The sequence below is a fragment of the Bidens hawaiensis genome, unplaced genomic scaffold (assembly GCF_021521415.1).
Source record: "Bidens hawaiensis isolate Kalapana, Puna unplaced genomic scaffold, B.hawaiensis_p1.1 tig00045930_1, whole genome shotgun sequence".
Classification (NCBI taxonomy): Eukaryota; Viridiplantae; Streptophyta; class Magnoliopsida; order Asterales; family Asteraceae; genus Bidens; species Bidens hawaiensis.
The window spans coordinates 1-72089 of NW_027498166.1; the positions used below are offsets into that span (position 1 = coordinate 1).

At 37.7% G+C, this 72089-nt stretch overlaps 2 protein-coding genes across 2 annotated transcripts; both read left to right on the top strand.

Annotated features, from left to right (window-relative positions):
* The first annotated feature begins 6191 nt into the window (after window positions 1-6191).
* LOC143595988 (uncharacterized) lies at window positions 6192-7059 on the top strand. The gene is made up of 2 exons (XM_077074870.1): window positions 6192-6475; window positions 6539-7059. The coding sequence occupies exons 1-2, from the start codon at window positions 6358-6360 to the stop codon at window positions 7057-7059; spliced, it is 639 nt and encodes a 212-aa protein (XP_076930985.1). The 5' UTR covers window positions 6192-6357.
* Window positions 7060-7191: 132 nt separating this feature from the next.
* On the top strand, window positions 7192-8244 carry LOC143595986 (uncharacterized). Its single transcript, XM_077074868.1, has 2 exons — window positions 7192-7752; window positions 7825-8244. The coding sequence occupies exons 1-2, from the start codon at window positions 7192-7194 to the stop codon at window positions 8242-8244; spliced, it is 981 nt and encodes a 326-aa protein (XP_076930983.1).
* Window positions 8245-72089: the final 63845 nt, after the last annotated feature.

The following is a 72089-nucleotide window of genomic DNA, read 5'->3' on the forward strand; positions in this document are numbered from 1 at the left end:
GTAAACACTGTTAGGGGTTTTGTTATTCGGCTAGAAACTATAACAATTGATATAACAACTACCTTGTATTGTAACGAATTGACGGAGAACCATGGTTGGCCGGAGTCGGAATAAAACGAACCACTTATAGGTTACAGAGAGTATATTAGATGGAGATGAAGGTGCGAGCGAGTATAGATGAACGAGTTGGTTCTATTTATAGTGTTAATTGGGTCGTTTAAGGTTAAATGATCGTTAATGATTTCTTGGTTATTTTTCGGCCGTTAATGACTTTTATTCGAGTGTAATTACATGCTATTACGAGTTATTATTGTTTTTCGTTATAGTCTAACGAATTTACAAGCATTCAATTGTGTTTTAAAATGAGTTTGAATGCGTTTTGGGTGTTGCCGGAGCCGGTTCGGTCACCGGAGAACTGTGGCCGGAAAAACGTGGGGCTAGGTGAGGGCTGGGGTTTATATTATTATTATTATATTTTAAATATATTTTCACATTAAGCCCTTGAAGTTTCAAACAATCTTTAAAACAGGAAATTAAATACATAATTACCATTCGAACCTCGAACTTTTGAATTTTTATATATTTGTGTAAGGCCCCGTTACCGGTACCTCACATTTGGACATTGGATTTACTCATCAACATTGTTCTAATCATCAGAGTTAATAAAAAACATTTGCGGAATATAAAATTTTAATAATACATTTCATAACAATTCAAAGCTTGTCTTAAACAAACAACTTGTCTTTCAAAATAAACAAAATTAAACATAATCTGATAAACGTCTCGAGTCTTCCGATGCCAGTCTCTTATTCGCTTGCCACGTGTACCCCTCAAGCTAGCTGCCTCATTCTACTTACCTGCGTGCATACTAAAAGTCAGCTACGCTGTGTGAGTTATAGTTAATCACATAACATACATTACATACATACTTGCATACTTTCATATTTTAAATTCTAATTTACTTTATTCTATTATGCCTCGGATATTATTAGCATCCAGACACTTTTTCTGCCTCGGATATTATTAGGGTCCGGTCCCATTTCTGCCTTGAGTATTATTAGGGCTCAGTCCCTTTCTGCCTCGAGATTTAGAAGGGCTCGGTCCCTTTTCTACCACGGATATTAGTAGGGTCCGTTCCCTTTCTACCTTGTTATCTCTTACATTCATTCATAACATACATACATATCATTCATATATCATACATAGCATTATACTTGATAGTACGTGCAATATCCGAAGATCATTCACGTACCGACAAGAAATCATTCTTACCTTTCACATAATCACATAAGGCATGCACTTATCACTTAGGATAAATGCATTAACAATCACATCGAGTATCCACACAACCCCAAAAACATAACAAGGAAGCGGGGCTAGAAACTCACTTGGATCCTAAACCTTCCTCCGTTAACAATTCCTCTCTTTTTTGAGCCCGACTAACAGTTAACATATATATGTGTTAATTTTTACTGACTAAGATAGCTAATCACGTTAGTGAATTAAGTTAAATAAGTTAACGAGGTTAACTAAGCTTACTTGATAAACTGGCTCATCACTTAAGTCTCATTGATCTAGTGGGGTCTCCTTATTTAATGAAGATTGTTAAATTAACTTAATCGAGCTAACGGGGTTAGCTAAGTTAAGTAGATAACGAATCTGTTAATTAGATTCATCCAACCTTCTGTCCAAGTTAATCGTAGTTAACTAGATTTAACAAGATGATTATTAAACCCTAATTATTTATTATTTATATTTTGTTTTTATAATTCTAACAGGGTTAACTATCCCTTTTAAATTTACAAAACTATAGCGGGTTTAGTTATGAAACTTAACGAAATTGACAAGGTCGGCTAGTTCGGTTTATTTTGCATTGGATCAACTTAGTTAGAATGGATTAGGCCCACAAGTAATTAGATTATATCAAGTCCAACAATCAGGCCCAATCCTTCTTAACCATTAGTTGGGCTTGTGGTATAGGGCTCATCTGTTTCTGGGTTCGCCATCTGGGTCGCTGTGTTCGGGTCCGGGTTTAGGGATTACACTGTAAGCGAGTTATATTGTAAACGATTCCTATGGTAATCGATTGTCCAAAATGGATCCAAGTATAATGTAACTGATCCCTTGTAAGTGAATCTGTTCAGCAATAAGGTTCGATGTAATCGAGTTTTCAAGGTGCAAGCGATATGTATGGGTAATCGACCATATTGTATGCGAGTGTTCAAAAGCGCTTGAGTGGTTCATGTATGCGACTTATCATTGTAAGCGAATATGGTTATAATCGGCTATAGTGCAATGTAATCAAGTTCTGTGTATGCGAACCAATGTAATCGACTTCCATTTTGAGCGAGTATCATTGTAAGCAGACACGAATGTAATAGAGATTGGGGTGATCGATTCACCGTAAGCGACCCTATATGTTGTAATTAACGGCCAATGCAAGTGATTTGGGACACTTGTAATTGAGCTCTAAAGTAATCGATGTCTATTGTATGCGACCTTAATGCAATTGATTTAGCAGCTGTAGGCAATCCCTTACTGTAACCGAGTCTTCAATGCAATTGATTACAATGTAATCAATCTAGCATTGTAATACTTGTAACTGATTGAGCCTTGTAATCGGCTGTAATGTAAGCGATTGACCAACGTATGCAGACCAGGTACTGTAATCGGCTGCTCATTGTAATCGAACAAGGTGTAATTGAGTTTGTATCTGTAATCGACAATGTCAATGAGCTGAGCGCTGGTCTGCACCAAATGGGTCACAGGTTCCTTGTTGGTACATGCTTTGGGCTGGTAGGTTTTGGACAACCCATGGCTACTGGTTGGGTCACCCACTAAGCATTTATACTACTACTACTACTGCTACTACTACTACTGCTACTACTACTACTGCTACTACTACTACTGCTACTACTACTACTACTGCTACTACTGCTACTACTGCTACTACTACTACTACTATTTAACAAACAAATCTTTAATATACTATTATCCCAATCCCGCAAACGCTCTAATATTTCATTATAGTCCGGTGCTGGGCTGTAACGCTCTCCCCCTCATGCTCGTTCGTATTTGACCCGTGAGAATGTAAAGTTTGAACCTTTAGGGCTAAAAAATGTTTAGGCTAAAGTTAGGGGTTTTCTTAACACAAGCCGCGTGTAGATGTGGGTTTGTTAAGTTCGTTTTGACATCAAGTTTGTAACTTTATGTTTTGTTTATACCCAATCTATTCTCGTTTTAAGTTTCAAGGCAAACGTTTATTAAAAATGTAAACTTTAATATCAAAAACATACCTTTATGAGTTCGTTTGGTCTTGTTTGGCATGGTTATGATCTTTAGATCTTGTATTTATCTTGTGTATTGAAGATCTATTGATGTTCAACTTTCTATTGATCTCGTTCTTTCATTTCCTCTCTCGACGTTTGTATATGGTAATGGAGGTGTGTGTGTGTTCTTGAGTGTGTGTAGAGATTTTTGAAAGATGGAATGAAAGTTAGGGTTTCAGAATGGTTTAAGGGGGTATTTATATCCCTTAAAACCCATAGACCTAAGGCCCATTACCCTTTAATCCATCTTAATTAATCCAAGTCTATGCTCCTTTCTTTTATAAATTATTAACCAAATGTTTAACACACGGCAACTTAACAAAACCTTCTTTATTTAATATTAGAATATTTAGGATGTTACAATTTGTAAATGAGTTAATATGTTTTTGGATTATTTTCACATTATACCCGGCTAGTTTGGAGCTCGATTAAATAAAGACTTTAATAATCGTACAAAATCGATGATAATATATTACTGATAAACAAAAAATAAGAATAAATTGAAACGACAAAATGTGTCGGTTTGACAAATATAAATACCAAAAACTTAACATGCATGGAACAAAAGTCGGGATATACACACACACAAACACACACACGCAATGGAAATATATAAATTTAAATATAACAAAACCGAAATTTTAAAATGGGTCAGATTTTCGGTTTGAAAAGTAATGAATGCTACAAATATAATATGGTTATTTATTTTAGGATATGTCATATCAACGAATTGAGAGGCTGGCCTGATGGCCAACTGATGTTTGTTAAAGCTTTGAATCGGCCTGGGGCGCGGGTTCGAATCCCCCATGCCCGGGTTTGTTATTGTATTTATTTATTTTTGCCTTTAAATACTATAAAAACTATAATTAATAATAACTAGTATTTAGGGCCCGTGCTTCGCAACGGGATTGTTAAACCGGACAATAAAAAATATGTAAAAACATTAAACAATGAATGCACGTGAATTCAGTCGGTGTCGGGTTACAGAATTAGAGCTAAACTTGTCAATGATAAAATACATAAAGTATCATATGTAGAACCAAAAACCCGGCACGCTAAAGCTGCAAGCTGAAGCGATTTCAATTGGTATCAGTGGTACATGCACTAATTCGTAAACATATATTGATAAGCAAAAAAACTATGTTTTAAGTGTGCGGTATCAAACATCGAAACACTGATAAAACCACATGTGACGACGTGATATTAATAATCATAAAAAAGTTTCAGTCATTTAAAGACGAATTATAAAAAATATGAAAGTAAACTCCTAGACAATCATTTAAGCCATAAATAAAATATGTAAAAACGACACTCATCCAAATTGAAAGGTTCAAAAATATAGTTTTAAAATATTATAATTAGTTAAAAAAATAAAGTAAAATAAACGAAACAAAAACCATTTGATAGTGCAAAAGGAATATAAAAATAACAAGAACAAATACTAATAAACTAAATGTTGAGTAATAAAAAAATAAATGACATTAGTGGTTGTGGTTGTGCTCTTGTACAGAAAATTGAATAGGATTGTGAGAACTAAATCTCCCTTTTAATATATATAATAATAATATTAAAATTAATAATCAAGCTAATGATATTTTAATTACATTTTTTTTCTTAAAACCCTAGCGATCCCAAACCCGTTATGTCTTATTTATATACTCGTTAGATTGTATATATGATGTAAGAGAAATCTGCAATTTGCCTCCCTGGTTTATATCGTCGCTGGATGGGTTAACCCCTGAAAAAGATTTTGCGAACTTTGGCCCCTATGTTTCTCCGGCGGGTTCTTCTGACTCCTGCCGTCAGTTGACTGTTAATGTAGAAGGGTAATTTCGTCATTGAACTATTTATCCCCCCTGATTCAATAAAACCACCGATTTAGGGCTATTTTCTCCATAAACCCAAATATCGGCCAACCGTTCGAACATTGAACCCCTACTTTTTCCGATCACCGTTAAAATCGCACTTCACCTGCACACATCGCAATGCCGACCTCGTATTCTAATAGGCCGGACAGTGAGTATTGTGACCCGTACGACTTATATGGTAAGGTGTTACTGTTTGTTCAAACTTTTTGTTTATTTTCTTGTATGTTGTTAACGGGTTGAATGAACGGTTGTTATAGGTGAAAATTATTCACATGCGTTCACCATAAAACTTTTCCATGGAGGGTATTTCGCTACCGAGGGACAGCGAAGATACGAAGGGGGGGGAAGATCACATACGTCTAGGGCTGTTCATGCACCGAACCGAACCGAACGTGGGCATCCTCATACTTGGTTTGGTTTGAAAGCGAGCCTAACCGAGAGGATTGAATTTAAAGAAACGAGCGAAATCTTTATTCTTAAACTTGGTATGGTTTAGAAACCGGGCGGCTTGGTTCGGTTTGGTTATTGCTTGATTTCGTACAAAGTTTCCAATTTTAAATTTCTTAAACTTCAAAATATCATTAATTCAAGACTTTCAACTCTAAATTGTCTATACTTTCACCATTAAAATGTATAAAACTCATAGTTAACAACAAAACATATATAAAACGAGTAGCTATGGTTTAAATTTGAACTTTGAATTTAACACAAACGAGGGAAATTTTAAAAACTTTAAAAAATAGTATACTTTTATACATTTACATAAAGTTTTATATATAAAACTAGTAAATAAAAAATAATTCGAGCAAAACAAACCAAACCAAACCGAGCGAGGCTTTCCTCGTGCTTGGATTGCTTTTAAACCGAACCGAGCTGAACGACTCACTTCCAAACCGAGCCGAAATCAAACGAGCATTTTTTGAGTAAAATTCGAGCGAACGACGAACGAGCGGCGAGCGACGAGCAGTTTGGACAGCCCTACTTACGTCGATGAAGTTCAAGTTTCTGAATTTTGTAAAAGTTTGTTGGTTGGAATACTCTGTAAGTTACAATATGGTTGTGGTACAGCTTGTTGTTTTCATTACAAACATCCGCGTGTCAGTTTGGATTTGGGTTTAAAGCCATTGATTGAAGATTATCATTTTCAAGATGTTTGTGATATGGTTAGAGGTAGTGATGGTATAGGTAGTCACATTGTTGAGATTTTTACAGAACATGGCAGGACTAGTGGTGCTGAAATTGTGGTATATAATTCTGGATTTGTACCTGGTAGTAAAAGTGTCCATGAAGTGTGTGCTGAAAGTGTCCATGAAGTGTGTACTGAAAGTGTCCATGAAGTAGGTGGTGAAAGTGTTGATGAAGAGAGTGCTGAAAATAGTTCTAGGGAGGAAGATGATGACAGTTATGATAGTGATCGATCAGATGAAAGTGATCCTGAGTATACGGCTGCCTTTCAAACACCCTTGGAGGATGTAGAAGTTGACATGAGGTTGTATAAAGCTATTGTGGATTTTTATGTGGTAGAAGCAGTAGGTGATCATATTAGTGATGATGATGGTTTAAATCCTTGCATTGATACCTATGAGAGCTCTGATGATGAGGGCTTGAGTGTTTTGAATAGTCAGCTAAGAAAGTTCAAGGGGAAGGAAAGGAATAATGATGATGAGTGTCCAATTTTTGTTGGTCAGTTAATACCATTAAAGGAAACATTGAATGAGATGGTTAAGAGTTATGCTCTTCATGGCAGAAGAGATTTTTATATCAAGAAGAATGATCCTTTAAGGTTTAGGGTGATTTGTTTGGGGACCAATCCTAATTTGGTTGCTGGTGAGGGGCCAAATGTGTCAAGTCAGGAAAGTTGAAGGTAAGAAAAAGGGATATGAAACCCTTGGACGATGCACATCTCAAGAAAATCTGTTGAGGATAATTGGTGTGTGAAGGCCATTCCTAAAAAATACGAGTGTCTCAGAAGTAGAACAATTGGTCTGCACACAATGTCTACTATTGCCAAAGAGATTGAGGTTGAGCTACAAACCACCCCCAACTTATCTGCCAAGGAATTAAAGGCCAAATACCAGCATATGCATCAAGTACAACTTTATGAATCCAAGATGCGAAGAGCTAAAACAATAGCCTTGCAAAGGAAGGATGGTGACCACACCAAACAATACACCCACCTCAGATCCTATATTGATGAGCTTCTTAAAGCAAACCCAGGTAGTACCATTAAATTAAATGTTGAACCATGTGCTAACCCTAACCTTAAAACATGGAAATTTAGAAGGATATATGTGTGTTATGCTGCTTTGGTTAAAGGATTTAAATTGCTTGGTAGAGAACTTCTTGGGTTGGATGGTTGTTTTATGAAAGGGAAATACCCCGGACAGATTTTGACTGCTGTCGGGACGGATGGTAACAATTGCTTGTATCCTGTTGCCTTTGCAATAGCGGAAGCCGAATGCACAGACTCATGGAAATGGTTCTTAGATCTCCTTGGAGATGATCTTGACTTGCCTCATCATGCCAATTTTACTTTCATAAGTGACCGACAAAAGGTATGTACACTTAGCATATATTTGAAATAGGCTAACTCATGTACACTAATTATGGTGATTTGACTGTTATAGGGACTTATTCAATCAGTTGAGAGTGTTTTCCCTAGGCCTGAGCATCGGTTTTTTTGTAGACACATCCATGAGAACTTGAGGCAAACCTGGATGGGAGATTTGTATAAAGGCTTGTTTTATAGGGCAGCATTAGCCACTTCTGTTCCCTACTTCAACATGGCAATGGAGGAGATTAAGAAAACAAATCTTGATATGTTTCTCTGGCTTAGTGAGATCCCGGCAGCAAGATGGTCAAGATCACATTTTTCAGGAAGGGCAAAAAGTGATATGTTGCTGAACAACCTTTGTGAATCTTTCAACAGGCAACTTGTTGGAGCAAGAGACAAGCCGATCATTACATGCTTGGAGTATATTAGAGAGTATATGACTATGAGGATTGTGAATGTGAAGAAGATGCAAGCCACTGCAAGGGCCCATTAACACCGCAAGCAACATAAGCATAGGATGAAGTCCAAACAGAAGCAAGCAAATTGACGGTTATGATGGTTGATGAAGTGACTTACCAGGTATGAATATTTGCCTGACTATGATATTACAACCAATCTTTTGTTAATATGCAAATATGTTCATAGGTTAAAAGTCTGAGAAGCCAATGTGTGGTGAATGTGGAGGATAGGACTTGCACATGCAGGAGATGAGACTTAACAGGTATGCCATGCAAACATGCTGTGGCAGCCCTATATGACATGATAGAAAACAACATGCCTGTCGGTCCATTGGAGAAGTGGGTTGATGAAGCTTACTGGTTAGACACTTGGAAGAAGGTGTATAATCACCAAATCAGGCCCATACCAGGCCCTGATATGTGGGCACCCTCAAAATACCCAACAATAATAACTCCACCTAAACATCATACTTATATTAGCAGACCGAAGAAGAGCATGAAGAAGGAACTAGGTGAGAAGAAGAAATTGGCAGCTAGCAAGGAGAGGAAGATGAAGATTGAAGAGGTTCAGGAAGTGTTTTCTGCATGAGGAAGACTTACCAGGTTGGGCCATGAAAAAAGTTGTGGAAGATGTAGAGGTTACAGACACAACATCAGAACTTGCAGGGCACCAAGTCAACCATAATGATGTTAACAAGGTGTGTTTGAGTAAGATTGATGGTGTGTGTTTGAGACAATTTAAGAATTTTGTTTGAACTTGTTGGTACCATGTGTGTGTTATCATGGTTTGTGTTTGAAACAATTTAAGACTTGCAGAATGTGTGTTTGATTTGGGATATGATGGTTTGTATGCTATTTTGATAGTTTGTGTTTAAAGCTTTTAAAACTAGTAGCATGTAGGCAAATCATGCAAACATTACAATAGATTTAATCATGTCAAATTAAAGTACAATTCAAATGCAAACAATACTAGAAACCATGTAACATCCCAAAATTTCCAAAATAATATTAATTGTATTACTTAATAATAGAGGGAAAGTTTACTCGGGTTATCGGGAAATAAATAAATAGAGTAGGAGTTGGTATGGGTCGGGCTAGTGTTGGGTAATGGATATGGGTTATGGACTTGGGTTATGAAAGAAGGAAGGAGAGTCCATGGGCTTAAGCCCATGATCCCTAAATATAAATACCATTAATCACCATTTAATCCTCATTCTCACATATTCCATACACCACCAAAACACACACAACACCATCTTATAACCCGAACCAAGATCCGAAGGCGAAAACCCGAGCTTGTTGGTGCTGGAACGTCGTGACGGACCAAAACAACATCAAGGCTTACCGGGTTCGTAGTTCGACTCGTTCAAGGTACGTTTATAGTTAGAAATCGTTCGTATAGGTTCGGTTTGATTTGGGAAATCATAGATCTGTGTTAGTTTGTTATAAACGAACCTAAAACAACAAATATAACTGGAATTGATTAGCATTTGATAGGTTAATTGTTAACCTAAAAGAACCCGTAACCTATATGCCTAAATCTCACCCCTTAAACATCGATGTTAGGCCGATTTGATGGTTGGGGTTTGTAGGCGCTGGTCAGAGGATTACGTGGATACCTAAATCGAGTTATTTGGTTAAGAAACGAAGATGATTAAGGACGAACAGTAGCTGCAGCCGACAACTTCGCCTGCAAGCTAAGTTCGCTTGATGAACTTCGCCTGCAAGCTAAGTTCGCCTGATGACAACTTCGCCTAAAAGCTAAGTTCGCCTGATGACAACTTCGCCTAAAAGCTAAGTTCGCCTAAGGGTTAACTTCGCCTAAAGCTAAGTTCGCCTAAGGTTTAACTTCGCCTAAAGCTAAGTTCGCCTAAGGTTTAACTTCGCCTAAAGCTAAGTTCGCCTAAGGTTTAACTTCGCCTAAAGCTAAGTTCGCCTAAGGTTTAACTTCGCCTAAAGTCGAGTTCGATTAGAAAATAAATTATAAACGATAAGTAAAAGTAAGCTAATACTAGGCCACCAGATTAGATCAGGCGAGTATTGATACGTGTAACTTATACAGTCAGCCGAGCTCAGTTAAAGAAGGGATTTACAACTATCGGAGGAAGAGGCAGAGTTCAGGTGAGTTTCTAGCCCCAATTATGTGTTATGTTTTCGGGGCTGTGTGCATACTCGATATGTTTGTTAATACGCTTATCCTAAGAGATAAGTGTATGCCTTATGTGAATGATGTGATATGTATGAATGATGGCTTGACGGTACGTGAACGATCTTCGGATATTGCACGTACTGTCAGGTTGTAACGCTAAGTATAAGGTAAGTATGATATGTATGCTTATGTGTATGAATGTGATAAAGTTAATAAAAGAATGAAAGGATGGTTGTATGGTTACGAAGAGGGTACCGGGCCCTAATAATACTCGAGGTATGATGTATGGTTGTATGGTAACGAAGAGGGAATCGAACCCTACTAATATTCGAGAACTAGGGAACCGAACCCTACTAATATTCGAGGAAAGAGGGACCAGACCCTTATAATATCTGTGATGTTAGGGACCAGACCCTTATAATATCTGTGATGTTAGGGACCAGACCCTTATAATATCTGTGATGTTAGGGACCAGACTCTTATAATATCTGTGATGTTAGGGACCAGACCCTTATAATATCTGTGATGTTAGGGACTAGACCCTTATAATATCTGTGATGTTAGGGACCAGACCATTATAATATCTGTGAGGTTATAGGGCGAAAGGCTCTTTAAAACGTATGATTATGTACGTAAAGAAAGTATGAAGGTAAGAATGAAAGTGTATGCAATTATGTGTGTATGAAAGAAAGTTAAGAGGTTAAGTATGAAATGTAAGAAGGTATTGTATGATTATGTGATTAACTAGAACTCACTCAGCGTAGCTGACTTTTAGTATGCACGCAGGTGAGTAGGATGAGGCAGCTCGCTTGAGGAGACACGTGGCACCAAATAAGAGGCTGGCATCGGAAGACTCAAGACGTTTAAGTTTAATGTTTCGTTTATTTTGAAAGACAAAATGATGTTTTAAGACAAGACGTGTTTTGTTATGAAATGTTTTATGAAAGCTTTTATATTCCGTGAATGTTTTAATTAACTCTGATATTTAGAAATGCGTTTATGAGTAAATCCAACACGAAAGTAGGGCTACCGGTAACGGGGCCTTACAAGTTGGTATCAGAGCATAAGTTCGAGAGATTTAAGCATCCTACATGCTTAGACTCGAACAGAGAATGAGATTTAAAATGAGAAAGAAAGAAGATGCCAGTTCAAGATAGCCATGTGTCACTCAAGCAAGCTCAGTAAAGGTAAAGTGTATGGTAAATGGTGTATGTTAATGTTGGCTTATTTGCTAAATGAAGAATGAGTGCAGGTTAGGGATAGTATTAATTGATCTTAACTGATTAACTGTTTAAGAGTATAAACAAGCACAAGTGAAATCATGAAGGGAAGTATGTAGAACCTGAGGAGTAACGCAAATAGTTAATTACACTTGATCAACGTCATTAACTACTTACCTTACGAATCACGTGCTAAATAATTCCTAGAGTGATAACATTTGTGTTTCCTTAGAGATAAGATAGATGACTGTTACAAAAGAGGCGGACACGAGAAGAATCTGAGGCAGAGCGATATACGAAAACAACATGACTCCAACTGCAAAAAGTAATTAAGAAGTCACGCTTGGAGCTTGTAGTCAGATATGCTAAGAGAGTTGCCAAATTGTCACAAAAGCATCAAAGGAAGCCCTTGGAAAGACGAGACGAGACTTGAGACATCGAGAGCCTCATGGACAAGCTACCTTAAATAGCTAAAACACATGACCACCATTCGATGGCTGCAAAGTCGGGAGTAAGAAGGATAACTCAGAAAGCAAAGGCGATTCAATAAAGTGTGTAAATATAAGAAGTTTTCCTTTTATAAGGAGTAAGTTAGATTTCGGGGACGAAACCTCTTTAAGGAGGGAAGACTTGTAACATCCCGAAATTTCCAAAATAATATTAATTGTATTACTTAATAATAGAGGGAAAGTTTACTCGGGTTATCGGGAAATAAATAAATAGAGTAGGAGTTGGTATGGGTCGGGCTAGTGTTGGGTAATGGATATGGGTTATGGACTTGGGTTATGAAAGAAGGAAGGAGAGTCCATGGGCTTAACCCCATGATCCCTAAATATAAATACCATTAATCACCATTTAATCCTCATTCTCACATATTCCATACACCACCAAAACACACACAACACCATCTTATAACCCGAACCAAGATCCGAAGGAGAAAACCCGAGCTTGTTGGTGCTGGAACGTCGTGACGGCCAAAACAACATCAAGGCTTAACCGGGTTCATAGTTCGACTCGTTCAAGGTACGTTTATAGTTAGAAATCGTTCGTATAGGTTCGGTTTGATTTGGGAAATCATAGATCTGTGTTAGTTTGTTATAAACGAACCTAAAACAACAAATATTACTGGAATTGATTAGCATTTGATAGGTTAATTGTTAACCTAAAAGAACCCGTAACCTATATGCCTAAATCGCACCCCTTAAACATCGATGTTAGGCCGATTTGATGGTTGGGGTTTGTAGGCGCTGGTCAGAGGATTACGTGGATACCTAAATCGAGTTATTTGGTTAAGAAACGAAGATGATTAAGGACGAACAGTAGCTGCAGCCGACAACTTCGCCTGCAAGCTAAGTTCGCTTGATGAACTTCGCCTGCAAGCTAAGTTCGCCTGATGACAACTTCGCCTAAAAGCTAAGTTCGCCTAAGGGTTAACTTCGCCTAAAGCTAAGTTCGCCTAAGGGTTAACTTCGCCTAAAGCTAAGTTCGCCTAAGGTTTAACTTCGCCTAAAGCTAAGTTCGCCTAAGGTTTAACTTCGCCTGAAGCTAAGTTCGCCTAAGGTTTAACTTCGCCTAAAGTCGAGTTCGATTAGAAAATAAATTATAAACGATAAGTAAAAGTAAGCTAATACTAGGCCACCAGATTAGATCAGGCGAGTATTGATACGTGTAACTTATACAGTCAGCCGAGCTCAGTTAAAGAAGGGATTTACAACTATCGGAGGAAGAGGCAGAGTTCAGGTGAGTTTCTAGCCCCAATTATGTGTTATGTTTTCGGGGCTGTGTGCATACTCGATATGTTTGTTAATACGCTTATCCTAAGAGATAAGTGTATGCCTTATGTGAATGATGTGATATGTATGAATGATGGCTTGACGGTACGTGAACGATCTTCGGATATTGCACGTACTGTCAGGTTGTAACGCTAAGTATAAGGTAAGTATGATATGTATGCTTATGTGTATGAATGTGATAAAGTTAATAAAAGAATGAAAGGATGGTTGTATGGTTACGAAGAGGGTACCGGGCCCTAATAATACTCGAGGTATGATGTATGGTTGTATGGTAACGAAGAGGGAATCGAACCCTACTAATATTCGAGAACTAGGGAACCGAACCCTACTAATATTCGAGGAAAGAGGGACCAGACCCTTATAATATCTGTGATGTTAGGGACCAGACCCTTATAATATCTGTGATGTTAGGGACCAGACCCTTATAATATCTGTGATGTTAGGGACCATACCCTTATAATATCTGTGATGTTAGGGACAAGACCCTTATAATATCTGTGAGGTTATAGGGCGAAAGGCTCTTTAAAACGTATGATTATGTATGTAAAGAAAGTATGAAGGTAAGAATGAAAGTGTATGCAATTATGTGTGTATGAAAGAAAGTTAAGAGGTTAAGTATGAAATGTAAGAAGGTATTGTATGATTATGTGATTAACTAGAACTCACTCAGCGTAGCTGACTTTTAGTATGCACGCAGGTGAGTAGGATGAGGCAGCTCGCTTGAGGAGACACGTGGCACCAAATAAGAGGCTGGCATCGGAAGACTCAAGACGTTTAAGTTTAATGTTTCGTTTATTTTGAAAGACAAAATGATGTTTTAAGACAAGACGTGTTTTGTTATGAAATGTTTTATGAAAGCTTTTATATTCCGCGAATGTTTTAATTAACTCTGATATTTAGAACTGCGTTTATGAGTAAATCCAAGACGAAAGTAGGGCTACCGGTAACGGTGTGACATTCGCGATAAAACGAGGTACACTATATTCATTACGTAACAAGTAAACGATAAATCGGTTAATTCGTAGTGCTTAAACGAGTAACCGACCGATACTAATTATGACCCGTATACATACTGAGGGGTCATATACGAGTTATATATATGTTATAGAGGCTAACATATTGATATTTAGGCCCCAGTACGTTTAAAACTCTTTAAACGAAAAAGGTTTCGTTTATCGATACGCTATAAGCTTAAACGCAATCGTTAATATCAAAACGAGCATTGTAGCATCCGTTAAGCCGAAAAAGATTTATAAAACACTTATATGACATGTTCTAAGCAATCCGTGAAAATATTTTGGAATTTTACAACGAGTCAGTACGTTTTTCTTATTTTACAAAAATAAGCTGAAAAACACTCGTTTTCGCGCTGGTTTTCGCACTCGAACTAGTTTTCTTGCGAAAAACCGAACCCGAACTAAATTTTGGACCGAATTTTACGTGTGGCACGAAAACCGAGGCACCATTGGGCCAAAAAGAGGCCCAATGGGCCCTTACATACTTGCGGTCGCAAAAGGGGACAGCCCACCCCTTCTAGTATCTTATATATATATAAATATTAAGAAGATATTTTTAGAGAAAAATTTCCAGAACTTAGCAGACCTATTCTTCTTCATCAAGTTTCATCAAAAACCTAAGGTAATTAGTGATTTTTCTTTGAGTTTTAACCATGATTAACATAGTTTAACCATGAAAAATTAATCCTTGATTAGTTTTAAACATGTTTAACCATCCAAAAACCCTAAAAATCAAGTAAAACCATGTTTTGATGTTAAACATGTTTACAAACCAGGAACATATACTTTTTTGGTCAAAAACGCGGATTAGAACATGAATACAACGTTTTTACGGTTAGAAAGTTCGGTTTGAACCCAAAACCGAAACCCTAATTAACAAGGCTGTTACATGGATGATTTATGCTTGGTTTGATGTTATATGATATGTAGATATACTGAGTTTGCAACCCGAGACCCGGAGAGTCGTTTAAGCTAGCAAAATTCATCGAAAACCGACAAGGTAAACCTGTAACACTCGTTTAGGGGCTGTTTAGTATTAGGTTGTGACGTGCTTATTTTTAGCTTGTGAAAACTTGCAGGAACATTAGGGATCATATAAATGAGTCCCTGTTCAAATTTGGTAATTTTTCGATAAACGGAGAATATTTGGTGAATTTATTTCCGTTTATGAGCGTTTATTTGGGAAAAATAGCTAAACATAATGAAAAATTATGAAACTTGGTTTTGGAGTTTAATATGTGATGGTAAGATCACTGGTAAAGTTTGGGAATCATTGGAAATGCCTAAGTATGGTTTGTGCAATCATGGTTTAACCGAATTTTAACAGCCGAAAAACGCACAAAAAGGCATTTTGTCAAAAGAGTTAGGTTCTGGAGATTTTGCAGGGGCTATGTAATAACATTGAGGCCATTTCTAAAAATTATCGGATTTTTCGGAGGTCGTTTGATATAAACGGGCCATTTATTACACGATTATAACCTATTAAATGAATTTTTATAAATAAATAATTAATCATAAAATTTCTGAAAATATTTTTATAAAATTCTCCATGTCTTAATGTATTTTTACAAAAATTTACATAATTTATATATAAGTACATATTTAGTTATGATTAATCAAAGATTTAAATTATAATTGTTTTAACGAAACCGGCAGCTTGGTGTTTAACGGACTGACTGGTATGTCATGTCAAAAGTGGTCAAATATCATATTTTTGAATGATATTGATAAAAACGAACTTTTTACGAAAATTCCGGACAATTCGGGTGGATTGTGCGCGTTTTGTATAATCAAAACCGTGTGAAAACGGAAACGAACCCTGCGATCAAACCAGACACCGAAACCTTAAAATTCTTTCATAAATCAAATCATTTTATCAATCAATATATTTACTTAAGTTTATGTGATCTTACCTAATCCCGAAACGTATAAACGATCAACTGGGCTAAGCTCGGGAAACGGTGAAACTGAGCCAAATCCAGTTTTAAACATTTCATAGTATACAACGTCACAATCTAAGACTATGGTCATGTTATGGGCCTAACAGCTATACCCAGATTATCTATACAGCCCGACTTAGCTTGAACACTGTACTAGTATTAACGATACGATACCGTTTATAGGAATCAGGCTATAATCGAGGCATCTGACTTATTGATACGTAATTTCCGTGCGAACTACGATAAGGTGAGTTTCACGACCCCCACTTTCTAAACTGTTTTACGAACTTTTGGGATGAAAAGCATGTTTACATATACTGATATACTTGAAAACGTGTGATGATGTGGATTATCTAAGTACTAACACTTGACAAGTCCCCACAAACACAAGTGATTAACTTCGTGCCGGTGACGTGTGGATAGTACTATCGGTTTGACAAACCCAACTGACAGAGCCGGAGGGGTATGCCGGAACCTATGTAAACCCAGTTGCACATTGTCATTATATTTTTACATACTGCTATGTGGTGTTAGACATAGTACATACCTGGGGCAAAGTGGCTGTTAAATGCCAACGGGAGTGCATGGGCAGTGGAGGCCATGTGTTTTAGCTCGTTTCGGTTTCACTTGTAGCTTAGTATAATACATCATACACATACATATATACATACACACTGTAAACTTTACGAACTCGTGTACTGATTTCATTGATACTCGTGAAACTTGAAACTCACCAACTAGACGTAGTTGACCCGTTTTAACATGCTTTTCAGGTAAAGCAAAAGTGGAATGATTTGCTTACATGCTTGGTGTTAGAAAGAAAGTTGAATAGCTGTGAATAGACGCTGATATAATACTGAATAAGAAGCTCGTAAACCGGTTATGTGTTTTTCACCTAGTTTGTAAACATAGTACCTACCAATGTAATATGATGTAATTTAGCTGTTGAATTTTCTTTATAAACAATGTGGTTGATACCAGTGTTATCTGTTACATTCCCGTATTACGCTTCCGCAACTACCTAGTCGGGGTGTGACAGAAGTTGGTATCAGAGCCATTGGTTATAAAGAATTAGGATGTCCCTTAGGATACCCTAAGATAACCGTAGGCTCGATTAACTCTGGGAATAAAATAATATTAAATAATATACACGAATGATTCTCGTGATGAACGCGAATGGACAAGTGGGTTATTATGGTCCGGAACGTAATAACAGACTTGCTTGTACGAGGAAATTCGAGAAGAAGTCGATAAACAATCGAATAGGTAAAAACAGCAACATACGTGTATAAAATATAATAATAAATAAATATTTGTGTATATAAACGATTATTTGTGCTTATGTGTATAAATACCTGCATGTATTTTACTATGATTAATATAGAAGGATATTATTCTTATCACTAACCATTGTGCAGGAATATGTCAAGATCTACTGATCGTTTACCTAATACCCTACCAACAGGGTCTGAGGAGGAGGAGGAGGATCCGGAAGAGGAAACTGAGGAGGAATCAGAGGAAATGGAAGAAGGTGCAGATGCGGTAATTCCTCACGAGGTACCCTCAGATCAACCCGACTTATCGGGTTACCGTTGTGACACCTACCCCCCTAGGGAATCCCCTAGGAATGTTGCAGGACAGGGAGCTACTAGTGTTTATCATTCACCTGTTAGAGCACCCAGATCCCCTACTCCACCTGTACAGCATACACCAGTACCCCCACCCACTATTAGAAACCGTCAGACCGCTCGCATTTCAGTGCGTCCACCTGAGCACACCTCTCCCCCACCTCGATCTACGTACCATAGGGGAGAAACATCACGTGTCCAGGTCACTGAGATACCTATTCCTACTTGGGGTTTACCCGCCCCGGTACCCGAGCCACCTCGTCATTCTGATTCAGCATGGTTTGGTTTAGCAACTGATCAGCTTTTAGAACAATCACATTCCATAAATAACCTAAACCAGCATAGACATGATATGCAAGATCACATGAGGTATATGCAGCAAGAAATCAGAATTGTGCAAAGATCCAGTGCTCACAGCCACGGGCGTCAGGATCGGGCAATGACACTGCTAGGAGTATGTTTAGCGGTTAATGTGGCCCTAGTGGCTGCTGTTGTTTGGTTGTGGCTCCATGTTGCAAAGAATGGATAGGACATAGTAGTCTAGCCTTATGTATATAGTCTTTTGATATCCCAAGCAGCATTTTGTTACAGCGTGTTGGGCTGACTTGGGAGTTGTTTGTGGTTTAGTACTATTTCAAGCACTGGCCCTTATCGGGTTAACTCTACATGTCACTTAGTGACAAATTTTGATACGCATATACAAGCGCTGGCCTATACCAGGTTAAGCCTATGCGCTAATTTTGGATGCATATGTACAGTAATGATTATAATTAATACAAACGTGTTTTCTTTGGCATAGTTATGTGTTGTGAAATTGTAATATTGTAAAGTTGTGTTGATTATAGTGAAACGATATTGATTATTATATAATTGATTATTTTATAGAATGGCCCCGAAGAAAGCAAACCCTTTGTCCGAGGCGGAAGTGGCCGCAATGATTGCTCGTCAACTACAAGCAGTGATACCAACAATTGTAGCACAAGTCACTGCAGGCATACGTGCTAACAATACTGTTAATCAACCTACGAGCACCACCACGGCCACTGTTAATACACCTCCGCCGGACACTAATGTAGCCCCGGGTGTTACTACCCCGGTGAATACTGATAATGTCATAAATAATAATAACACTCTCCCAACTATGAATGTCACTGGGAACCCAGAACCTGTTGTGCACCCTGATAATATCCCGAACCCTGTACCGGTTGTTAACACAACTAATAATGATAATACTCGGACCAATACCGATAATAACAATAATAATAACCGAGAACCCCCGCGTCAGGAGTACTCATACAAACAATTTACATCATGTAAACCGGTTGATTTTAAGGGTATTGAAGGACCTAGCGGGCTGGTCAAATGGATAGAAAAGACCGAATCAGTAATTAATATCAGTGAGTGTCCACCGAACCGCGTGGTCAAATTTGCTACCAGTATGTTTCTAGACCAAGCGCTGATGTGGTGGAACACGGTAGTCCAAATAAGGGGACAAGATGCTATTAATCGTATGTCATGGACTGAATTAAAAACCCTCATGCTAGAGCATTTTTGTCCTAAAAGTGAGATTCAGAGGTTGGAACACGAGTTATGGAATCTAGAAATGAAAGGAGCGGACCATGTGGGATACACGAATCATTTTAACGAACTGTTCCGCTTAGTTCCATGGTTAGTTACACCGGAAGCGAAGCGAATTGAACGTTATATCTGGGGACTGACCCCTGCTGTGAGAAGTATAGTGAATTCAGTTGCCCACCCGACATTAGAAAGTGCTGTATCTCAAACGGGTGTCGTTACTTTTGATCTGATGAGAAGTGGAGTGATAAGGATGCCAGGTGAAACAACAAGTTTAAAACGAACTGATTATGGGACAAGAATGCAAGGAAACCCTCAAAATAAGCGGGCTCGTCCGAATACCCGAAGTTATGCCATGACCAGTTCTAATGTAAAACAAGAGACCTATAAAGGGACGTTACCGAAGTGCAGAAGATGTAACTTTCATCATGTGGGTGATTGCAAACCGATCATTTGTCAAAAGTGTGGAAGAACGGGACACTATGCCCCCAACTGTAGAACCCCCACCAACACTGTTAACCGTCCACCGCAATCAACTCAACTACCTCGACCTCAACCAACCCGCCCACAACTCAACAAACAAACCCCACCTACCACGAACCTCCGTGCCTGCTATGAATGTGGCAGTACGGAACACTTTCGGAGATACTGCCCCAATTTGAACCCGGGTACAGTGAGAAGGCAGAACCAAGCACAAGCATCAACCTCCAATGCAGCTAGGGGACGCGCGTTTGTATTAGGACCGGGTGAAGCGCGTCATGATCCGAATGTGGTGACAGGTACATTCTTAGTTTTGGGTCAGTATGCTTCAGTTTTGTTTGATACGGGCGCCGATAGAAGTTTCGTATCTGTTAATTTCTTACCTTTAGAAAATATGCCGGTTAGTGAACTAACAAAACCATATACTATAGAACTCGCTAACGGTAAGTCTATACTTGTTAACCGAATAGTCCGAGACTGTTCCCTTATCCTAAACGACCACCCATTCCTTATTGATTTACTTCTAGTGGAATTGGGAAGTTTCGATGTTATAGTCGGTATGGACTGGCTATCTAAGTATAAAGCTGAAATTGTCTGTAAGGATAAGACCGTTAGGATACTTCTTTCGAATGATGAAGCTATGATTGTTCAAGGTGAGAAATCTGATACGGTACTGCCTCTCATATCTCAACTTAAGGCATTGAGATATTTACGCCAAGGTTGTACTTTATACTTGGCGAGTGTAACAGTTAAGGAACCTGAGGAAAAACGAATGGAAGACATCCCAGTGGTACACGAGTATTCAGATGTATTCCCCGATGAGTTGCCTGGTTTACCACCGACCCGACAGGTTGAATTCCGTATTGACTTGATACCGGGAGCAGCACCCATTGCTAAGGCACCTTATCGACTTGCACCTTCTGAAATGCAAGAACTGTCCAACCAGTTACAAGAATTACTGGACAGGGGTTTTATTCGCCCTAGTTACTCACCGTGGGGAGCACCAGTGTTATTTGTAAAGAAGAAAGATGGGAGTTTTCGAATGTGTATTGATTACCGGGAATTGAATAAAGTGACTATAAAGAATAGATACCCCTTACCTCGAATCGATGACTTGTTTGATCAGCTCCAAGGTGCGAAGTATTTTTCAAAAATTGATCTTAGATCTGGTTATCATCAAGTAAGAATTCAGGAAGAAGACGTACCAAAAACAGCTTTCCGAACTCGGTATGGTCACTATGAATTTTTGGTTATGCCGTTTGGGTTGACAAATGCACCCGCAGTGTTTATGGACCTCATGAACCGAGTTTGCAAACCTTACCTTGACAAGTTTGTGATAGTGTTTATCGATGACATTTTGATATATTCGAGAAGTAAGGAGGAACACGAACAACATTTGCGGGAAATCTTAAAATTATTGAGGCAAGAGAAGTTATACGCAAAGTTGTCCAAATGTGAGTTTTGGCTACAAGAAGTGCAGTTTTTGGGACACATTGTGAACCATCAAGGGATCCAAGTAGACCCAAGTAAAATTGAGGCCATTAAAAATTGGCAAGTGCCTAAGTCACCAAGAGAAATTCGTCAATTCTTAGGACTAGCCGGGTATTATAGAAGATTCATTGAAAACTTTTCAAGTATTGCACAACCTCTAACCCTCCTAACTCGAAAAGATCGAGCATATGAATGGGGAGAAGAACAAGAAATGGCCTTCCAAACGTTAAAACAGAAGTTATGTGAGGCTCCAATATTAAGCCTTCCAGATGGAACTGATGAATTGGTGGTATATTGTGACGCATCTCGTAAAGGTTTAGGATGCGTACTGATGCAAAGAAAGAAAGTAATAGCATATGCTTCCCGACAATTAAAAGTACATGAAAAGAATTATACGACCCATGATTTGGAATTGGGAGCAGTTATCTTTGCATTGAAGATTTGGAGACATTACTTGTATGGCACTAAATGTACTATCTATACTGATCACAAAAGCCTACAACACATATTCGATCAGAAAGAGCTAAACATGAGACAAAGGAGATGGGTAGAACTGTTAAATGATTATGATTGTGAGATTAAATACCATCCGGGTAAGGCCAACGTAGTAGCCGATGCTTTAAGCCGAAAAGACAGAATCGAACCATTAAGGGTACGAGCACTCGGAATGATTGTTCAAAGTAGCCTAACCGAACAAGTTCGCGTTGCACAAGATGAGGCCTTGAAGGCAGATCAGCTAGAAAAAGAAGAACTACATGGAAATGAAAGGAATTTTGAGAAGAAAATTGATGAAGTATATTATTACAAAAACCGGGTCTGGATTCCAACACTTCATAAACTCCGAAAGCTGATTCTTGATGAAGCACACAAATCCAAATATTCTATTCATCCAGGTACTGATAAGATGTATAAGGATGTTAAAGAATTTTACTGGTGGCCTGGTATGAAAAAGGATATAGCCGTGTATGTAAGTAAATGTGCAACATGTGCAAGGGTAAAGGCGGAATATCAAAAACCTTCGGGAATGTTACAACAACCCGAAATCCCACAATGGAAATGGGAACAAATTACCATGGACTTTGTGACACACCTTCCTAAAACCTCTCGAGGACACAACGCAATTTGGGTAATTGTGGACCGGTTAACCAAATCCGCACACTTTATTCCCATCCGTAACAACTACACCACCGAAAAAACTCGCTCAAATTTACATCGATGAAATAGTATCTCGACACGGAGTACCTCTTTCGATTATTTCCGATCGAGACAGTCACTTTACTTCACATTTCTGGCAAGCAGTACAAGAAGCCTTGGGAACCCGAATCGACCTAAGTACGGCTTACCATCCCCAAACTGATGGTCAATCCGAACGAACCATCCAAACCTTAGAAGATTTACTTCGTGCTTGTGTACTGGACTTCAAAGGGAATTGGGATCAACACCTCCCGCTCATTGAATTCTCTTACAATAACAGTTATCACAGTAGTATACAAGCAGCACCTTATGAAGCTCTATACGGGCGAAAATGTAGATCACCACTATGTTGGACAGAAGTGGGTGATACTCAAATTTCAAGATCCGATTTAATTCAGGAAACCACCGATAAGATTCACCAGGTTAAACAAAAATTGAAAGCTGCCCGTGACCGACAAAAGAGTTATGCCGATGTTCGCAGAAAACCGTTATCTTTTGAAATAGGTGATAAGGTATTTTTAAAAGTATCGCCATGGAAGGGTGTTATAAGATTTGGAAAGACTGGTAAACTAGCCCCGAGATACATCGGACCTTTTGAGATTGTCGCAAAAATTGGTCCCGTAGCTTACCGATTAAAACTACCCTTAGAACTGAGCACTATTCATGACGTGTTTCATGTATCGAATCTGAAAAAGTGTTTGACTGATGAAACGACAATAGTACCACTGGAAGATGTTCAGATCAACGAAAAGCTCAACTTCGTAGAGGAACCGGTAGAAATTGTAGACGGGAAAACCAAACAGTTACGACACAACAAAATTTCATTGGTAAAAGTTCGGTGGAATTCAAAACAAGGACCCGAATATACTTGGGAACGAAAGAACGAATTCCGAAAGAAATACCCACACCTGTTCCCTAAAAAGAAAACCGATAACACATTAAATTTCGAGGACGAAATTTCTTAACGGGGGGAGAATGTGACATTCGCGATAAAACGAGGTACACTATATTCATTACGTAACAAGTAAACGATAAATCGGTTAATTCGTAGTGCTTAAACGAGTAACCGACCGATACTAATTATGACCCGTATACATACTGAGGGGTCATATACGAGTTATATATATGTTATAGAGGCTAACATATTGATATTTAGGCCCCAGTACGTTTAAAACTCTTTAAACGAAAAAGGTTTCGTTTATCGATACGCTATAAGCTTAAACGCAATCGTTAATATCAAAACGAGCATTGTAGCATCCGTTAAGCCGAAAAAGATTTATAAAACACTTATATGACATGTTCTAAGCAATCCGTGAAAATATTTTGGAATTTTACAACGAGTCAGTACGTTTTTCTTATTTTACAAAAATAAGCTGAAAAACACTCGTTTTCGCGCTGGTATTCGCACTCGAACTAGTTTTCTTGCGAAAAACCAAACCCGAACTAAATTTTGGACCGAATTTTACGTGTGGCACGAAAACCGAGGCACCATTGGGCCAAAAAGAGGCCCAATGGGCCCTTACATACTTGCGGTCGCAAAAGGGGACAGCCCACCCCTTCTAGTATCTTATATATATATAAATATTAAGAAGATATTTTTAGAGAAAAATTTCCAGAACTTAGCAGACCTATTCTTCTTCATCAAGTTTCATCAAAAACCTAAGGTAATTAGTGATTTTTCTTTGAGTTTTAACCATGATTAACATAGTTTAACCATGAAAAATTAATCCTTGATTAGTTTTAAACATGTTTAACCATCCAAAAACCCTAAAAATCAAGTAAAACCATGTTTTGATGTTAAACATGTTTACAAACCAGGAACATATACTTTTTTGGTCAAAAACGCGGATTAGAACATGAATACAACGTTTTTACGGTTAGAAAGTTCGGTTTGAACCCAAAACCGAAACCCTAATTAACAAGGCTGTTACATGGATGATTTATGCTTGGTTTGATGTTATATGATATGTAGATATACTGAGTTTGCAACCCGAGACCCGGAGAGTCGTTTAAGCTAGCAAAATTCATCGAAAACCGACAAGGTAAACCTGTAACACTCGTTTAGGGGCTGTTTAGTATTAGGTTGTGACGTGCTTATTTTTAGCTTGTGAAAACTTGCAGGAACATTAGGGATCATATAAATGAGTCCCTGTTCAAATTTGGTAATTTTTCGATAAACGGAGAATATTTGGTGAATTTATTTCCGTTTATGAGCGTTTATTTGGGAAAAATAGCTAAACATAATGAAAAATTATGAAACTTGGTTTTGGAGTTTAATATGTGATGGTAACATCACTGGTAAAGTTTGGGAATCATTGGAAATGCCTAAGTATGGTTTGTGCAATCATGGTTTAACCGAATTTTAACAGCCGAAAAACGCACAAAAAGGCATTTTGTCAAAAGAGTTAGGTTCTGGAGATTTTGCAGGGGCTATGTAATAACATTGAGGCCATTTCTAAAAATTATCGGATTTTTCGGAGGTCGTTTGATATAAACGGGCCATTTATTACACGATTATAACCTATTAAATGAATTTTTATAAATAAATAATTAATCATAAAATTTCTGAAAATATTTTTATAAAATTCTCCATGTCTTAATGTATTTTTACAAAAATTTACATAATTTATATATAAGTACATATTTAGTTATGATTAATCAAAGATTTAAATTATAATTGTTTTAACGAAACCGGCAGCTTGGTGTTTAACGGACTGACTGGTATGTCATGTCAAAAGTGGTCAAATATCATATTTTTGAATGATATTGATAAAAACGAACTTTTTACGAAAATTCCGGACAATTCGGGTGGATTGTGCGCGTTTTGTATAATCAAAACCGTGTGAAAACGGAAACGAACCCTGCGATCAAACCAGACACCGAAACCTTAAAATTCTTTCATAAATCAAATCATTTTATCAATCAATATATTTACTTAAGTTTATGTGATCTTACCTAATCCCGAAACGTATAAACGATCAACTGGGCTAAGCTCGGGAAACGGTGAAACTGAGCCAAATCCAGTTTTAAACATTTCATAGTATACAACGTCACAATCTAAGACTATGGTCATGTTCTGGGCCTAACAGCTATACCCAGATTATCTATACAGCCCGACTTAGCTTGAACACTGTACTAGTATTAACGATACGATACCGTTTATAGGAATCAGGCTATAAACGAGGCATCTGACTTATTGATACGTAATTTCCGTGCGAACTACGATAAGGTGAGTTTCACGACCCCCACTTTCTAAACTGTTTTACGAACTTTTGGGATGAAAAGCATGTTTACATATACTGATATACTTGAAAACGTGTGATGATGTGGATTATCTAAGTACTAACACTTGACAAGTCCCCACAAACACAAGTGATTAACTTCGTGCCGGTGACGTGTGGATAGTACTATCGGTTTGACAAACCCAACTGACAGAGCCGGAGGGGTATGCCGGAACCTATGTAAACCCAGTTGCACATTGTCATTATATTTTTACATACTGCTATGTGGTGTTAGACATAGTACATACCTGGGGCAAAGTGGCTGTTAAATGCCAACGGGAGTGCATGGGCAGTGGAGGCCATGTGTTTTAGCTCGTTTCGGTTTCACTTGTAGCTTAGTATAATACATCATACACATACATATATACATACACACTGTAAACTTTACGAACTCGTGTACTGATTTCATTGATACTCGTGAAACTTGAAACTCACCAACTAGACGTAGTTGACCCGTTTTAACATGCTTTTCAGGTAAAGCAAAAGTGGAATGATTTGCTTACATGCTTGGTGTTAGAAAGAAAGTTGAATAGCTGTGAATAGACGCTGATATAATACTGAATAAGAAGCTCGTAAACCGGTTATGTGTTTTTCACCTAGTTTGTAAACATAGTACCTACCAATGTAATATGATGTAATTTAGCTGTTGAATTTTCTTTATAAACAATGTGGTTGATACCAGTGTTATCTGTTACATTCCCGTATTACGCTTCCGCAACTACCTAGTCGGGGTGTGACAGAAGTTGGTATCAGAGCCATTGGTTATAAAGAATTAGGATGTCCCTTAGGATACCCTAAGATAACCGTAGGCTCGATTAACTCTGGGAATAAAATAATATTAAATAATATACACGAATGATTCTCGTGATGAACGCGAATGGACAAGTGGGTTATTATGGTCCGGAACGTAATAACAGACTTGCTTGTACGAGGAAATTCGAGAAGAAGTCGATAAACAATCGAATAGGTAAAAACAGCAACATACGTGTATAAAATATAATAATAAATAAATATTTGTGTATATAAACGATTATTTGTGCTTATGTGTATAAATACCTGCATGTATTTTACTATGATTAATATAGAAGGATATTATTCTTATCACTAACCATTGTGCAGGAATATGTCAAGATCTACTGATCGTTTACCTAATACCCTACCAACAGGGTCTGAGGAGGAGGAGGAGGATCCGGAAGAGGAAACTGAGGAGGAATCAGAGGAAATGGAGTCAGAAGAACCCGCCGGAGAAACATAGGGGCCCAAAGTTTGCAAAATATTTTTCAGGGGTTAAACCATCCAACGACGATATAACCCAGGGAGGCAAATTGCAAATTTCTCTAAATTTAATTATAGGCAAAAATATTTGGAAATCTTCGTGGAACTAACCAACTCGTTTAAATCTTTTTCTCGCTAAGATCTATGTTATAGGGTGAGTAATTCACATCCCTTTTTCCTTTTTTGCTTTTGGGTAGCATGTGTACCGCTATTTAAAATTTTTAGTTTAAACGATTCCTCAACCACAATTCATATTAATGCGTTTACGTGTAATTGCTCGTTAATTGTTATATGTTTATTTGTCATGGTGTTTATTTATTGTTATGGTGAACCTCATCCTCATCCTCATTGGTATGATCATACACCCATCTTAGTAGCTTGACTTAGTGTCATGATGAACGAATTTTATTTGTTATTATTTCAATTAATTGTTGTAGTTATCGCATCTGCGTTGAATTGTTATTTAATATTATATATACGTTGAAAAGTTGTGTTTTGCTCATCAATCGTTGTGTTGACAATATATATATATATATACACATATATATCTTTACGTATATTGCAGGTACGTATATCAGATGAAAGAAGTTGAAGCAAGTAGATTTGATACCTTTAGGATATCAGCGAACGTTTATCTTGATATTTATTTGTTTTAATTTATGGCTTATTTGGATAATGTTTATTTAAATTTGTGATGTACTTGATTATTTTGAAATTTAATAATTAGTTATTCTCACTATATCATTAATAGTGTCTTACGAGCTACTGTGCAATAAGTTACGTCTCGGCATTCCACCGTAAGTCGGGATGTGATAGATGGTTAGAAAAACGACCTAGTAGCATGCTTAGGATTCCATACATGCTTATGTGCTACCCTAATTATTTTATTTTTTATATTTGATTGCCTTAGCTTGTTAACTAGCTATTTGAATTTCTAATAATTGATCTACATACACTCACACAACTCCGAGGTTATCCTTAACCTCAAAAACATTTTTTTAAAATCTTTAGATATCATTTTTTTCGGGGGAAAATTCCTTAAGAATTCCCTCGATTTTTTCTCTTCTTCCTTAAAGTATTGTAAGGCCCCGTTACCGGTGCTCTACTTTGGACGTTGGATTTGCTCATAAACACAGTTCTAAATATCGTAGTTAATTAAAACTTTCGTGGAATAATATAAAACATCAACCATTCGTTACAAATATCCATAATTTGTCTTTTAAAACATAACATAAAACATAATATTCAAAACATCATGACGATCTTCAGATGCCAGCCTCTTCAATCCCGCCATGTGTCCATCTCAAACCAGCTGTCTCAATCTGTTAACCTGCGTGCATACTAAAAGTCAGCTACGCTGAGTGAGTTCTAGTTAATCACATAACTTACTTTCCATTCACATATACGTGCCCGAAGGTACGCATTACATACTTAACCCATCCATCATTCATCATACACAATCATAACTAACCTTACGTTATAAAGAGCATTCACCCTACATACCTCAGATATTATTAGGGTCCGGTACCCTCCATCCTCGGATATTATTAGGGTCCGGTACCCTTCATCCTCGGATATTACTAGGGTCCGGTACCCTTCATCCTCGGATATTATTAGGGTCCGGTACCCTTTCTTCCATACCTTTATAACATACTTTTCTATATACATAATCGTAAGTTTCATACAGAAATCATTCATTCTTCATCATACAACATACATATAACATCAACCTTTTCCTGGCAGTACATGCAATTCCAAAGATCGTTCATGTACCGTCAAGATATCATTCATACATTTCACGTAATACATATATGACATACAATTATCACTTAGGATAAGTGTATTGACTAATCACATCGAGTATGCACACAACTCCGAAAATATAACAAGGAATGGGGCTAGAAACTCACCTGAATGCGGTTACGTTCACCGTTTATAGTTATTCCTTTCTTGAGCTGTGCACGACTAACTGTATAACAATTACACGTATCAATTAACTATTACTATCTATATCGTGTTTCTAGTTTATTCATAACCCACAACGAACGGGGGTCCGGGGCAGCGCCCCTGGCAGCGGGGTCTAGGGGCGGCAGCCCCTAGCAGGTCCAAGGGGCAGAGCCCCTAGCTGGGGTCGATTAAAATTTTAATTAACCGTCGTAACACATTTTCCATTACAATTTTGAATCATTTAGTAAATTCGCTAACTCAAAAGTTCAAGGGCTTAATTGTAATTAATTAATTCTTTATCTAAGTCCAAGGACTTTTCTATCATTTCATTAAACTTCTAGTTCGTCCAATTCCTTTAACGAATGGGGTTCATAACGAATGAACCCATTCGTTACTTTATAACGAATCAGACCTTATTCGCTTGGTCTGGTTAACGAATTGAACCTTATGACGAATTGAACTCTCATAACGAACCAGTCCTCATAACGAACTAGACCCTTTTTAACGAACTGATCATCATAACGAATTGGACTCTTTATAACGAGCTGGCATTATAACGAACCACTTAGCGAATGAGACTTAGTTCGTTATTCCTCCCTTAACGAATCAATCACACGAATTACCTGCTAATTCGTTACGCTCGCTGACGAACTAGGGTTAGGTCAGAATGTCAGGGAACATTCCCTGACATCCTTACCTCGTATTAACTTTTCCGGCCCCGCCGCCGGAAAAACACGAACACGTCGAAGAAATGAGTTTTAGCTCTTTTTTCACCGTTTTTCGTCCCGTTCGATCCAAATCTGAGTTAGGGTGACCCCTAAGCTCATCATAGGTTCGGTTTATACCCGATTCCACCCAGATCTCATGACTTAAACGGGATTAACGGTGTCGGCTCGTCGTTTCGTGACTATATCTAACGGGTTAAGCTCATACAATATTAAAATATCATTACCTCGGGTCGGTGCTCTGATTCTTTCTTGGTTTCGGCTAGAGAAGGAGAGAACTAGAGAGAGATCTTAAGTGTGTGTTTTGGTGGTGTATGGAATATGTGAGAATGAGGATTAAATGGAGATTAAGGGTTTATATATTTATGGATCATGGGCTTAAGCCCATGGTCTTTCCTTCTTTCTTTCCTAACCCAAGTCCATAACCCATATTCATTTACCTAACACTAGCCCAACTCGTATTCTATTTATCTAAACCGATAACGACCCACTATAAAATAACGAAATTTATTTTATTTATATAACCAAAAGTAGGATGTTACAAGTCTTCCCTCCTTAAAGAGGTTTCGTCCCCGAAACCTAACTATTACATTAACAAATTCGGGTAAAACTTGCGCATCTCATCCTCAGCTTCCCAAGTAGAATCTGACCTTTGCGATGCTTCCATATCAGTTTCACTAAAGGTATAACCTTGTGACGAAGTTGTTTCTCCTTTCGGTAAACTATCTCGATCGGTTGCTCAATTCAGTTCAACTGTTCATCAACCTCAATGTCCATTAATGGCACATGAGACGTGTCATCAGCTAGGCATTTCCTTAGGTGAGAAACATGGAAGGTTGAATGAATTTCTTCTAACTCTTCTGGCAAATCCAGCTTATAAGCCACTTCGCCTACACGATCTATAATCTTAAACGGTCCAATGTACCTTGGACTCAACTTTCCCCTCTTCCTGAAACGAATGATTCCCTTCCAAGGCAAGACCTTGAGCATCACATTGTCACCAACGTTAAACTCAATCGGTCGTCGCCGCTTATCAGCATACGACTTCTGTCTGTCTTGAGCAGCTTTCATTCTTGCCTTGATCTAATCGAACTTTGCAGAGGTTTCTTGCACAACTTCTAGGCTTCCCATCTCTTTCTGACCAATCTCTCCCCAACACACCGGGGTCCTACATCGTCTACCGTAGAGCATCTCAAATGGTGGCATACCAATACTTGAATGGTAGCTGTTGTTATAGGAGAACTCTGCTAGATGCAGATGATCATCCCAACTTCCTCCAAAGTCTAAAACACAAGCACGTAGCATATCCTCAAGGGTTTGGATCGTCCTTTCAGACTGTCCATCGGTTTGAGGATGATACGCCGTACTGATGTTCAATCTCGTTCCCATAGCTTCATGGAACTTCTTCCAAAACCTCGAAGTGAATCGAGTATCTCTATCAGACACGATCGATAACGGCACTCCATGCTTGGCCACAACCTCTTTTATGAACAAATTTGCAACGTTTCTGACGAGATGGCCTCTCGTATGGGCAGAAAATGAGCACTTTTGGTCAAACGGTCCACTATCACCCAGATGGTATCATGATGCTTAGCCGTACGAGGTAGCTTGGTTATGAAATCCATGGTGATGCGTTCCCATTTCTATTCTGGTATCTCTAGAGGATGCATCTTTCCATAAGGTTTCTGGTGCTCTGCCTTGACTTGCAAGCAAGTTAGGCACTTACTGACATAATCTACTACATCATTCTTCATGCCTGGCCACCAGTAATATCTTCTCAAATCTTGGTACATCTTCGTAGTTCCTGGATGAATCGAATACCTTGACTTATGAGCTTCATCTAAGATTCAACCTCTGAGATCTCCATGGCGTGGTATCCACATACGGTCAAACCTAGTCTTAACACCATGAGTGTTATCCATCAACTCGTATTTCTGACCGAAAATCCTTTCTTTCTTCTCTAGCCCTTCATCTACTAACACTTCAGACTGTACTTTGATGATTTCATCAAACAGACTTGAATTCATAATCAACTCGTATGACTTCACTGTTGCAATGACTTCCTCGTTCTTATGACTTAGCGTGTCGGCGACTACATTAGCTTTACCAGGATAGTATTTAATGTCACAGTCGTAATCCTTTATCAATTCTAACCACCTCCTCTGCCTCATGTTCAGCTCTTTCTGCTCGAAGAAGTAGTTTAAACTCTTATGATCCGTATAAATAGTACACTTAGTACCATACAAGTAATGCCTCCATATCTTTAAGGCATGCACTACTCCTGCTAGCTCTAAATCATGCGTCGGATAAGTACTCTCATGGACTTACAACTGTCTAGACGCGTAAGCTATCACCTTTCCTCGTTGCATCAACACGCAACTTAACCCACGATGCGAAGCATTAGTACAAACAACCAAATCCTCGTCCCCATCGGCTAATGCAAGGATTGGAGCTTGCGTGAGTCTCTTCTTTAACTCCTGAAAAGCTTCTTCTTGAAACTTACCCCAACTGAATACTATCGACTTTCAGGTCATATCGGTCAACGGCGCGGCTATCTTGGAGAAACCTTCGATGAATCTCCTATAGTAGCCAGCTAACCCTAGGAAGCTTCGTATATCAGTCAGATTCTGTGGAGTCTTCCAATTCTTTATTGCCTCAATCTTAGCTGGGTCCACGGAAATCCCTTCAGGATTAATTACGTGACCTAGAAATTTCACTTCCCGCAACCAAAACGCGCATTTCGAAAACTTGGCATACAACTTCTCTTTCTTCAGAGTCTCCAATACCTCTCTCAGATGCTCAGCATGATCGGACTCGCTCTTGGAATAGATCAATATATCATCGATAAAGACGATTACCGACTTATCCAGCATTGGCCAACACACCCTATTCATCATGTCCATAAATGCTGCGGGAGCATTCATCAGACCGAATGACATAACGAGGAACTCGTAGTGTCCATAACGCGTCCTAAACGCTGTTTTAGGGATGTCTGCCTCTTTCACTTTCAGCTGATGATAGCCTGATTTGAGATCTATTCGTGAGAACCAACTTGAACCTTGCAGTTGGTCAAACAGATCATCAATCCTTGGCAAAGGATATCTATTCTTTACCGTAAGCTTATTCAACTCGCGATAGTCTATGCACATTCTCATACTTCCATCCTTCTTCTTCACGAATAACACTGGTGCGCCCCATGGGGAAACGCTTGGTCTAATAAAACCCTTGTCGAGGGGTTCTTGCAGTTGGGACATCAATTCTTTCATCTCGGACGGTGCTAGAACGTAAGGCGCTTTCGCGACGGGTTGGGCTCCTGGTACTAAATTTATCTGAAATTCTATCTCTCGCTCCGGTGGCAACCCCTGAAGATCCTCAGGGAATACTTCTGGGTAGTTACACACGATAGGAACATCTTTCATCTCTTTCATCTCGGCCGTAGCGTTGACAACATACGCCAGGTAGGCACCGCACCCTCGCCTTAACAAACCCTCGGCTTTAATCATCGAAATGACATTAAGCCCAGAACTTTCCTTATCACCATAAACCGTCACCGCACTACCATCCAAGGATTTTAACCTTATTATCCTACTCTTACACACTATCTGAGCTTCGTACTCAGACAACCAATCCATTCCCAAAACCACATCGAACCTTCCTAAGGTCATGACGTACAAAGTAACAGGGAACTCATGTCCCTCTAACTCTATCTTACCGCTTTTAACCATTCTCATTATCTTAACCGAAGCGTCACTAGCGGTTTCTACTATAAAAGTTTCAGACACTCGGCAACATTTCATTTTAGCTAATTTACTAAACGGTGTAGCTACAAAACTTCTATTCGCACCCGAAATTAAATAATACTGAAGCAGAAAAACCGTTTACTAAAAACGTACCAGTCACATAATCCAGAATCTGCTTAGCCTATTCCTGGGTCAACATGTAGGCTCTAGTCCTTGGCCTAGTTTGGTTGGCATCTTTCTTTCCACTACCTCCAGCTCCACCATCGGTACACTCCCTTGCCATATGACCCGTCTTACCACACTTGTAGCATGCGGTTTTTACATCACACTCATTAGCATAGTGCCCCACATTCCCACACTTATAACAGGCATTTGTTCCAAGTCTACACTCCCCACCATGAGCCTTTACACATTTGTAACATACGTCCGAACCAGTACCCCACTTGCACTCGCCACTGTGCACCTTCCCACACGTCTTGCACGTCTTCCTCTCCCACACCTTCTGCTTCTTGTCCTTAGAGTTCCATAACTGAGTACCCGGTCGCTTGACAGGAGCGACCCATTTCTTATCCTTCTTCTCTTCCCCTACCCAACATCGTCCACAGCCAGGTCCTCATAAACCATCTCTGCGAGTTCGACGGCAGAGTCAAAAGTAGCAGGTTTATTCGCCCTGACTAGCATGCGAACTTTCTGTGGAAATCCCCTCACATAGCACTTGATTCTCTTAGCCTCGGTGCTAACCATATCGGGTACCAACCTAGACATTCGGTTGAACTCCGTGGTGTACTCACGATGGGTCATTGCCCCAGCTTTCAAGTTCAGGAACTCATCTCCGCCCTCTCAATCTCGGCGTCAGCACAAAATTTCTTCATAACCAGTTCTTTCAGATCCTCCCACCTCATAGCCTTGATTTCCTCTCGACTCCTTCTCTGCTCAATCGATTCCTACTATTACATCGTCTCATCTTCAAACGATTGGGTGGCATAACCGACAGCTTGATCGGGACGACACTCGCTAATGCGGATAATTTATCCATGGTGGTTATCCATTGAAGGGTAGCGATTGCGTCTCCCAAACCAGACAGCTTCGGCGGGTCACAACCCTTGAAGGACTTATAGTTGCAACCACCTCGGCCCCTCTTCCTACCATCAACCTTCACAGATCTAACCTCACTCGAGGCCTCCCTCTCTCCTTCATCATCTTTCCTTTCACCTCCTCCCGCCCCTTCAGCGGTTCATTCACGGCCTCCAGCATACCTTTCAGGATTCATGTTCTTCACAGCAGTGGCTACAGCTTGAACAATAGCTGCTTGGGTTAAGGGATCAAGTTGGACTCCTTCGTTGTTCTCAGGGTTTCTTCCAGCTGCGCTTCCTTCAGCTCCGGTGTTGGAAGCTGTTTCTACCGAAGGTTGTTGGTCACGACGAGGCCTGCCACAACGTCCAGTGCGGCCTCCTGCCCCCAATAACTGCCCTAGATCCAGCCATCGTATTCTGGAAAGGAAAACACAAACGTCATCACTCAAGGAACTATTTAGTACAAGGATAGTAAGGCTAACAGGTAATAACAGTGGCCAGCTGTGATTAGCTAATCACGTTACTCTCCGTGTCCTATACACTTCCCTTCATGAGTCTATTTGCGATGGTTCTACTCTTAAACAGTTAATCAATCAAACAATCAGGAAAACCTATCCCTACTTACACATATCCTTTCTTTAGCAGTTAAGCTAACATTAGCATACATATCTAATCATACACTTTACCGTTACTGAGCTTGCTTGAGTGACACATGGCTATCTCGAATTGGCATCTTCTTTCATTTCTTACTTTAATCCCATTCTTCGTTTGAGTCTAAGCATATAGGATGCTTAAATCTCTCGAACTTTTCACTAATACCAACTTGTAAGGCCCTGTTACCGGTGCTCTACTTTGGACGTTGGATTTACTCATAAACGCAGTTCTAAATATCAGAGTTAATTAAAACTTTCACGGAATAATATAAAACATCAACCATTCGTTACAAATATCCATAGTTTGTCTTTTAAAACATAACATAAAACATAATATTCAAAACATCATGACGATCTTCAGATGCCAGCCTCTTCAATCCCGCCATGTGTCCATCTCAAACCAACTGTCTCAATTTGTTAACCTGCGTGCATACTAAAAGTCAGCTACGCTGAGTGAGTTCAAGTTAATCACATAACTTACTTTTCATACACATATACGTGCCCGAAGGTACGCATTACATACTTAACCTGTCCATCATTCATCGTACACAATCATAACTAACATTACGTTATAAAGAGCATTCGCCCTACATACCTCGGATATTATTAGGGTCCGGTACCCTCCATCCTCGGATATTATTAGGGTCCGGTACCCTTCATCCTCGGATATTACTAAGGTCCGGTACCCTTCATCCTCGGATATTATTAGGGTCCGGTACCCTTTCTTCCATACCTTTATAACACACTTTTCAATATACATAATCGTAAGTTTCATACATACATCATTCATTCTTCATCATACAACATACATATAACATCAACCTTTTCCTGGCAGTACATGCAATTCCGAAGATCGTTCATGTACCGTCAAGAAATCATTCATACATTTCACGTAATATATATATGGCATATACTTATCACTTAGGATAAGTGTATTGACTAATCACATCGAGTATGCACACAGCCCCGAAAACATAACAAGGAATGGTGCTAGAAACACACCTGAATGCGGTTACGTTCACCGTTTACAGTTATTCCCTTCTTGAGCTGTGCACGACTAACTGTATAACAATTACACGTATCAATTAACTATCACTATCTATATCGCGTTTCTAATTTATTTATAACTCACAACGAACGGGGGTCCGGGGGCAGCGCCCCTGGCAGCGGGGTCTAGGGGCGGCAGCCCCTAGCAGGTCCAAGGGGCAGAGCCCCTGGCTGGGGTCGAGCTGCCAGGTCAGCTTGGAAAAATTTTATTTCCATTTACCCTCGTAACACATTTTCAATTACAATTTTGAATCATTTAGTTAATTCGCTAACTCAAAAGTTCAATGGCTTAATTGTAATTAATTCATTCTTTATCTAAGTCCAGGGACTATTCTGTCATTTCATTAAACTTCTAGTTCGTCCAAGTCCTTTAACGAATGGGGTTCATAACGAATGAACCCATTCATTACTTTATATCGAATCAGACCTTATTCGCTTGGTCTGGTTAACGAATTGAACCTTATGACGAATTGAACTCTCATAACGAACCAATCCTCATAACGAACTAGACCCTTTTTAACGAACTGGTCATCATAATGAATTGGAATTTTTATAACGAGCTGGCATTATAACGAACCGCTTAGCGAATGAGACTTAGTTCGTTATTCCTCCCTTAACGAATCAATCACACGAATCACTTCCTAATTCGTTACGCTCGCTGACGAACTAGGGTTAGGTTAGAATGTCAGGGAACATTCCCTGACATCCTTACCTCGTATTAAATTTTCCGGCGCCGCCATTTTGGAGCCGCCGGAAAAACGCGAACAGGTCAAAAAAACGAGTTTTAGCTCGTTTTTCACCGTTTTTCGTCCCGTTCGATCCAGATCTGAGCTAGGGTGACCCCTAAGCTCATCATAGGTTCGGTTTATACTCGATTCCTCCCGGACCTCGTGACTTAAACGGTTTAACGGTGTCGGCTCTTCATTTCGTGGCTATAGCTAACGGGTTAAGCTCATACAATATTAAACTATCATTACCTCGGGTCGGTGCTTGGATTCTTTCTTGGTTTCGGCTAGAGAAGGAGAGAACTAGAGAGAGATCTTAAGTGTGTGTTTTGGTGGTGTATGAAATATGTGGGAATGAGGATTAAATGGAGATTAAGTTTTTATATATTTATGGATCATGGGCTTAATCCCATGGTCTTTCCTTCTTTCTTTCCTAACCCAAGTCCATAACCCATATTCATTTACCCATCACTAGCCCAACTCGTATTCTATTTATCTAAACCGATAACGACCCACTATAAAATAACGAAATTTATTTTATCATTATAACCAAAAGTAGGATGTTACAAGTCTTCCCTCCTTAAAGAGGTTTCGTCCCCGAAACCTAACTATTACATATGAAAGGGAAATACCCCGGATAGATTTTGACTGTTATCGGTACGGATGGTAACAATTGCTTGTATCCTGTTGCTTTTGCAATATTGGAAGCCGAATGCACAGACTCATGGAAATGGTTTTTAGATCTCCTTGGAGATGATCTTGACTTGCCTCATCATGCCAGTTTTACTTTCATAAGTTAACGACAAAAGGTATGTACACTTAGCATATATTTGAAATAGGCTAACTCATGTACACTAACTATGGTGATTTGACTGTTATAGGGACTTATTCAATCAGTTGAGAGTGTTTTCCCTAGGCCTAAGCATCGGTTTTGTTATAGATACATCCATGAGAACTTGAGGCAAACCTGGAGGGGAGATTTGTATAAAGGCTTGTTTTATAGGGCAACATTAGCCACTTCTGTCCCCTACTTCAACATGGCAATGGAGGAGATTAAGAAAACAAATCTTGATATGTTTCTCTGGCTTAGTGAGATCCCGAAAGCAAGATGGTCAAGATCACATATTTTAGGAAGGGAAAAAAGTGATATGTTGCTGAACAACCTTTGTGAATCTTTCAACAAGCAACTTGTTGGAGCAAGAGACAAGCCGATCATTACATGCTTGGAGTATATTAGAGAGTATATGACTATGAGGATTGTGAATGTGAAGAAGATGCAAGCCATTGCAAGGGGCCCATTAACACCGCAAGCAACAAAAGCATAGGATGAAATCCAAAAAGAAGCAAGCAAATTGACGGTTATGATGGTTGATGAAGTGACTTACCAGGTATGAATATTTGCCTGACTATGATATTACAACCAATCTTTTGTTAATATGCAAATATGTTCATAGGTTAAAAGTCTGAGAAGCCAATGTGTGGTGAATGTGGAGGATAGGACTTGCACATGCAGGAGATGAGACTTGACATGTATGCCATGCAAACATGCTGTGGCAGCCCTATATGACATGATAGAAAACAACATGCCTGTCGGTCCATTGGAGAAGTGGGTTGATGAAGCTTACTGGTTAGACACTTGGAAGAAGGTGTATAATCACCAAATCAAGCCCATACCAGGCCCTGATATGTGGGCGCCCTCAAAATACCCAACAATAATAACTCCACCTAAACATCATACTCAGATTGGCAGACCGAAGAAGAGCATGAAGAAGGCACTAGGTGAGAAGAAGAAATTGGCAGCTAGCAAGAAGAGGAAGATGAAGATTGAAGAGGTTCAGGAAGTGTTTTCTGCAGGAGGAAGACTTACCAGGTTGGGCCATGAAAAAAGTCGTGGAAGATGTAGAGGTTACGGACACAACATCAGAACTTGCAGGGCACCAAGTCAACCATAATGATGTCAACAAGGTGTGTTTGAGTAAGATTGATGGTGTGTGTTTGAGACAATTTAAGAATTTTGTTTGAACTTGCTGGTACCATGTGTGTGTTATCATGGTTTGTGTTTGAAACAATTTAAGACTTGTAGAATGTGTGTTTGATTTGGGATATGATGGTTTGTATGCTATTTTGATAGTTTGTGTTTAATGCTTTTAAAACTTGTAGAATGTAGGAAAATCATGCAAACATTACAATAGATTTAATCATGTCAAATTAAAGTACAATTCAAATGCAAACAATACTAGAAACCAACTACAATGTTACTTCCAATGAAAATCATCATTTGACCAGTCAGAGTCCCACACTGGATCGTCTTCATATGGATCATGATAGTAATCTTCTTCCGGCTCACTGGTGTACTTGAAAGCTGCTTTTACAACCTCATGGTCATAATCATCACTAGGATCCATTTCATGTTCTTCACTTGGTCAAAATAAGTCATCTTCTTGCACTAAATAAGCCATCAACTCATCTTCACCCAATTGATATTCCTTGTCTTCCATTTGACTTTTGTCTTGGTCAAACTGCACATTCTCAATTTCATCCTTCCCTAACTTAACATTCTCAGTTTCATCATGGCTGCAACATGAATGATAATGTGGAACATAAATTAAAGTAAATAGATGAAACAAGAAGCTCTAAACTTAAACATAAACTAAAATAACAACAACAACGATTACATTATCCCATACTACAAATACAATGTTAACAGCTAATCAATAAACACACACATAAACGAAGAACAAAAACCAACTAATTCCTAGCACCATCTTCAAGCTTGTTACTTCTTTGGTTTTCATTCATGCAAAATCATCTTTCTTGTTCATCATCTTCACCATTGCTTGAATTAACTTTTCACAACTAGGGCATGTGGGATCATCAACCCATTTTAGCCATCCACAACTCCCCTTCAGTAACAGATTAAATATATCAACAAACAAACAACCCTATTTTGATTCACAGATTAGAACAATTACCCCAAAAATTGACCTAAGCCACACGACAGACCAAATCATCATCGATTAATAGACTAGAACCCTAATTCGTGAGTAATTAAACACTTACACAGCACAAGAATCGACGACCCGGGTTTGCGTTGGTCCTGGATATCCGGTGACGTGTCACGGCACCACATGAGCATATCACACAAAGGTCATCTGCATGGGAAGGCTTGGAAGGTGAACCCGAGGAGAATTGACTTGACTTGGATTGAGATATCCATCAATCGGTCACCGGAAAATGGAATATTACGGGGTAGAGGGAATCGCCGAAGAAACATTCATAAAGGGAAAGAGGGTAGATCGTTTGGTTATTAAAGGAATCAAGGGTAACATAGTAATTTCCCTTTTTCTTAACGAGTCAACGACGGGTCTACTGATGGCAGTTGTCAGAAGAACCCGCCGGAGAAACATAGGGGCCCAAAGTTTGCAAAATCTTTTTCAGGGGTTAACCTATCCAGCGACGATATAACCCAGGGAGGCAAATTGCAGATTTCTCTAAATTTAATTATAGGAAAAAATAGTTGGAAATCTTCGTGGAACTAACCAACTCGTTTAAATATTTTTCTCGCTAAGATCTATGTTATAGGGTGAGTAATTCACATCCCTTTTTCCTTTTTGCTTTTGGGGTAGCATGTGTACCGCTATTTAAAATATTTAGTTTAAACGAGTCCTCAACCACAATTCATATTAATCCGTTTACGTGTAATTGCTCGTTAATTGTTATATGTTTATTTTTCAAGGTGTTTATTTATTGTTATGGTGAACCTCATCCTCATCCTCATTGGTATGATCATACATCCATCTTAGTAGCTTGACTTCGTGTCATGATGAATGAATTTTATTTGTTATTATTTCAATTAATTGTTGTAGTTATCGCATCTGCGTTGAATTGTTAGAAAAACGACCTAGTATCATGCTTAGGATTCCATACATGCTTATGTGCTACCTTAATTATTTTATTTTTTATATTTGATTGCCTTAGCTTGTTAACTAGCTATTTGAATTTCTAATAATTGATCTACATACACACACACAACTCCGAGGTTATCCTTAACCTCAAAATCATTTTTTTAAAATCTTTTGATATCATTTTTTTAGGGGGAAATTCCTTAAGAATTCCCTCGATTTTTTCTCTTCTTCCTTAAAGTATTGTAAGGCCCTGTTACCGGTGCTCTACTTTGGACGTTGGATTTACTCTTAAACGCAGTTCTAAATATCAGAGTTAATTAAAACTTTCGCGGAATAATATAAAACATCAACCATTCGTTACAAATATCCATAATTTGTCTTTTAAAACATAACATAAAACATAATATTCAAAACATCATGACGATCTTCAGATGCCAGCCTCTTCAATCCCGCCATGTGTCCATCTCAAACCAGCTGTCTCAATCTGTTAACATGCGTGCATACTAAAAGTCAACTACGCTGAGTGAGTTCTAGTTAATCACATAACTTACTTTCCATACACATATACGTGCCCGAAGGTACGAATTACATACATAACCTGTCCATCATTCATCATACACAATCATAACTAACCTTACGTTATAAAGAGCATTCACCCTACATACCTCGGATATTATTAGGGTCCGGTACCCTCCATCCTCGGATATTATTAGGGTCCGGTACCCATCATCTTCGGATATTACTAGGGTCTGGTACCCTTCATCCTCGGATATTATTAGGGTCTGGTACCCTTTCTTCCATACCTTTATAACATACTTTTCTATATACATAATCGTAAGTTTCATACATAAATCATTCATTCTTCATCATACAACATACATATAACATCAACCTTTTCCTGGCAGTATATTCAATTCCGAAGATCGTTCATGTACCGTCAGGAAATCATTCATACATTTCCCGTAATACATAGTTGACATACACTTATCACTTAGGATAAGTGTATTGACTAATCACATCGAGTATGCACACAGCCCCGAAAACATAACAAGGAATGGGGCTAGAAACTCACCTGAATGCGGTTATGTTCATCGTTTATAGTTATTCCTTTCTTGAGCTGTGCACGACTAACTGTATAACAATTACACGTATCAATTAACTATCACTATCTATATCGCGTTTCTAGTTTATTTATAACCCACAACGAACGGGGGTCCGGGGGCAGCGCCCCTGGCAGCGGGGTCTATGGGCGGCAGCCCCTAGCAGGTCCATGGGGCAGAGCCCCTGGCTAGGGTCGAGCTGCCAGGTCAGCTTGGAAAAATTTTATTTCCATTAACCGTCGTAACACATTTTCCATTACAATTTTGAATCATTTAGTTAATTCGCTAACTCAAAAGTTCAAGGGCTTAATTGTAATTAATTTATTCTTTATCTAAGTCCAAGGGCTGTTCTGTCATTTCATTAAACTTCTAGTTCGTCCAAGTCCTTTAACGAGTGGGGTTCATAACGAATGAACCCATTCGTTACTTTATAACGAATCAGACCTTATTTGCTTGGCCTGGTTAACGAATTGAACCTTATGGCGAATTGAACTCTCATAACGAACCAGTCCTCATAGCGAACTAGACCCTTTTTAACGAACTGATCATCATAACGAATTGGACTCTTTATAACGAGCTGGCATTATAACGAACCGCTTAGCGAATGAGACTTAGTTCGTTATTCCTCCCTTAACAAATCAATCACACGAATCACTTGCTAATTCGTTACGCTCGCTGACGAACTAGGGTTAGGTCAGAATGTCAGGGAACATTCCCTGACATCCTTACCTCGTTTTATCTTTTCCGGCGCCTCCGCCGAAAAAACACGAACACGTCGGAGAAACGAGTTTTAGCTCGTTTTTCACCGTTTTTCGTCCCGTTCGATCCAGATCTGAGCTAGGGTGACCCCTAAGCTCATCATTGGTTTGGTTTATACCCGATTCCACCCGGATCTCGTGAGTTAAACGGTTTAACGGTGTCGGATTGTTGTTTCATGACTATATCTAACGGGTTCAGCTCATACAATATTAAACTATCATTACCTCGGGTCGGTGCTCGGATTCTTTCTTGGTTTCGGCTAGAGAAGGAGAGAACTAGAGAGAGATCTTAAGTGTGTGTTTTGGTGGTGTATGGAATATGTGAGAATGAGGATTAAATGGAGATTAAGGGTTTATATATTTATGGATCATGGGCTTAAGCCCATGGTCTTTCCTTCTTTCTTTCCTAACCCAAGTCCATAACCCATATTCATTTACCCAACACTAGCCCAACTCGTATTCTATTTATCTAAACCGATAACGACCCACTATAAAATAACGAAATTTATTTTATCATTATAACCAAAAGTAGGATGTTACAAGTATGGGAAGGTGTGACGTGTTTTCGTAACTGGAAGGGAAAGAATACTATGAACGGATCTTGGCGAAATGATTCTGAGAATCAAAGGGAAGATGATATTCCTTTCCTGGGGGTTTAAATCCGAACATAGTATTCGATCTTATAGTCCAAAGCCAAAACGTGTCACATACTTCAAAGCTTTAAGTTGTCTAGTGCTTATCTTGAATAAAGATAACTACATTCCTTGTTTATAACCGAATTCACGGTGATATGTGGCTAGACTCGATTTTCTTATTATTGTTTTGTTGAATGAATTAGTGAAGTAAAGGGGTGGTTCCTAAAATACTTCAGTTGTTCACTTCAACCCCCTCATCTTGATTATTATCATTATTATGATTTTTTTTTGAAGATCCATGGTGGTTCTTGGGCATCCCAACACCCAACATTTTGATTATTATTTTGAATTTCGAGTATTTTATTGGATACACATGGTGGTTCATGAGAAACCCAATCATCTATTTTAATAATATTTTTTTATTTGTTAATAGAAACAAAAAAATCCATGGTAATTCATGGATGTTTCAATTATCCGATAAAAGTTTCAAATTTTAACATTTTTATAATTTATTTTAAATCTTCAAGTCCTCAACCTAAATAACAATCACAACCTCAAGATAATGACCAAACATGATCTATTTTAATATTCTATTTTCATAAAAACCTCATGAATTCCTTCGTCTCATAAGTTTCATATTTTGTCCTCATAGAATGTCTTAAGGTCTCTACGTTTGCTCCGCAAGAAACAAGAAGAACTCTAAGAAGTACATGGCCTCATACTTTGCCAAGGAGCTGGCTACCATGCTCCGCGAACTCATGATCCAAATACAAACTATTAATGCAGCCACCACAACCACAAACCCCGTGGCTTGTTCCTGCAAGCAATTCACCTCTGCAAATTCAACCCAAATTGTTGAAGATAAGGATTCTACTATCCTCCTGTAACATTCGTCAATTTTCGGACCACCATCTTCAGTGACCAGAATTCTGACTCTAACTTCGAAATCTCTTCTCTCGGACAGTACTCCTCTCGCATCATGTTTTTGAACTCCTCCCAGTTCATAGCATTAGCCAGTTCCAATCCAAGGATCTGCACGTTTGAATTCCACCAAGTGAGGGCAGAATCCTCAAGTGTTCCAGCAGCAAATTTGACCCTACTGGCAGGGGGACAATTGCACATCTCAAATGCCGACTCAGCCTTCTCAGCCCAACGCAGGAAGCCTATAGCTCCCTCAGTGCCCTTAAACGTACTGGGCTTGCAGTCAAGGTAGTTCTAGAATGTACACGTTCCACTTGGACCTCCAGCTTGATTCTTAATGTGTGCGGCTAAAGCGGCCACTGCATGGTCATTCAGCAGAGTTTGGAGTTCAGCTGCAGTCAAGTTGATGCTACCACGTCCACGTCCAGCGTTTCTTCCAGCCATTTCCTAGAATCACAGTATTAAATGTTAAACATGAATTTTTCTTTCATATACAACACACCATACATGTAATAAAAAGATAGGTAAGAAAGAAATAAGAAACAACATCACATCACAACCACATATTAATCTAATTAATAATTCATGATTAAAACCATTGTATTCGCTACAAAGTATTTCCAATCAATCCTTAAAATCATAGAAAAATAATAGTTCGGATGGAGACAACCCCTCCATCTAGGTGTCATCATCACTAGATGCCATCATCTGAGGACACCTCCGAGTGTGCCTCCTCCTCAGCCGGTTCTTCCTCTGGTTCTCCTTCGGGTTCCTCCTCGGGATCTTCCTCGGGATCCTCCTCAGGCTCCTCTTCGGGATCTTCTTCAGGTTCGGCCTCAGGCTCCGCCTCAGGCTCGGCCTCAGGCTCGGCTGCGTTCTGAGCAAGTTGCATTTGTAAGACATCGCAACGCTCTAGAGCTATCGCGGTTTGGGTCCTTGCTACTTGGAGTTGCTCTTGCAAGTCTATCATCTCGGCTTGCATCTATCTCATAATCTTCATTTGTTGATCACTAGCTTCTTGCATTTCCTTCATTGCCGCTGCCATGCGGGCAATTTCCTCCTTAGTCTCGGTTCCGTTTTTTAACAGTCCGGAAACGTTCGCTCTCGTATAGCGCATGTAACCCACGTCACGCTCCAAGCATGAAACAACAGCTGCGAGAACTCGCTCTACAGGTTCGGTTATGGGTGGTAGGGTGTTGGGATAAGCAGGATGGTTCGGGTGAGGTAACGGGGGAACTTGTTCGCGATAGACCATACGTCTGATCATGTTAGGGTACCAATCCCAGCTAACGTCGGTTTCGTATATGCCTCCGGATAGGCGGTACCTCTTCGATGCAGGAGTTTTGAGTTCCGGGACTACTCGGGGTGGCGATGCGGTAGGTAATTGAGGTTCCCTCCCGTGAGCGTGAGTCATCGGATCGGATGATGATGAGGGTGGCGTCGACATTCCTACAGGTAAGCCGTGTATGCACGCGCGTATGAGTGAAAGAGGTAAAGAGATAGGATAACAAAGACTACACAAATCTATGCAGTGCGTATCATTATAACTAATGGGTCGTCGCGGTTATAGTCTAGTATGCATGCAGCTTCTAGTTCGCTATAACCTGGCTCTGATACCAATCTGTCACACCCTCAAAATCCACTAACGGAGTTTTACCGTCAGAGGGTGTGAACTAACAGGATCGGAATCATCAGTTATAATCAAACCATAAAATAAAGTTTCAAAACCATGAAAACGTTTACGAGTAATTAAATGCGGAAGCGTAAAAACCTTTAATCTAAAGTTGCGTCACGCAGGACGACTTAAAACCAATGATAACCGTAAAAAATAAGTTCGCATAATAAAAGCGTTTTCAAGCAATAAATGTCCTAAACCGCGCGTCCGCCTCGGCTACCTGAGAATAACATACTAAAAGTGTCAACACAAGGTTGGTGAGTTCACAAGTTATGTAAAAATAAATGTTTAGCGTTTGCGTTCAGCGTTTTGCGTTACAGCGTTTTGCGTTACCAGATAGTGTTATGTCAATTATATATCTATAGGTAGCTAACCTATAAAGCAAGTATTACTAAGTGTTCGACACCGAAGCTGACTCGTTTATTAAGTGCCTTGTCACCAGGTCCTCCAGACCATGGTACGTGTTAGCCAAAATTACACCCGCTCGACCTCCAGTCGAGTTTAGCGTTGGGTGGGGTTTGTCAAACCCAGTAGTACTACTCAACAGTGACTCGCTATTCTAAATATTAACCGGTTCGATGTGTAGGACTTCAAATGTTTCGTTTGCCACTTAGCCTTTACAAGTGATATATAATTTATAATAAAATCTTAAATGCGTTGTGGAGTATGTTATCTCCCCCAAGTGAAAAGCGTTTGAAAACAGTTTAAAGAGGGGAAAGTGAAACTCACTGTTTGCGAAGAATTTCCCAAATTAAATCAACAAGATGCGCGTCACAGAAAAACTCTCTCTAGCGTTCTAAAACAACAAAGAGATTTTTTTCTAAGTGTCGGAATATTATCGAGTCTCTAGACCCGGCACATAATACCTATGCACATAACATGTTTCGTGTTTCGTTTGTGAATCGTGTGTGACTTTAAAAATGTATTTGTGATACGTTACATGTGTAAGCAATCATTTACGTGTCACGTATTCATAAAGTACATCACTAGCAATTACTTCCCGTAAGGGCAATTTGGTCAACACATAACAATTAACTAGCAACTATTCCCCATAAGAGCAATTTGGTCAAATTATGACAATCAATTAGCAGTTATTCCCCGCAAGGGTATTTTGGTCAAAACATAACAATTATATAGCAAGTATCATGTTTCATGCATTTTCACACAACTCAGTAGCTAGTTTCACCGAGACAGAAATCCTACTAGAAAGATTGTACTATTTCACCGATCATAGCATCTCAATTAATTTACCAAAAATCATCACAGAAGCATATATGTCTTAGGTTTCCAGAACATATTTTATTATATTTTTATTCCACATAGTTTTCTCACAATCATCAAATCATTACAGCAAACTCATAACAGTCAAATTCGTGCGCAACAGAATTTTATTTACAATTCCTGTTAAACGAAAAATCCAATAAATGCAAGACCACTTGGGTTAGGTTCCTAACTCAATGAGTCAACTTCCAGAAGTGGAACCAACCCAATTGGTCTCGTAGTTCATGAGATATAACATTTACAAAACAACCTAACAGCAGGTCTAACAGCTCAGCTTTGCACAACGGTTTTGTAAAATCATAAAAGTTAACCTTTACTTGTCCAAAAATTACAAATTTATACTCTATAGAAACTAGACTCAACCTAGTTTACTGTAGTACCAATAATCCCAACCAATTTTCACATTTACACTTCGTTACAGTCACTTAAACATCAAATACACATTCTATCCAGAAACTGTTTGCATCCAAACTCAATATATTAACAACCTATGAACTATCATGCATTCATATAACACTCTAAACTCCATAAACACCATCCATGCACATCAATTACCCATTACATACATGATTAGGGTTTTTGTTTGAACTCCAATCATAGACACAACAATTAACATGCAACAACATTCAATCTAGTTATCAAATCGTTATCCAATCAACAACAAATCATATTAACTACACATACATGAAATCGGTCAAGCTAGGGTTTTCAATTAACCCATTAAACATCAAAATCAAGCAATAAGGATGTAAAGGATGATCAATTATACCTTCCTAGCACCTAGTTCTTCAATCAAAAGCTCGAATTGAGGGTTGTATGTGTGTGTAAAGTCGACGGCAGCCAAGGGTTTGGGGTTAGAGGTTCCGATCGGGACTTGGGAGAATAATAATAATAGTTAGGGTTAAGTTATTAAGGATATATTTATAAACATAACAAGTTACACTCAAGTCCCTCCACTTTCAATTGTTGTTTCTCTAACTCAACTAACTTAGTTCTTGTTTCTTGTCTAGCATTACACACAATATAATCAAGTAACACATATGTTAACACATAATTATCACATAATTATTATGTTGACGTTTTTCGTTTATTCATCAACCGTTTGCGTCAACTTGTTTGCGTTTCGGTGCAAATCCCGAAAGACTACACATGTAGTAAGTGTTAAGCGTCATTTAAACCCTAGTTTAAATGTAATGAAGTGTGCGTTATAGATTCAATGATCTTTAAGTTTGAATTGACGGAGTTGAGTTAACGGAGTTAACCTGAAATTGACGATTGTCACACTAGTAAAGAACGTTGAAACTTATAAAGGTCTAAACTTTATGCCTAAAACGAATTAGATCTAGATATTGGCATAGCGGCGGGTGCAAAACAGTTAAAGGGTAGTTGAAATTCTGGTTATAAACCATAAAACAGTAACAGTGATGAGTAAAATGATTAGGATGGAGAAATGAATTGAAAACATTGGACCTGAGGGTTCTTGGCCAATTTTGAGAATCCGTGGTCAACCATGTGGTTTTCGGTCAACCAAAGATTTCGGCCAAAACAGGTTCTCGGCCACGGGTTTTTCGGTCAGATACGGGTTCTCGGTCAAAACAGGTGTTTTCGGTCAAGCATGGTTCTCGGTCAAAAGGGTTCTCTATATTGAGTTCTCGGCCACAGTTCTGTTGGGCCTTGGGCCTAAACCCAAATTGGGCCAGACGATGGATATTTGGACCTGATTTTAATAAGCCCAGCTTAGAAAATAATTTAGAATCCTAATGGAAAATGTGTTAAGACAACTAATGAAAATAAAATTTTTCCAAGCTGACCTGGCAGCTTAACTCCAGCTAGGGGCTCTGCCCCTTGGACCCCACTAGGGGCTGCCGCCCCTAGAACCCCGCTGCCAGGAGCGCTGCCCCCGGACCCCCGTTCGTTGTGGGTTATATAAAGATAGAAATACGATATGAGTAGTGATAGTTAATTGATACGTGTAATTATTATACAGTCAGCAGTGCACAACTGAAGAAAGGGATTACCATTAACGGTGAACGTAACCGCATGCAGGGGAGTTTCTAGCCCCATTTCCTTGTTATGTTTTCGGGGCTGTGTGCATACTCGATGTGATAGTTAATACACTTACCTTACTTGGTAAGTGTATGCCTTATATGGTTTATATGTTATGTATGTATATCTTAAACGTGAATGAATGCTTGTCGGTACGTGAACGATCTTTGGATATTGCACGTGCCAACAAGGGAGGTATGTTTATGATAGATGAATGTGTATGATTGATATATATATACGATATATGAATATGTATGAATGATTAAAGAAAGTATGTATGTTACGGGTATGTAAAGATAGTATGTACGAAGATGAAGAAAGAGGGACCAGACCCTAATAATATTTGAGATAGAGAAGAAAGGGACCAGACCCTAATAATATCTGAGATAGAGAAGTAAAAAGGTATCGGACCCTAATAATATCTGAGATAGACAAAGGAAAGAGGGACCAGACCCTAATAATATCTGAGATAGAAAAGGACGGTAATTTATATAGTATGAAAGTAATAAAGTACGAACGTATGTATGAACTTATGAAATGAAAATAAACTAGTAACGTAATTATTATGTATCTTCGGATGCATAATGGATGGTAAGTGTATGTATTGAATTATGTGTGATTAACTAGAACTCACTCAGCGTAGCTTACTTTTAGCATGCACGCAGGTAAGTAGAATGAGCCAGTTCGCTTGAGGGGAACACGTGGCATTGAATAAGAGTCTGGCATCTGAAGACTGATAATGTTCTATATTTAATGTTTTGAATTTGAAAGACAAGTATGTTTTAAAACAAGTTATGGTTTATTATTGATATATTAATGAAAGTTTTATATTCCGCGCAAAGTTTTAATTAACTCTGATATTTAAAACTGAGTTTATGAGTAAATCCAATGTCCAAATGTAAGGCACCGGTAACGGGGCCTTACAGTGATGCCATGATTTCTCAACTGAATTTGTTGGAGTTGACGAAGGAAAAGAGGAAAATGCTATCTTTAAAACTCGTTTAAGTTTATGAAAATCGAAAAAGAATGCAATGCTTTTATAGTAATAACTTTTGAAAAATCTTAGTAATAATAATAAAAAAATTTTTAGCTAGTGCTAAAGTTTGCGACACTTAACGTAATTTTTAATGTAGAATAAAGATTTCTCTTATGGCGGCGTCATATGAAAACTTTAAAGAGGATCTCCAACTAAAAATGACTCGTTTTGATATATTTGTTATGATGATAATATAATAGCATCAATGGCTTAGGACTTGTTTGAAACAACGATTTTACTTTATTAAACATTTTCATTTAACCTTGAAAAATATTATATATAATAAGAATTATAGTGGTAATAATATTAATAGTGACCATAATAGTAGTAATGAAATAATAATAATAATAATAATAATAATAATAATAATAATAATAATAATAATAATAATAATAATTATAAGAAGAAGAAGAAGAACCATATGTTTGGCTAAAAGTATTTTTGAAGAACATCAACATGATTAAGTACTTGTTAATTAAATATTTTAAAATAATTTAAGGATTTGATATTATAAATATAAGGTGTTCGTAAAAAAATATATTGAATGCGGAGAAACTTTCATGATTTTTAAAAAATAATAGAAATAAGTGTGTTTGACGAGTATGAAGGGCTAAGTAGGGGTGTAAGACTACGAGTGAGCACCAAGTGGTCAGAGGATGCGGTATAAGATGTTGCATGGTAGAAACAAGTTAGGCTTTTTGAGTATTGCGGGGGTACTCAGGTCACTGCAATGAGAGCATGCTTGAAGTACGAGCATAAGGCATATAGTTGGGATAAATGGTTGGGTAACAGGTTGTAAGAATAAATGATGTTGAATATGTATAGGTTTTTGGTAAGAGGCGGTGGCTGAAATTATCACATTTGTATTGTAATGGAGTGATGAGATTTACACATGTTTGTCCCCGTGCCAAGCTTTTTTGTTGGGGAATGTTTGGGTAATTTTTGAGTATTTTCCAAAGTTTTATTATATAATAAATATAATAAATAAATAATATTATAGTGAACAATATAATAATAATGAGAAAGATAAATAATCTTTTATATTGATTTAATTATTCCCGAAAATGAAAACGGGTCGAGTAATATGGTATTTGTTTATTATCGAAAATCCGAGTTGTTACAGTCTCCCCTACTTTAGGAAATTTCTTCCCGAAATTAGAGAATGATATAACAAAACCATTGAATTTTGAGGAAAAGAAAATTTTTATTATAACTTTAAAAAATTTATCATAACACAGAAATTTGAATAGTCGAAACAACGCTATAAACAAAAATCCGATAAAGGCACTTATATATAGGATGTACCAGCGGTGTATCTACCATGTCCTTATCATCTTTACATTTGTACTATTATCCTAACTACTTTCGATTCTATATTATGACACACGATTGTACGTTTTATGATTTCCATCCGAGAACTTCGATAATTATGTATGCCTCCATAATTACTTAGGTCGTCGAATGGTCCACATAACTCGTCCCATCATATGGGTTATAAAACTTTTGAAAAAAAATGATTTTGAGAAATCAAGAGTTTTAACATATTTTGGTTATAAATAGAAGATTTATAAAAGTTATAAATCTTGGGAGTTTGAAAAGGTAAGAATTCCTTAGGGTTGAAAGTGAAACGAATTGGGATGAATGAGGTCATAAAATAAACTAAGAGTACAGTATTATAGAAAGTTGTCTTTTGAAAAGTTAGATTTTATTATATGAGCATAATCACTTAAAATTAATAAATTATTAGAATTGAAATTATTTAAGTCCAAAAATCAAATAAGGATTTGTTAAGTGTATGATTAAGAAGGATAAAATATGTTTAGATAAAAAAAACCCACACATGTTTTTTTATAAACTTAGTTATGAATAACTTGAGTGCTATAAAAATTTGAATAATTAAGGTTGATTGAACGGAAATATTTGGATCAGGTTGCAAAGTAGGGTTTAAGAGAATAAGTTTAGTAATTTTGAGCTTGTTGAACACAACTGGATTGAGATCACACAAGGCGTAGATGGTTAGGATTTCCATAGTTGTAGCAATTATAGGTGGAAGGGTATAAAATTTTGAGAAAACGTCGTATCATGAGTTTTAGAATAATCAGACGACATAGATCATTGTGGAACGTCTTGTGATATGTGGCAAGTATTTAACAAGATTACCGAACGATTTCATTGGGTGCAAAACGATATGAGGATTGAATTGAATAGTGATAGTGGCAATTGAAGCGTAACGAGTGAATTTTTGACGTAAAGTTTATTGTTTGAGATGCTATGATTTAGTTGAGATTGATTGTTAATTTAATTAACAACATATAGTTGATGTTTAAACTTGTGTTTGTTATTGTTGTTGTTATGAGAAAGAGTAGCGGTAAATGAATTAAAATTTCCATTAATTAATTTAATGAACAAGATTGAGTTGATTGTATTTATGTTTGGAAATTGAGTTTATATTTTAGAAATCATAGGATCTACCTCTTTGACTAAACAGGTGGCCATGAGGAGGTTATAAAAAATATATAGATAAATAAATAAATGATTGACGTTAGTTGAAGTTGAGAAAACATTCTATGATTAATGAATATGTGATTTAATGAGAAGATTGGATAGTTGTGTAGATTTCATATGAGTTATTGTGTAAAACGAAACTTAGATATGTTATGCTGAAGTTTATTCATAACTTAAGGATAAGTTAGAATCCAAATTGAAAATCAATGAGTTAGTTTGATGAATGAATGAGTCTTATCAAAGTTTGACATGTTTTAACAAATTAAAATTTGAAGTTGAATACTTGATATATGTTTAATAGTTTATGTATGTGATACCTAATAAGTATAAGAAAACAATTCGATTATTAAATTGTGTGATAATATAATAACGTGATAATATGAGTAGGCGAAAACCAATTCAATAATAGAGTGTAAATTGTTTTGATTGGCTCGTGATAACCGAGTCTTTTTAAATGTAGATTTTGTATACGATCAGGAGAATAAAAATGTTTTGAGTGTATGAATAGATCGAATCAATAAATCGTGACTCAAAAGTGATTCAGTAAGTAAGTAATTGAATAATTTAATAATAGAATAATTGAATAGTTAAATCAAATCATCAATTATTTCGTATAAAATCAAACAAATAAAACAATTAGCGAATGTTCTTCGAGGTGTTGGGTTTCCCATGAGCTTTCCATGGCATTTTGTTTCCCCAACTTATTAGCATACCAAAACCAAAACAAACGTGTGAGTTGGCCTCCCATGAGCATTACATGGCAATTTGAATGGCCCAACTTAATTAACGAATCCACGAATCAATTAAGTTTGTAGGCCCATGAGCGTTACATGGCGATTTGACCGACCAAACTAAACAACGAATAAACGAACTCAAGCATAAGTAGTTGAAACATCTCATGTATCACCACGGATGATAATGTTCCAACAAAATATTGCAAATATAACACATTGTGCAAATGTACAGTTGGCGTGTCGATGACGCCCCATGGGTTTTACACCCGACTAGACATTTTAAAAGCAACAAAACACAATAAAGGGTGTAACCGTTCAGCCGATTACGTTAAACGCTTAAAGTGTCGGTCGCATGACAATTTCCACTATGGCGGGAAATCTTGTCACACTCCCTAGTTTTAAGTTAACAAGAGCAAAAACAAAGTTGAGAAATTCTCAAGGAACATCCTGACAATAAATGACAATCTAATAACATTAAATATAAAAAAATATGTGGAGGTTGAGGCGTAGCCTCAAAGTTATAAAAATATTTTGAGAATGAGACATAGTCTCGGAGTAATAAAATATTTTGAGAGTGAAGTATAGCTTCAGAGTTGTGTGTGCATAACAACAATATAAATAATTAACTAAGGAGTTAAATAAGTACCTAATCTAGCAAGACAATTATGTAAGCTGTAAACAATCAAATAGAACACATAAGGTATACAAATAAGCACGTATGGGGCTCCTAAGCATGTTATTAAAGCACCACTAACGACCTATCTTAAACCTTCGGCCCTGATACCAATCTGTCACACCCCAACCTACGGCGGAAATTCCGGGGCACGAACTGACTGCTACAGCTCTCAAGGTACTATCATGCAATATTTAAATGACAATATCTATTAATTTTATTCAATTTTGAAATAAATCAAATACAAAATAAAACTCATTAAACAAACAATAAACACAAATTCAATTCTTGATTTTATCCTTTCTAACATAATTCTTCACTAACTCTTCACAAAGTCTTGCAACTAATTCACGTGATAACCTGCATATGCGTATAAGATAGAATTTCGTCAACAACACATGTTGAGTGAGCAACACACCAGTTTAAAAGTATAGATAAAAATAAGTAGTGGCAACAGGTCATATGAGAATAACAAATTAACCAAATGAGCAAGTATAACTGAGATGTCGAGAAGCACAAAGGCTAACGACTGGCGTATGATCATACTAGGTTGAGATTATGTTAGACCTCTCCGAATGCGGAAGCATACAAAGCAATAAGCACATAAACAAGTAAGGTATAAGTTGTTAACGCATAAGACAAAGTTTCAGTTTTTGAGTATAAGTATATATAAGAAATATAATTTACGCATATGTCCCCAAAACATTGAAAACGGTAAAATAGGAGAATGTGGTACTCACCTGATCGGATGCACGAAATATAAGTGGTGATGTGAGGAAGATAAATCCTTCGGGATATACCGTCAAAGATTCCTAGTTAATAATGGAATTAAATTAATTATAAGAGATATAACACAATTTAATTAATTAAGGTTTCAATGTGATTTGAGTTAAGTATCGTGATTAGAATGTTTATTGGATTTGAATGATTGATCTCTATTATTATTATTATTATTATTATTATTATTATTATTGTAAAACGATTATTATTGTTGTTATTTATACAGAATATTGTTATTATTATTAAAATAACATTTCTCATATTTGATAGATATAAAACCAATTTATATAAATGCAATAAATAAATAGATTTGATATAAAAATACTTATTATATTAATATTTGGTTAAATAACTAAATATACAAACTAAACAAAATGATCTGGTTACTATAAATTGAAATATAATATTAAAGTGAATATGTTATAAATACATAATACTTTAAATAAATGATTATAAAATAAACGTTTTTAAATACGTAATTTTAATATTAATATTTAAACAAATTTGCATTTTAAATCGTTAACGAAATTTATATATATATATATATATATATATATATATATATATATATTTATATCCGTATATATATGCATATATGTATATATATATACATGGCAAGTTTGCAAAACATTCCGCGACGAGGAAACGCGAATTAAAAGTGTCGGTTAAATAAAATCGTATTTATTTGATATTATAATTGTTTTTAATTTGTTTAACCTTTAAAACAAAAATAACAAAAAGAAAGAAGCAAAACTGGGCTGGCCAGGGCTCGAACCTGCGTCTCTGGCCGGCTCAGATGATGGACACACACACAACTGAACCAACTGTGCTGTGATGTTTGTTTGTTTAAGTATCGGAAAATTAATTTAACTACAATACACTGGAAAACTCCAAATCCATTTGAACCCTAGAATTAAAATCGCGAAATCCGTTCAATGTTCGATAAATTAAACTTACGGTTAAATGTCCCACTGATTAAGGCGACCTATAAACATATAAAAATTACCAGTTTAAGATGCAAACTGATGGTGAACGGCGCGCATAACCCGACGGCCATATAGGGTCTTAAAACACCATGCAGACGACGAAGACGATCTAATTAGATAAGGAGGATCAATAGGCGCTGTCTAGGAGGTCCTATCTGCGAGGTTAATTGAATTATGGTGGTCGTTTTCGTGTATTATGATGAATGGGTTTCACAGCTAGGTACAATAAGCAATACGCGTTATGACTAATTCTAATTTCCAAATTGTAAGTGTCGGCATCCCATATTAGGCAAGATTAACAACCTTTTGATTTGATTTCCATGTATACAACGTGAATTGTGGTCCAAGAATGATATACGGGTCTCGGGTTTGGAAAAAAGGATACGGGTTATGGGTTGGTTAAAGGGTTTGGGTTATTGATTATAATATAATATAATAATAATAACAGAAATTGCAAATGGGTCCCTGAACTTAAGAGATGGAAACAGTTTTTGGTTAAAGTTTAATTTTGTGTAATTTTTGAGTATTTTCCAAAGTTTTATTACATAATAAATAAATAATATTATAATAAACAATATAACAATAATGAGAAAGATAAATAATCTTTTATATTGATTTAATTATTCCCAAAAATGAAAACGGGTCGAGTAATATGGTATTTGTTTATTATCGAAAATCCGAGTTGTTACAATCAGTAAAATAGTAACAAATAAGTGCTTTGAACAATCAAATAGGGCACACATAATTTCTAATCATGCAACCCTAGGTTTAGATAAATATATATCCACGCTTGTTCTTGAAAAATAACTAGGTTTGATCCAAAGTTTAGAAAAAATCAAAGTGTTTATCTTGGATATACATGATCATAATGATTCTTAAAACCTAAATATAAGAATTTTATGATAAAAGTAACATGATTATGATGAACAACTCATGAAAAAGTATGAACATTCAAGATAAATATAAAAAAAAAAGCTAAAAAATGCATGAAATGGTAAAAACTTACTTGTTAGTGCGCTTAAGCTTAAGAAAATATGTATTGAGGTTTGAAAATAATGGAGGATTTGTCCTCCTTTTATGGTGAAAATATGGAGTTGTTATGTCTTATGGGATTTATGAAAATTAATCATATTTAATATAATTGAAAACAAAAATTAAAATGGTTTAAAAGGTTTTCAAATTGTTTAACTCTTTTAATAAATTTTATTTAATTAAAACATTCATTGCTTTATTTTTTTTAGTTAATTAAAAAAAACAACATATGAAAAATATGGTAATAATAATAATCCAAGATTTATTCTAGGGATTTGTATGGGAAATGTTCATGAATAAATTATCTTGATTATGAATGTTTTAAATGAGTAAGCAATACTACAAGGGTGGTAAAAAGTATAATTGCATATAAATGATCACATAAAATACATTAACGAAAATTGAGATTAATTAATAATATTAAAAAAATATAAATTTAAATAAAACAAAAATCGAAAATTTAAAACGGGTCGGGTTTTCGGTTTTGAAAATTAACGAATGTTACATAAGTTAAGGTTATTAAAATTTTATTTTGTATTCTTAGTTAAGGTTATTAAAATTTTTACTTTGTATTCTCATGATTTTTTCACAAAACTCGAAATTTCACATAGTTATACAATTTTTCTTTTTTCCAACACATAATAAACTTTTCACATGTCATCATTGTAGCATGTCTTCTTCACGCCTTATCAACCATAACAGTCGTACCGGCAACTAGGGCCGTAGCATGTCATACCGCATCGTTAAGGGAATCGTGGAAGCCCTCCCAACAATCATCTCTCAAATCTAAACTGTGAATGCCCCTACATCATCCACAAATGAACCCAATTGCTTGCTCCATCAAACAATCCAAGAGTGCCAACCCTCCCGAATACTTCGGTATTGACTGTGCTACTTTTCTCCTCCAATGGTTCGAAGAAATGGAGAGCGTGTTCCTCCATTGTGAATGTCCCGAGGACAAGAAAACCACTTACGCCTCTAGCGTACTCAAGAAGAATGCTCTCAGTTGGTGGAACGGTGAGAAGCGCACACTTGGCGCTAAGGTTGCCATGGCCTTGCCATGGGATGAGCTCAAGAAACTCATGCTCAAGAAGTTTTGCCCGAAACATGAGCTTCGGAAGTTGGAAGAGAAGTTTTGGAATTTGAAACAAGAAAGTGGTAATGACACCATCTATAACGATCGTTTCCATGAATTGAGTCTTCTCATCCCCCACATGGTCACTCCCCTTGAATGTTCAATCGACAAGTACATCTCGGGTTTGCCTATGCAAATCGGAGATTCCGTCCTAAGTCGTGACCCTCAAATCCTCCATGATGCCATCACCTTAGCTGGTACCCTCACCAAAAACCACGTTAAGGTTGGGACCTTGACGCGGAAAAATTCCATGAATCCAAATAATAAACCTGCATCCGAGCCCACCAAAGAACCCAAGCCCGAATCTCCGAAACCCGAGTCTTCTAAGCCCGAATCCTTCAAGCACAACAACAACAACTCTCCCCACTACCGCAACAACAAAAGAAAGTAGTATTCCCAAAATTATGTCTTGGTCCAATCGCATACCCAACCCACCAAGAAGCCCTACACAGAACCCCACCCATTATGTGATACGTGAAACTTTCACCATTCGCCTAACCTTAAGTGTCGACAATGCACCCATTGCAATCGATTTGGTCACCTCTCTACCACATGTCGTGAACGCAATTAACTTTTGATGCAACCATTTACCTCACCTCTTACCCAACCCTTACCTTATGCTCAACCGTTTACTCAAGCACCCTCAACTATTAGAGCTTGTTACAATTGTGGAGACCCTAACCATTATCGCAATGCATGCCCAAGACTCGCACACATGAACCAAATTCAATCCTATCCAACCCAAACCGCTTAATATCAAGTTTACCAAGCCCAAGTAAATCAACTTCAACCAATCCAAGCTCAATCCATCCAAATAATTCAAGCCCAACCAATTCAAGTCAACCAAACCCCAATCAACCAATCAACCTCAAGTGACCAAAAGATGTTTCATTTTATTTAGTTCCTTTCATTTAAATCTAATGTTTTGACTTCATTAAAACTCCAGTTTTGTTATGAATGAGAATTATGGTTATTTATAATGGTATTCAATCTCCCAATTATTGTTATTAGGTCGTTTACTCCACTATTTATCGTTACACCATTTATTATCATGATTTAAGTGGTATATGACCGGTTATTTACTGGGACTATGTGCATGGTGATGTGCATAGTTATCTAATAGTACCGTATTTGAATCATAAACTACCTATGACCAATTTCCTATAAACGTTTTCGAAATTGGGACTATGAACATGTGTTGTACATAGTTATCTAATAGGAGTCACATGTACAAATTTTATTTCGATATATTAATACATGACTACCCAAACCCTCCAAACTCACCACATTCTCACAGTACTCTTATGTAAGGCCCCGTTACCGGTACCCTACTTTGGACGTTGGATTTACTAATAAAAACAGTTCTAAATATCATAATTAATTAAAACTTTACGCGGAATATAAAACTTTCATAAACATTACACAATAATTCATAACTTGCCTTAAAACATTCATGTCCTTCAAAATCAAAACATTAAACATAAAACAACTTGCGTCTTCAGATGCTAGACTCTTATTCTTCCGCCATGTGTCCCCGCTTAAGCCAGCTGTCTCATTCTACTCACCTGCGTGCATACTAAAAGTCAGCTACGCTGAGTGAGTTCTAGTTAATCACATATCATACAACACGTTCACTTACATTCAATTGTGCATCCGAAGAAACATAATAGTTACTTTACTATTTTACTTTCATTACATAACTTCATACATACGTACATGCTTTATTACTTTTGTACTATATATTTATTGTCCATTCTATCTAAGATATTATTAGGGTATGATCCCTTCCTTTTCTATCTCAGATATTATTAGGGTCTGATCCCTCTTTCCTTTGCCTATCTAAGATATTATTAGGTTCTAATCCCTTTTGTTGTCTATCTCAGATATTAGTAGGGTCTGATCCCTCTTTACTTCTCTATTTCAGATATTATTAGGGTCTGATCCCTTTCTTCCCTATCTCAGATATTATTAGGGTATGATCCCTTACTTCTTCATCTTCGTACATTCTGTCTTTGCATACTCGTAACATACATATATATTCTTTGCTCATTCATACATATTGATATGTTGCATATATCTATCATACACATTCATCTACTTCATACATACCTCCCTTGTCAATACGTGCAATATCCGAAGATCGTTCACGTACCGACAAGCTTTCGTTCACATTCAAGATATACATAATTATCATATTGATCTTACATGGCATACACTTACCATTTAAGGTAAGTGTATTAACTATCACATCGAGTATGCACACAACCCCGAAAACATAACAAGGAAATGGGGCTAGAAACTCACTTGAATGCTGTTACGTTCACCGTTAATAGTTATTCCTTTCTTGAGCTGTGCACGTCTAACTTAAACGAGTCGATTTACGGACACAATCTAGTATTGATGTAGGATTGGCTCATTACGACATTCCAGCACCAACAAGCTCGGGTTTTCGCCTTCGGATCTTGAGTCGGGATATAGGATAGTGTTGGTGTGTGTTTTTGAGGGTGTAGGCTATGGTGTAGAGATAAAAAAGGAAAGGTTTAGGGTTTAAGGGGTATTTATACTCCCTTAAGCCCATGGACCTAAGGCCCATTCCATCTCTTACTCCATCTTTTAAATCCCAAACCGAAAAACGACACACAATAAAATAAATGCAATTTATTTATTAATTCTTAACGAAAGTAAGATGTTACAAGTCTTCCCTCCTTAAATTGGTTTCGTCCCCGAAACCTAACTATTACATAAACAAATTCGGGTAAAACTTGTGCATCTCATCCTCATATTCCCAAGTAGCATCTGAACCCTTGCGATGCTTCCGTAACACTTTCACTAAAGGTATAACCTTATGACGAAGTTGCTTCTCCTTGCGGTCAACTATCCCGATCGGTTGTTCAATATAATTCAACTGTTCATCAACCTCAATGTCCATTAATGGCACTTGAGACGTGTCATCCGCCAGACATTTCCTCATATGAGAAACATGGAAGGTTGAATGAATTCCTTCTAACTCTTCTGGCAAATCCAGCTTATAAGCCACTTCACCTACACGATCTATAATCTTAAACGGTCTGATGTACCTCGGACTTACACTTCGCTCTTTTCCTAAACCGGATAATTCCTTTCCAAGGCGAGACGTTGAGAATCACGTTGTCACCAACGTTAAACTCAATCAGTCGTCGGCGGTTATCAGCATACGACTTCTGTCTGTCTTGAGCAGCTTTCATTCTATCCTTAATCTGATCGAACTTTGAAGAAGTTTCTTGCACAACTTCTATGCTTCCTATCTCTTTCTGACCAATCTCTCCCCGGCACACCGGGGTTCTACATCGTCTACCGTAAAGCATCTCAAACGGTAGCATACCAATACTTGAATGGTAGCTGTTGTTATAGGAGAACTTTGCCAGATGCAGATGATCATCCCAACTTCCTCCAAAGTCTAAGACACAAGCATGCAACATATCCTCAAGGGTTTGGACTGTCCTTTCAGACTGTCCATCTGTTTGAGGATGATACGTCGTACTGATGTTCAGTCTCGTTCCCATAGCTTCATGGAACTTCTTCCAAAACCTCGAAGTAAACCGAGTATATCTATCAGACATGATCGATAACAGTACTCCAAGCTTAGATACAACCTCTTTGTTGAACAAACTTGCTAACGTTTCTGACGAGATAGCCTCTCGTATAGGTAGAAAGTGAGCACTCTTGGTCAAACGGTCCACAATTACCCAGATGGTATCACGATGCTTAGCTGTACGAGGTAGCTTAGTTATGAAATCCATGGTGATGTGTTCCCATTTCCATTCAGGTATCTCAAGCGTTGCATTTTCCCATAAGGCTTCTGATTTTCGGCTTTGACTTGTAAACAAGTTAAGCCCTTACTAACATAATCCACCACGTCATTTTTCATTCATGGCCATTAGTAATCTCTTTTCAAATCTTAGTACATCTTTGTAGTTCCTGGATGAATTGAATACCTTGACTTATGAGCTTCATCTAAGATCTCCATGACGTGGGATCCACATACGGTCAAACCTAGTCTTAACACCATGAGTGTTTTCCATTAATTCGTCTTGCTGGCCGAAAATCCTTTCTTTCTTCACTAGGCCTTCATCTACCAGTACCTCAGACTGCACCTTGATGATTTCTTCAACAAGACTTGAGTTCATAATCAGCTGGTATGAATTTACTGTTGCAATGACTTCCTCATTCTTACGGCTTAGTGCATCCGCGACCACATTAGCTTTACCGGGGTAGTACTTAATATCGCAGTCGTAATCCTTTATCAATTCAAACCATCTTCTCTGCCTCATGTTCAGTTATTTCTGCTCGAAGAAGTACTTTAAACTCTTATAATCTGTGTAAATGGTACACTTAGTACCATACAGATAATGCTCCATATATTGAGAGCATGCACTACGGCTGCTAGCTCTAAATCATGCGTCAGATAAGTACTCTCATGGACTTTCAACTGTTTAGACGTGTAAGCTATCACTTTTCCTCTTTGCATTAACACGCAACCTAACCCACGATGTGAAGCATCAGTACAAACAACCAAATCCTCATCACCATCGGGTAAGGCAAGGATTGGAGCTTGCGTCAGTCTCTTCTTTATCTCCTGAAAAGCCTCTTCTTGAAACTTACCCCAACTGAATACTACTGACTTTCGGGTCATACCGGTCAATGGTGCGGCTATCTTGGAGAAACCTTCGATGAGTCTCCTATAGTAGCCAGCTAACCCTAGGAAGCTTCGTATATTAGTCGGATTCTGTAGAGTCTTCCAATTCGTTATCGCCTCAATATTAGCTGGGTCCACGGTAATCCCTTCAGGATTAATCACGTCACCTAGAAATTGCACTTCTCGCAACCAGAACGTGCATTTCGAAAACTTAGCATACAACTTCTCTTTCTTTAGAGTTTCCAATACTTCTCTCAGATGCTCGGCATGATATGACTCGCTCTTAGAATAAATCAATATATCATCGATGAAAACGATATCTGACTTATCCAACATCGGCGACACACCTTATTCATCATGTCCATAAATGTTGCAGGAGCATTCGTTATACCGAATGACATTACGAGGAACTCGTAGTTTTCAAACCGCGTCCGGAACGCTGTTTTAGGGATGTCTGCCTCTTTCACTTTTAGCTGATGATAGCCTGATCTGAGATCTATCCGTGATAACCAACTTGAACCTTGAAGTTGGTCAAACAGATCATCAATCCTTGGCAAACGATATATATTCTTTACCGTAAGCTTATTCAACTCGCGATAGTGTATGCACATTCTCATGCTCCCATCCTTCTTCACGAACAACACCGGTGCGCCCCACGGGGAAACACTTGGTCTAATAAAACCCTTTTCGAGAAGTTCTTGTAGTTGAGACATCAATTTTTTTTCTCAGACGGCGCTAGACGGTAAGGTGCTTTCGCGACGGGTGGCGCTTCTGGTACTAAATCTATCTGGAATTCTATCTCTCGCTCCGGTGGCAACCCCGGAAGATCCTCAGGGAATACTTCTGGGTAGTCGCGCACGATAGGAACATCTTTCATTTCTTTTGTCTCGGTCGTAGCGTTGATAACATACGCCAGGTATACACGGCACCCTCGCCTTAACAATCCTTCGACCTTTTTCATCGAAATGACATTAAGCCCTGAACATTGTTTATCACCATAAACCGTCATCACACTACCATCCAAGGACTTTAACTTTATTATCCTACTCTTACGCACTATTTGAGCTTCATACTCAGGCAACCAATCCATTCCCAAAACCACATCGAACCCTCCTAAGGTGATCACATACAAGGTAACAGGGAACTCATGTCCCTCTAACTCTATCTTACAGTCCTTAACCATTCTCATTATTTTAACCAATGTATCACTAGCAGTTTCTACTATAAAAGTTTCAGTCACTCAGCAACGTTTCATTTTAGCTAATTTACTGAATAGTGTGGCTACGAAACTTTTATTCTCACCCGAATCAAATAATACTGAAGCGGATATACCGTTTACTAGAAACGTACCTGTGACAACATCTGGAATCTGCTTGGCTTGTTCCTGGGTTAACATGTAAGCTCTGGTAGTCGGCCTAGTCTGATCAGCATCATTCTTTCCACTCCCTCCGGTTCCACCATCAGTGCATTCCTTAGCAAAATGGCCCGGCTTATCGCACTTGTAGCATGCGGGTTTTGCAGTACAATCGGGAGAATAGTGCCCCACCTTCCCACATTTATAACAGGCATTCGATCCTAGCCTGCATTCCCCACCATGAGCCTTACCACACTTATAACAAACATCCGATCCTTTACTCCACTTACTGATGTGCGAAAAGCTATATATAAATATTAATAACTAATTCTCTCAATTCAACACTAAGTCTTAAATTTATAAAACCAAACAATCCTAACTAAACTTCACACAAACGGAAAGTGTACCGGTCGCGTAGCAGCACGGTCTAACGGAAGTCCTGATGTCGAACACAAAGACACGTGAGAACGACTCAGATAATTAACCCTAATCTAAGTCCTGCCTAAATAATATATTTATTTATCTTAATTATTTAAACTAACTAAACTTAACTAACTTAACTTAGCTAACGGTGAAACTTAACGGAACAAACGATAATAAGAAAACGAATAACCTAGGTAGGATGACTTAACGGTCGTAAAATAACACGGGTGCTAACATGTGGTTGAAACCAGAGTTCTAAAGATGAGCTAACATATGTGAGGTCGAGGAAATCGGATCCCTACGGTCAGTTTTACCAGAAAACCCTAACGACGTCTAGATAGCTTTTAATTCATGGTTGTTCATCTACGTACCCTAATAACTCATCACTTGGTCCATGTCTAAGTTACAGATCTCACTAAGGCTCGAGCTAATTACAAACCTACGAAAAGAGGGGTAATTCAATACTAAAGACAAAATAACTCAACTTACAAACTTAACCTAGCCGACAATGGGAAAACCGCACGTGGTCTCGCAACGACTAACCCGATCAACTAACTAGCAAGATAAGCCGACACCTAAGGTTTTGGTCCAACTCAAAGGTGGTGAACCTACTGACTTTAATTATCCAAGAAACACAAACCCTAATGGTATGCCTACCACAATCAATCAACACACAAAGTATTAACCGAAACATGTAATTAACACCTACACGAAACTAATTCATGAAATAATCAACCACACAGGGCGAATGCAACCTGAGATACATCTATGGCAGCGGGTATACACAGAATAATATCATAAAATATGAACTTTACAATAGAAAAACAATCAATCACTTGTTAAGCACCCTAAACTAGTTAATTTTAACCGTTAAACATCAATCCTAGGTGATTCAAACAAGTTTAGCCAATTATTATGAATAAATAGCAGATAATAATCATAATTAAGCTCAAGGTATCCATTACAAACTGATTGGAACTTGTTTCAAAGTCTAAAACTCAAAAACGAACTCACAAACGTTAAAACAAGCAAAACCGACAACCGGTTGATGAAACTCCAATCCGGAAGCTCCTCCTTCTTGTTATTTCGACTTTAGCAGATCTTGGAGGCTGGAATGATGATTATTTTCGTTCATAGGGTTTAGGGTTTTTTAAATATATCATTAAACACCCCTTCCTAATATAAAACATGTTAAAACAAGCCCACAAGGCCCACTAGAAGACAAAATAACCGTTTTTTTGATTTCTCAACATTCTTGGCAGCCTTGGGACATGTTGGAATCCACCACATGCTGCTTGAATGGTATGACCTGGTCGCGTAGCGCGGCCATGCCATTTTCTGACGTTTATTGACTTCCGGCATGTTTATCTTCGTACGCGTATACCGACTTCATTAGATTCCCGTTTAAGCTGATTTTTTCTTCAATTAGACTCGTTTTTTCGCTCTCTTCAACCTTGAAATCTAAAATAATCACAAACATGTAATTTCATGCAAGAATAATAAATAATGGTTAACGGCTTACGCACAAAATAACACAAAAAAGGGATAAAACGCTATGTGATTTGCCACACATCACTTACACTCACCCCCATGCATCTTTCCATGGGTCTTACACGACCTCTTCTCCCAAACTCTCGGCTGCTTGTTCTTAGAGTTATACAATTGTGTATTGCGTCGCTTAGCATGATTGACCCACTTCCTATCTTTCTTCTCTTCCTCTACCACAACATCATCCGCAGCCAGGTCTTCATAAACCATCTCTGTGAGTTCGATAGTAGAGTCAAAGGTAGCAGGTTTACTCGTCCTAACTAGCGTGCGAACTTTCTGTGGCAATCCCCTCACATAACACTTGATCCTCTTAGCCTCGGTGTTAACCATATCAGGCACCAACCTAGACATTTAGTTAACCTCTGTGGTATACTCACGATGTGTCATCATTCCAGCTTTCAAGTTCAAAAACTCCATTTCCGCCCTCTCAACTTCGGCGTCAACATAGAACCTCTTCATCACTAATTCCTTCAGATCCTCCCACCTTAGAGCTTTAATCTCATCCCGGGTCATCCTCTGTTCCACACTTTCCCACCAATACATAGCTTCTTCACCGAATGATTGGGTAGCATAACCCACAGCTTGGTCGGGACGGCACTCGCTAATGCGGATAATTTTATCCATGGCGGTTATCCACTGAAGAGTAGCGATTGCGTCCCCCAAACCAATCAGTTTCGGCGGGTCACAACCCTTGAAGGACTTATAGTTGCACCCACCTCGGCCCCTCTTCCTATCATCAACTTTCACGGACTTTACCACGCTCGAAGCCTCCCTCTCTCCTTCATCATCTTTCCTACCATCTCCTCCCGCCCTTTCAGCAGTTCTTCCACGGCCTCCAGCAGACCCTTCAGGATTCAAGTTCTTCACAGCAGTGGCTACAGCATGAACAATGGCTTCTTGAATTGCAGGTTCAAGTTAAAACCCTTCATTGTTGTTTGGGTTTCGCCCAGCTGCGCTTCCTTCACCTCCGGTGTTGGAAGCCGTTTCTACCGAAGGTTGTCGGACACGACAAGGCCTGCCACAACGTCCAGTGCGGCCTAATGCTCCAACAACTTCCCTAGATCCAGCCATCGTATTCTGGAAAGGAAAACACAAATTTCATCACTCAAGGAACTATTTAGTACAAGGATAGTAAGGCTAACAGGTAATAACAGTGTCCTGTTGTGATTAGCTGAGCACGTTACTTTCCGTGTCCTATACACTTCCCCTTATGAGTCTATTTGTGCTGGTTCTACTTCTAAACAGTCAATCAGTCAAAACAATCAATTGATCCTATCCCTAACATTCACATATCCTCTCTTTAGCAGTTAAGCTAACAGTAACATACATTATTTAACCATGCACTTTACCTTTACTAAGCTTGCTTGAGTGACACATGGCTATCTTGAACTGGCATCTTCTTTCTTTTCTTACTTAAACCCCATTCTCTGTTCGAGTCTAAGCTTGTAGGATGTTTGAATCTTTTGAACTTTGCCCTGATCCCAACTTGTAAGGCCTCGTTACCGGTGCCCTACTTTGGACGTTGGATTCACTCATAAACACAGTTCTAAATATCAGAGTCAATTAAAACTTTACGCGGAATATAAAACTTTCATAAACATTACACAAAAATTCATAACTTGTCTTAAAATATTCATGTCCTTCAAAATCAAAACATTAAACATAAAACAACTTGCGTCTTCAGATGCCAGACTCTTATTCTTCTGCCACGTGTCCCCACTCAAGCCAGCTGTCTCATTCTACTCACCTGCGTGCATACTAAAAGTCAGCTACGCTGAGTGAGTTCTAGTTAATCACATATCATACAATATGTTCACTTACCTTCAATTATGCATCCGAAGACACATAATAATTACTTTACTATTTTACTTTCATTACATAACTTCATACATACGTACATGCTTTATTACTTTCGTACTATATATTTACTGTCCATTCTATCTCAGATATTATTAGGGTCTGATCCCTTTCTTGTCTATCTCAGATAATAGTAGGGTCTGGTCCCTTTTTACTTCTCTATCTCAGATATTATTAGGGTCTGATCCCTTTCTTCTCTATCCAAGATAATATTAGGGTCTGATCCCTTACTTCTTCATCTTCGTACATTCTGTCTTTGCATACTCGTAACATACATATACATTCTTTACTCATTCATACATATTCATATGTTGCGCATATATCTATCATAGACATTCATGTACTTCATACATACCTCCCTTGTCGATACGTGCAATATCCGAAGATTGTTCACGTACCGACAAACTTTCGTTCATATTCAAGATATACATAATTATCATATTAATCATACATGGCATACACTTACCATTTAAGGTAAGTGTATTAACTATCACATCGAGTATGCACACAGATCCGAAAACATAACAAGGAAATGGGGCTAGAAACTCACCTGAATACGGTTACGTTCACCGTTAATAGTTATTCCTTTCTTGAGCTGTGTAGGGCTAACTTAAACGAGTTAATCTACGGACACGATCTAGTACTGATGTAGGTTTGGCTCGTTACGACGTTCCAACACCAACAAGCTCGGGTTTTCGCCTTCGGATCTTGAGTCGGGATATAGGATAGTGTTGGTGTGTGTTTTTGAGGGTGTAGGCTATGGTGTATAGATAAAAAAGGAAAGGTTTAGGGTATAAGGGGTATTTATACTCCCTTAAGCCCATGGACCTAAGGGCCATTCCATCTCTTATTCAATCTTTTAAAGCCCAAGCCCATCCTCTATTAGTTTATTAACTTAAACCGAAAAACGATACACAATAAAATAAACGCAATTTATTTTATTAATTCTTAACGCAAGTAGGATGTTACATCTTACCTCATCTCATCGATTTTATAACCTTGGTCTCAAACCTTATCTATTATTATATTCATAAGTCATGTGATTCGTTTGTTGTGTGATATTATTTATTATTGTGTGAATTTTGTCGTCATCTCAAGTATTTTCTCTGCATCGTATGGGTAAGTTACTTATATATTTATTTCATTTTCTTGTTATTACTCTCGATGGTTAAATTCAACAATTTCGTCATTTTTTTGGGGTTATTTTACTAGTTAATTATGTTCATCAATTTTAATTAAAGTTTTAGTTCATTGCTATAGATTAAATGATATCGATTTAAAAGTTCTCTTTTACCCTTGTTTTCAAACCCGCACAACGGGACGAACCATGTGCATCATGCGACGATCTAAATAATTATGAGTGCACGCATAATTGTCGAAATCCTCGCATGGAACTCATAGTGAATACGGTTGTGTGTCATAACTCAGAACCGAGGGTGATCTTGGGTAACGATACAAATGTCGATGTGATAAGGATACGGTGGATACGCCGCCGGTACATCCTATATATAAATGTCCTTATCATATTTTCCATTTGTAGCGTTATTCGGGTCATTCGAAGGTTTGCGTTATGTTAAAAAAAAACTCTTTTCTTTCTTAGACTCTTACTTTCTTTCTTTATGTTATGGTTTTTCTATAATTTCGGAACGAAATTTTCAAAAAAGTTGTGAATACTGTAACATTCATCAATTTTTGAACTTGAAAACCCGTCTCGTTTAAATTTTTATTTATTTATTTGAAAATTATTAAAAGAGTTTTTAACATTGTGCAAAAATCACTCCCTTTTCATGTTCTATCCTAACTTGTTAGCCATCCAAACCCAAAGGGCCATTCTGAAAATTATTAAAATATTATTTTAATCCATCTTCTTCCTTCCCCATAATCACCGTCGAGCTATACCCCCCCCCCCCCCCCATTTTGCTTGTTCCTCAATCTTCGGCATAGTTGATCTTTCCAAATCCTTCCTAGACCCATAAACTCGTTAACCGACAACCTAATTATTGTAAACCATAGTGATTTGACAGCTAATTCAAATTAAAACGAACCGCGGCTAGCATGATCAAGTTACCCTATAAATACACAATCTTAATTCAATTAACTCATACAACACACTCCTCTTATTGTCACGAACCTAACCCCTATAGATAATTAGATTAATTTGTTCATTCAGTAGTTCGTTTTTACACACCTTGATCCGGCCCTGTTTTGATCTCGTTCACCCTCGTCTGATCAGTGTTAGAGGTAATTAAATACACGATTTGAATCGCGTTTACATGTAGATCAAAAGTTCTAAACTTGTTTTGATCAATTGTAAATGGATTGATCAATTTGATTTCTAGGGTTTGTTTAATAAAATCTATTATGAATTGATAGTGTATTTAATTAATGAAAAGCAGATATGTTTGCAAGTGCTGGTCAGCCCAGCTGGTTAAACACTTGAGCTATGGAGGCAGAGGTCGCGGGTTCGACCCCCTGCCACCCCGTTTTTGTCTTTATTTTTGGTATTTGTTTAAATTAATAAATTCTTATGGTTTTAAACCTTAATAAATGATAAATAATTTATATTTTATTAAATCAACATATTGACTCGTTGTTTTTCGAATCTCGGTTAGAACTAGATATATATACATAGATATCTATGTATATATAAATATATATATATATATATATATATATATATGTATAAAATTTATTAAAGTATAAGGTTTTTGTAATAAATATTTTTTATTTAGAATACGTAAACTAAGGTATATAATATTATTTTACATAATAATTTGGCTAAGTAATTTATAAACAAATGACATTTTTATAAATATATATATTGTTACCGCTTTAATAATATAAGTAAGAATTTTTTATAAATAGTTATATTTTATACAATATTAATTTATAAGTAATCTTTATTAATCATAAACTTTAAATAAAATATGCTATACTCTCTATACCCGTTCATATCTCGTTTCTCTCTTAGTCCATTTATTAATTTGTAGTATTTTCTCGTTATTACACTTGTTAGGATATGACTTTGCTACCTCTCGAGTGTGACGCTTATTCTCCTAGCTACCAATCTTAACGTATTTATTCATTTGGGGGTGACATGTATACCCTATTTATCTATTCTTTTAAGGTGAGTTTACATATTCCTCGTTTTCATCTTTTAAATTTTGGGGGTGACATGTATACCCTATTTATCTATTCTTAACACAATTCAATATATGTTTATGTGTGATTATTGCATGCACTATGATAATGCTCTATGTACTTAATTGTTTATTTTATGTTTGGTTGTTGGTATCTCATCCTCATCTATCCTCATCTAGTATGATCATACATTTACCCAAATACTTTGATTTCGTATCAGTAAGAACGGGTCCACATCTATTTAGTTGTTTACATTTTCATAAGAATTGTAATACTCATCATTAACATATGAATTGTGGTTTTTATCTATATATATCTCAACTAAAACTTATGTATTCTCACCAACATTTGTGTTGACAAACTCTATTTTCATACATGTTACAGGTACAAGTAGTTGATATTATTCAAGTTGGAAGACAATAGTTTGACCTTAGGATATTATTCAACATACAAAATACGATGTAATTGTTATAATTATTGAATTTGTGTACGTGTTTAATGTTAATGAAATTAAATATTTATTGTCGCTTTTATTAGTGTCTTTTGAGTTATTGTCCAATCAATACGTTACGCCTCGGCATGTTCCGTCGCCTTTGGTCGGGGTGTGACACCTCCTCCAATGGTTTGAACGCATGGAGAGCGTTTTCATCCACTACCAATGTCCCGAGGACAAGAAAACCACCTATGCTTCAAGTGTATTTGATAAGAGAGCCCTAACTTGGTGGAAC

Bases quoted from the DNA above. Each gene is read 5' to 3' on its own strand.
- LOC143595988 (XM_077074870.1), top strand. From the start codon at position 6,358: ATGGTTAGAGGTAGTGATGGTATAGGTAGTCACATTGTTGAGATTTTT. The intron at 6,476-6,538 runs GTGTCCATGAAG...TCCATGAAGTAG, and splicing joins ATTTGTACCTGGTAGTAAAA to GTGGTGAAAGTGTTGATGAA.
- LOC143595986 (XM_077074868.1), top strand. From the start codon at position 7,192: ATGTCTACTATTGCCAAAGAGATTGAGGTTGAGCTACAAACCACCCCC. The intron at 7,753-7,824 runs GTATGTACACTT...TGACTGTTATAG, and splicing joins TCATAAGTGACCGACAAAAG to GGACTTATTCAATCAGTTGA.